Raw genomic sequence first — 72,089 nt, forward strand, 5'->3', positions numbered from 1 at the left:
GTTCACAGTCAGCTGTGTCTAAACTGATGACCAAATACAAACAACATGGGAAGGTTGTTAAAGGCAAACATACTGGTAGACCAAGGAAGACATCAAAGTGTCAAGACAGAAAACTTAAAGCAATATGTCTCAAAAATCGAAAAATGTACAACAAAACAAATGAGGAACGAATGGGAGGAAACTGGAGTCAACGTCTGTGACCGAACTGTAAGAAACCGCCTAAAGGAAATGGGATTTACATACAGAAAAGCTAAACGAAAGGCATCATTAACACCTAAACAGAAAAAAACAAGGTTACAATGGACTAAGGAAAAGCAATTGTGGACTGTGGATGACTGGATGAAAGTCATATTCAGTGATGAATCTCGAATCTGTATTGGGCAAGGTGATGATGCTGGAACTTTTGTTTGGTGCCTTTCCAATGAGATTTATAAAGATGACTGCCTGAAGAGAACATGTAAATTTCCACAGTCATTGATGATATGGGGCTGCATGTCAGGTAAAGGCACTGGGGAGATGGCTGTCATTACATCATCAATAAATGCACAAGTTTACGTTGATATTTTGGACAATTGAAAGGATGTTTGGGGATGATGAAATCATTTTTCAAGATGATAATGCATCTTGCCATAGAGCAAAAACTGCAAAAACATTCCTTGCAAAAAGACACATAGGGTCAATGTCAATGAGCAGATCTGATTTGATGCAGGTGTTAATTTGGGGGATGAAAATTTACAGGGTGATTCCATAATTTTTTCCTCAGAATTGAGTGATTCCATATTTTTTTCCTCTGCTTGGTCTAAAAAAGTAACCGTTACTGACTGCCACAATCTTTTTTTCTTGATTTCTTATAGTGTTTCTTAAAGCCAGAAAGTTGCCATTTGAAATGACTTTAGTTTTGTGTCATGTCTGTGATCTGCTTTTTTTCTACAAAATTAAACAACTGAATGAACATCCTCTGAGGCCGGTGATTCCATAATTTTTGCCAGGGGTTGTATAAACACATAAATGGAGCGTTTTTAGCGAGACCTGCCACTGACGTCACAGTGCTGCTCTGATTGGCTGTCACCTCCGCACCTCAAAAAAAAAAAAAAAAAAAAAAAAAAAAGGAACAGATTGAAGCTTGTGACTTTTTAACCTCTTAAAATAGGTCAAGGTTGGCCATCTTTGAACTTGTCCAAGGTGTGTCCCAAGAATGTTCCTTGAATTTGAAGACGCTGGCAGTAATAGGACTGAAATGATGTCGCGCACAGACAAACAGACGCAAAATCTTTGCAAAAAGTCTTTAAAATTGATTTTTAAAGTCCAGAATAGATATAATTCAAATTCAATTGCTTATAGATGAGGTTGTAAGAGAGCAATACCACTTTTATTCAGTAGAGGGCGCAATTTATTTTTTTAAAACTCAAGTGTCACATGATTTCTGCTCCTTTTCAAGCAGAGATGAGAAAATACACTGAATATGTACTTTAAGGAGTGTTAAACTGAATCTTGATTTCCATGGGAAATGGTGGAGATGCACCCAGAGCGATCGTGATCCTAATGCCAGCTGGGCTGGGGTGGGAAGTCCAAGTGAGTTCCGGCTGAGTGTGCCGATGGGAGGTCCTCTTCTACTCAACTCTGAATAGCCAGAGATTTCAAGAATTTGCCTGCCTATTGCGTCATGGCAGACAGCACGATATTCAAATGAAGTCAACATTGCCCAATCCCAATGCAAACCATTCTCAACACTTTTCATGTAGCCAAGCTCGGGGTTGTAAAAAAAAGTGATTACAAATACTTTATTCAAATAGTATTTTATTTATTTATTGGTATGACCAAATGTGCAGTAAAAAATGAAGTATTTTGTTTTTGTAAATGTAACTCATGATATAGTTTCTAGAAGAGTATAATTTGAATTTTTCTAGTTGCCTAGTATTGTAAAAAGCAAATGAAAATGACAATATACTGCAATATTGAACTGCAAAACACTCTCCCCCATCCCAAGGTCCAGTTGCCCTGACCCAAAAGCCAGTCAGCAATTTCATCTCCGAACATGATTGAAAGTCTTGACAGGAAATGCGCGGTGGGGCGGGGTACTGCCTCATATTTTATGAAAAACAGAAAAAAGGGGAAATTTCACACTTTTATAGTTATCTTTACAATGAAAGTGTTTTAAGAAATTTGTTCTAGTAGTCTGATGATTTTTTCACCTTTTTTCAGCATCATTATATGCAAATATTGCCGTTTTGTGCTTGTCCCACACCCAGACTTATGATCTTCAATGATAAAAATGAATAGTAAACAAATGTTTTTTCTAATGTTTTAAAATATCTCTGAATAAAATATCAGTAAAATAATCAAAACATAATTGGGGTATTCAATGTCATACAACTGTTGTGATTTTTTAAACGAAATGTAGTTGTCCCACACTATTGTCGTAATTTCCACCACAACAATAATGTCCCTTTAAAAAGTTTGTATGAAAGGTTGTGTGGGTAGTTTCTATGGAGATAAACAGTAACATCAGAGCACATGTATATAGCGCCAAATCACAACAAACAGTTGCCCCAAGGCGCTTTATATTGTAAGGCAATGGTGTGGTGGAAATTACATTTACAAGGCCAATAGTGCCCGTAGTTAAAGAATCACCCAGTTACAGTGAAGCAAATAAGTATTTGATCCACTGTCGATTTTGCGAGTTTTCCCACCTACACAGAATGGAGAAGTCTAATTTTTATCGTAGGCTTTAAGAAGTCCTCCTATTCTGCACTCATTACCTGTATTAATTGCACCTGTTTGAACTCATCTATATAAAAGACACCTGTCCACTAGGGATGCCGGAAAAAAAAAAAAAAAATCGATTCATGTCAGAATCGTGATTCTTATTATGATTTTGAATCGATCAAAAATGTCCAAGAATCGATTCTTAAAGCATTTTTTAAAACATTTTCTCACTTACTCGCTGTGTGTACTGTTTGTCAGGCAACGGCTTCCGTACTACAGCGTCTCCGCGAGGGGAGGGTCCAGCGTGCTTCAAACATTTGTGAGCTGCAGCTTAGCATGGTGGACGAAGAGCTAATTCAGCCAGCACCGTCTTTGCTGAAGGAAAATGTTTGGGCGCATTTTGGATTTTATTATTTGCTGCATAAGGAGGAGCTTGATATGTATGATGTATTATGCAGTGTGCAAAATCTACAAAATGAAAGTCAAGTACTTCGGAAACACTTCAACTCCGCAAGCCTACATGCTACGCCATCACCCGGAGCTAAAAGGAGCGGAGCAGCGGTATCTGCCGACTACTGACCAGCGCTTCGCTAAATTGCCAGCCAACTCTGAATAAGCACAGCAGATAAGTAAATTTACATCTAGAATCACTTGATTAACCTTGTAAAGCTGCATTTTCTTAAACATTTTTTAAGTAATATAACTATTTCTCAGAGCTCTTTGAATTGAAAAATCGATTCTGAATCGAATCGTCACCCCAAGAATCGGAATCAAATTGAATCGTGAGTTGTTGTACGATTCACATCCCTACTGTCCACACACTCAATCAATCACACTCCAACCTGTCCACCATGGCCAAGACCAAAGAGTTGTCTAAGGACACCAGGGACAAAATTGTAGACCTGCACAAGGCTGGGATGGACTACAGGACAACAGGCAAGCAGCTTGGTAGAAGACAACAACTGTTGGCGTAATTATTAGAAAATGGAAGAAACACAAGATGACTGTCTATCTTCATCGGTCTGGGGCTCCATGTAAAATCTCACCTCATGGGGTAAGCATGATTCTAAGAAAGCCCAGAACTACACGGGGGGCCCTGGTCAATGACCTGAAGAGAGCTGGGACCACAGTTGCAGAGATTAATAACATACGACACCGTCATGATTTAAAATCTTGCAGGGCACACAAGGCCCCTGTTCATGCCAGCACATGTCCTGGCCTGTCTGAAGTTCACCAGTGACCATCTGGATGATGCAGAGGAGGCATGGGAGAAGGTCATGTGGTCAGATGATACCAAAATAGAGCTTTTTGGTATCAACTCCAGTTGCCGTGTTTGGAGGATGAGAACCACAAGAATACCGTCCCAACCGTGAAGCACGGGGAGGTGGAAACATCATTTTTGGGGGTGCTTTTCTGCAAAGGGGACAGGACGACTGCACTGTATTGAAGGGAGGATGGATGGGGTAATGTATCGCAAGATCTTGGCGAATAACCTCCCTCCCTCAGAGTATTGAAGACGGGTCACGGCTAGGGTTGCCAACTCTCTGAAAAATAAATAAGGGACACCTCACTGGCAGGGCTGATCGGCCCATGGAAATATAGACTGGAATGGACGTGTGCGCCTCTATCTATTAACGTTACTCAGGACAGGAAGGCGCCATTACTAAGGGTGGAAATGTGCAGCTCATCAATAATAAACTGGCCGCTTTTTTTTGCACTAGCGTCACTATTTCTTAATGGATTTTAATAAATGTAGGCTTGTTTCAAAGCCCTTTGAAAGCTCTTTCCAATGCATCTATGCATGTGTGGGTGAAAAAAAAAACTTATGTAAAATGCAGAAATTTGGGGAAATTACGACAAACTGTGCTGCTTTTCTCGCTCTATTGTCGCTATTTGTTAACAGATTTTAATAAAAGTAGGCTTGTTTTAAAGCCCTTTCATTGCTCTTTCTAATGAACCCATACATGTCTAGGTAGAAAAAAATGTTTTATGTAAAGTGTGGAAATTTGTGGAAAATATTCCATTCTGTTCATTTACTGTGATTATTTTTTCCTGTCATCATAATTCTCGATGGATTTTTATAAATGACGCTTGTAAGTTGTATTCATGCTAATTAAAAGGTCTATCGAACCCATACATGTCTGGATAAACAATCCTTATGTATTAAAATATAAATCTGAAGTATGCATTGCCATTGTGCTCATTTATCTTGCTGCTTTTTCCGCTGTAATATTACTGCTAGACTTTTAATGACAACAACATATGATTTTTACTAACATTTTATTACAAGTAGATATAAAGCCTTTCAGAATTTATGACTTTTGATCCTCAGTCAGGGTAAACAGTACCTCCTCCATCCCCTCCAACCACACTGTTCAAATTTAAATGCCTCCTGTGACCACATGTACATATCATATTAAACAACAGCTGCAAGTATATATACATAAATATATTTAAACATTTTTGTTTCCGCATGTGAACGCAGCTTAATGAAAAGAACTTATGGCGTTGAGTTATAGTCTCAGTATATTGACATTAAATTGCGGCATAACGACTTTAAAATAGACATTTGTTTTACATAATTACATTAAGGCTCTTGTACAGTTCATATTAGTATTGGAGAATTTGTTTTTGTGGTTCGTGCAGTTGATAATGAAGCACTGGCTGCCTTTTTCTCCTCATATCGCGTCTGTTTAACAGGATCAAGGTCTCTCTCCACCCTCAGTAACGGCCGCCGTGCGGCACGCCGCTAGTCACGTGACGTCCATTCCAGGTCTCTATTTCCATGGACCGGCCAACTAACCATTGCTTTCACCCTTCCCAGCGTGTGTGTGAAACGATTTTTTAACCATTTGACTATTGACTTGACCCTGAATTTAAGTAGATGCACACATGCATTTGTTATATGAACATGCGGAAAACAAATTATACTCAACAAAAATATAAACGCAACACTTTTGGTTTTGCTCCCATTTTGTATGACATGAACTCAAAGATCTAAAACTTTTTCCACATACACAATATCACCATTTCCCTCAAATATTGTCCACAAACCAGTCGAAATCTGTGATAGTGAGCACTTCTCCTTTGCTGAGATAATCCATCCCACCTCACAGGTGTGCCATATCAAGATGCTGATTAGACACCATGATTAGTGCACAGGTGTGCCTTAGACTGTCCACAATAAAAGGCCAATCTGAAAGGTGCAGTTTTGTTTCATTGGGGGGGGGGATACCAGTTAGTATCTGGTGTGACCACCATTTGCCTCATGCAGTGCAACACATCTCCTTCGCATCATCCGTGAAGAGAACACCTCTCCAACGTGCCAAACGCCAGCGAATGTGAGCATTTGCACACTCAAGTCGGTTACGACGACAAACTGGAGTCAGGTCGAGACACCGATGAGGACGACGAGCATGCAGATGAGCTTCCCTGAGATGGTTTCTGACAGTTTGTGCAGAAATTCTTTGGTTATGCAAACCGATTGTTTCAGCAGCTGTCCGAGTGGCTGGTCTCAGATGATCTTGGAGGTGAACATGCTGGATGTGGAGGTCCTGGGCTGGTGTGGTTACACGTGGTCTGCGGTTGTGAGGCTGGTTGGATGTACTGCCAAATTCTCTGAAACGACTTTGGAGACGGCTTATCGTAGAGAAATGAACATTCAATACACGAGCAACAGCTCTGGTTGACATTCCTGCTGTCAGCATGCCAACTGCACGCTCCCTCAAATCTTGCGACATCTGTGGCATTGTGCTGTGTGATAAAACTGCACCTTTCAGAGTGGCCTTTTATTGTGGGCAGTCTAAGGCACACCTGTGCACTAATCATGGTGTCTAATCAGCATCTTGATATGGCACACATGTGAGGTGGGATGGATTATCTCAGCAAAGGAGAAGTGCTCACTATCACAGATTTAGACTGGTTTGTGGACAATATTTGAGGGAAATGGTGATATTGTGTATGTGGAAAAAGTTTTAGATCTTTGAGTTCATCTCATACAAAATGGGAGCAAAACCAAAAGTGTTGCGTTTATATTTTTGTTGAGTGTATTTAGCAATTTATTTTTAGTGCAAAATCAATTTTCACTCACAATTTCAATGTGAGCATCCTGTCCTGCTTCAAAGTATAAAAAAAATTTCTTTAAAAATAAATCTTTCTCTGTCGTGTTATTGCTTAACTTAAAAGTGTATAAATTAACAAAAAAAAAAATCATCCAAAACAATGTAACAGTGAAAGTCTGAAAAAGTAAACAATACTTACAATACTTATAGCTGTTGTCGCGCAACTTTTCCACCCAGCCATTTTCCTTTTCCCATTTGCCCATGTACTTTTGCTTTCTTTTTTGTTTTTTTCGAGGAGTAACGACGTTACAGACATTGCTGTTTGTAGGCGTGTCTGCAGTGCCAGTGTCGGTATCAGCCATGCTACTTTGTTATGGTCGTCCGACGACCGTCGTCAGCTCATGATTCTCGTCCGGGATCTTCTTGCGAGCAGATTCCCTCAACCAATGAGATAAGAGTGATTCTGTATTGTCAACTCGTGTCTGTCAGCTCATTGGTGAAAAGCAGGAGAGAGGCTGGGATCATATTTACCGTAAGTTTCCATATAAAGCGCCAGTCAATTCCATTGACATTTTACAGACTTTTTGATTCTCACAGAAATACGGGACAAACTGCGTCCTGTTTCAGGTCAATACGGAACACACACTTTTATTTCCAAATAAGGGACGATTCCGTTTTTCAAGGGACGGTTGGCAACCCTAGTCACGGTTGAGTCTCCCAGCATGACAATGACCCCAAACGCACAGCCAGGGCAACTAAGGAGTGGCTCCATCAGGTAAGAAGCATTTCAAGGTCCTGGAGTGGTCTGGCCAGTCTCCAGACCTGAACCCAATAGAAAAACTTTGGAGGGAACTGAAACTCGAAACTTCAAAGATCTGGAGATCTGTATGGAGGAGTGGACCAAAATCCCTGCTGCAGTGTGCAAACTTGGTCAAGAACTACAGGAAACATCTGAGCTTTGTAATTGCAAACGAAGGTTTCTCTACCAAATATTAACATCTATTTTTCTATTGTATCAAATACTTAAAACTGACAGTGGATCAACTATGTATTTGTAGCCCAGCTCCTTGTCCCACTGAGCTGCCTGCTCTGCATATGAATGCGAGAGTGAGAATATAATATTGTACATGAGAGTCCGTGGGACAGATGTTTACCGGTGGTTACCAATGAGGACCTAATTTGGTGGAATTGCATGGGAACGGTGTATGCTCCCAAACCCAACTTGACCTGATCATGAGACTACATCTGTGGAAACATGAGCATACATACGCATGTGAGAGTCTGTTAATGAAATATGGCATGCACACTTGCCGCTCACAGTGGAATGTGCACACCTCTACTGTATGCAGCACACACAGCTGCAAGGGATGAACCCAGTCCCGAATAAGATCCATAACTAAAACATGCCAGACATTTCCTACATTATTAACGCCCACTTTAAAGAGGCTGATATACTCCATAGGGATTACTATTACAGTCACGGATTTGCAGTGTTCGTGTATGTTTCGAAATCCCTTTCCCTGCTCCCCTCCCAGAGACAATCAATAAAAAGCCTTTTCACAGTGGACAGCCAGGAATATAAAGGACCCCCAGGTAATAAAAGTCAGTCCCTGATGTTGCAACTTCAATCTCTTAGCTGCTGGGAAACATTATTGATGAGAAAATAAAGAAAACACGGTGGGCAACAGTGGCCGCTTCGCGTGCAGGCCATGCTTCGACTTTCGTTTTCTCTCGATTAAAGAAACAAACAATAGAAAAATGTCGCCCTGACTTCGCTTGACATCAACTGTGAGCTGCGGGTAAATAATGCGCGCCTTATCGTGACAAAGTGATGGGGATGCAGGAAAAAAATGGCAATACTATTAGAAGCTTCAAATCGAAATTTGTGCCGTGCAAGGTAGAATATAATGTTATTCGTCTTTCCGGCAAGCTCCCAGCCTTCACATTAAAAAGAAATACCGACTACTGTACGTTCAGGAAAACCACAGCTCTGAGACATTCATTGCCCGTGTGTGCTGCAAGTCATCGTTTCCTGCTGCCTGGTGGAAGATGTGGCCCATCATCTCAGTTGGCGGTCTGTCAGAGTCTGTCATGTTTAATTTGAGACTTTACCTCCCGTCATTCCAGCAGTCTCTCAATGAATCCGTTGGGATTATGCATGGTATTAAAACTGTCTCGCAAAAGCACGAGTTCTGAATTCTCGATAACCTCTTTACCCATCTATAATGTCAACAAAGGGCACTTGAGGTGCATCTTGTGCTGATGTAGGCTGATAACCGATATGGAACTTGCTCTACCTTTCTCCACGGAAGCACACTAAAATTATGTTTGATACGGTCCGTCAAGCCAAGGCACTCCAGCCTAGACAATAATTATGGAGTGGTATTAAGGTAAGTATCACCACACCTAAGATGTTAGGTACAAAATACAAAGCACTGTCAACTACATAAGATACACATTGTGATTATCAACTTCCCACCAAGTACTAGTGAGATACCTGCAGTACTCCTAGTTAGATTCCCTCATTACGCGAATATCTACAACACTCATGTTTCAACCCATACCCCACATGACTGACTATGGCAGCAAATCTGGAAATTATTTCAAAATCAGATTAAGGCTTGCCCATTCATGCCGATGACGAGCTCGGCACTGTTCGACGGAGAGTGAAAAGTTTCTTACCGTTGACCAGTGGCGAGGTCGCCAGGCTCTGCTGGAGCTAAGTTGACGTCAAACGGTGATGCTTATTGTGGTCCTGGAAAATTTTTCAACATGCTTCAAATCTTCAACATTCATGCTAAAACACCAGCAAGAGTTGAGCTCCACTATACCGCTACGCCACCTCAGCTAGTACTTCATTACTGCGCTTTTCATAAAGGCTCTGTTGCTCTCTCCCTGCCTGCACTGGCCAACATCAGAGACTTGACTGGATGTACCACCTCCTCTGGTTCCTTTGGCATGAAGGAATGTGTAGAACTGCCATTACGTCAAGCTTATATAAGCCACGTCACATGACGTTTCAAATGTAGACTCGATGATGAGCTCCACCAAGCTATGCTTCTGCGCCGAGAAGTGAGCTATAAATGTGCCCGTCCCCTGACGGCGGAAGTTAAACTACGTCCTATGTGGGTCAGTGGACCGTCGCCAAACATCAAGCTCTGCCAGTACAACAGCACCCTCTGCTGGGCTATGTCGATCTGCATTGAAGACATGAAGTTTGGACCCCTGGGGCACGCCTTCACCGGTTTTTCACAGAGTTTTGGGAATTTGCCATGTCCAGCCACTTCACATCATGTCACTGGGCCAGGGCCCTTACAGAGTAACAAAGTCACTGGACAGAAGGGTTTGGTGATGCCAACATGCTTTCTAAAGTTGAAAAGAACCCAATACCAGATGAGATTCAATCCTTTAGTAATGCCACTGATTTACTTTTTCTACCAGAAAAGGCTCTGGAGGTGAAGTTGATAATACAACAAGATAATGTACAGAATGATTGGTGTTGGTCCCCATCATGGCAGAGTTGAGATGATTGCTAATCCTGCCAATGGAAAAGTCAGGGGCGGAGCCTACCCCCAGGCAGTGGACAGGGAAACTGGTGGTGGTAGGGTGGAGGAGGAGATGTCTTGTCAGTGATCTGTAAACAGCAAGAGGTGACATCATTGCTGTTGGGAGCTGATGAGCAATAGGAAACACTGCTTCATTTCGAGAGTAACATGCCAATAACGTGCTAAACAAAGTGCCAGGACCTGATTATTTCCTTGCTGGGTTTGACATACATTTCTTAACTATTCTTGCCCCCTTTTTTCAGTAAATATTAGAAATTACACAGAACTACTACATCCCAAAAATTAAAAATTCAGCAATAATCACATTCTCACTGAAACTCCAGCTTCTATCCCTTGTGACTTTTTAACAGATATAACAATCACCAGTGAGGCTTTTGCCTCCAGAATGGAAAAAACCCTTCCCCATTTATAATCTACCTTGGCCAAACTGTTTATTTATTAAAGGTCGACAGTTATGAAATCTCACAGCCAGCTTGCTTGCCACTGAAAGTAACACATACTGATACATCTGAGCTGGTCTAAACTTCATTTCAATACTCAAAGCAATTACCATAATCAATCATTTGAAAAATAGCAATGATCACATTGACAGTACTCCCAAAAAATGTAATCTTTTGTCTCAATGATCCAAAGTCATCTGATCTTACCCATGGTCAAGTGGTTGGGGGTGTCCAGGAACTGACCAAGAGTTGGCAAGGTCATGTCTGGAGATTTGCTGGTTGGGGTGGCATCCTGGGTGGGGGTCAAGCCAGTGGGTTTCTTTTGTGGGAAGTGTGGGTCACTTTTGAGATGGCTGGTGGACTTGATGGCACAGTTCTGGTGCTGTGGCTTTGGCTTCAGGTGGTGTACTGAATGGAGGCATTGCTTGCTCTTGCCAGTCGACCATCTCATAATACACAGTAGCCTCCTCTCTAGATTTTGGGGGCCCTGTCTGTTATCAGGGTTAAGGGAGGTTGCGTGCACTTCGCTTTGCTGTGGTTGGCCTGTTGGGTCACTCCTTCACTCCTGGTGGTGCAGGGAGCTGACCCTTTTGTCGTGCTGTTCCCCCCCCACTGCACGACGTCCCCCATGGTGGCTGGGGTTGAAGACCCTGCCGCGGCTTATATATGGAGCGGTCCTTCATGACAACATTCATCTGAATTGGATTTTAATTTTATTTTGCTTGCACATGATGATGTCTGAAGGTCGTGCTCGCGCAAACCCTCAGTACACACATCAGTTTTACTCCATTCACTGTTATAGTCCATTTATTCGACGTGCGTCAGGATAGGATTTCTAACGCAGACGCAATTAAACTGAATCTGGCCAACAGTCGGGCGGTTTGAAGCAGCTCATGCTGGAACAAGCTGAGGCACTTGAGGAGCGAAGGTTACAGGAAAGAGGAGCGATTCATCATGTGGTTGAGGAGCAAGGTCACCATGGAGATGGCTCACGACAATATTACCATCAGTGTGGCAGTGAGATCAATGCACTTCGCTACAGTTTTGAAGAATAAATAATTCACTCACAAGGGCTTGTGGGTGTGAACGTGGTCTGGGAAATATATGAACATATGTTTGTGCACATAAATATAGAAAAATCAGATTAATAATAATTATGTTCTGATTAACAGTGATTTTGTTGTAAAACTCAACACACAACCCCGTGGAAAGGATTTGGCTTGAGTGTGGTGGAAGCCATTCTTCTATCTTCTCTCTCTCGCACACAGTCAATGTGCTTGTGAAGTTACATGTAGCTTGAAATGATCTTTGCACCTTCTTTCATTTTCAAAGCTGCGGTCTGTTGAGCACCGAGGCCACGGCTGCTTGTTGAACTCGAAAAGTAACAATTGCTTCTTCGCCTGTGACAGTCGAAAACACACAATCTCTTGATTTTCCATTGTTCCTTCTCATCATCCTGTTTGTATTCTTCACTGCACTCTCTTCAGCCCCTCTCACACGGTTTCTGAGTTTGACGCTCTGTAAGCGGCGGTGGCAGCAGTAGCACAGGGGCTATCGTACTTGGTGGGATTTGTTTTCTGTGCTACTGTACATACAAGGCTGTTCAGCGAGAAGCCTACGTGTGCGTTGTTGTTGTTGTTGACCCTAGGCGCATCTCCATAACCCACTCACAGAAATGCAGGTGGACAAGATTTGGGCGAGATGCGCTTCTGCAGACTGACCTTACGATAATCAAACACGATACACAACAAAACCTTCTGCAGGTCTCTCTAAAGAAATGTGTGAAGGCAACCGGATGGGACCAATCAGAGTAAGGCTATTTCTAAGGATTCAGATGGTTATCAGTGTCGTAAATTTTTTTATTTTGTCGGAATTAGAAGACATTTGGGTTCCCAGATGTGCGATCTGAATTGGAACCTCATCTGTTTCGCTAGCCTATGCCTGCCCCATCTCAGCCCAAGTGTGACGACAAAGCTAATTACGGAAGCTCCAATCCCACGGCGCCGACAGCCTTGTTAGCCTCCGATTTACACTTTTGATGGAATCAAGCGTATCCGCATCATCTGGCTCATATTAAGTATATCCGCCTGCTTACAAGAGACAATTTTAGAGCAGTTCAGTTAAATTAAGTGCGGCTTTAAAGTCAACAAAGCGTGCCGATACGAAATGGAAAATACTTCACTTTCTACTTGACAATATGTATGAAAACAAAGAGGTAAGTGAATTACCGAATTCCCCAGAAGCACCGTAGAATTTTGATTGAAATGTTGTGTTGTGTCACCACACTGTCACTTTTTAAGGCTCCTTGAGTTATGGTGTTCAAGCTTATATTGGCACATCTGTAAGTGTCATTATCAAATACACACTTTCTGAAAAGATTCAAAGAAAAAAAATGTGACAAATTTAGAAGGCTGTTTTTCCACAAGGTGTACTTCTAGCGTAATGAATTATTGCTCAAAATATATTTTGGCCCGTGAAAATGGAAGCATAATGTCTACAAATAGGCATAATTTCTCTACAGTTAAGAGGATATATTTGTTAAACTCCTTGAAATAAAGCTAACAAGCAATAGTACAAGAACATTTGCTTTACTTCAGTTCCATTGTGGTGGTGTCACTCGCTCCGTGGACACATAGTACACCAAAGAGATTCAATCATCACCTTAGCATCTAAGTCTCGCAACCTTATATATAAAACTTGGATGTAGCAGGATTAGCTGCACAGGGTCTAATCCTTGTGCTGTATGTACAAGGCATTGTGGATTATTTTGTTTTTGTTCAGATAATAATCTTGTTTTCATGCCTGGCTTAAATGCGGCCAAGATGTCAACTGGAAAAGGTGCTAGCCTGCACCACTAAACCGCATTTAATTATTTTATCCTGCCCTAATCTCGACCTTCACTTTGCAAGAAGGTGTATGTGTAATAACTGAGGCGGCACAAGGTCTGGATCCCCTCACCCGCCCCGTGTCGACACCCAAATCCTCGCCCAGGGAAGCTACATGGAATAATCTTTTCACCCCTTGAATGTGAAAATCTATACATTTCAGACGATGTTCTTATCTTCGGCGTGAACACAGCAGAGGATCAAAACTTTCTGCCTGCAGTGAAAGCAGCCTCCTGCTGGGTAAGTGCACTCCCGCTGTCACAGCGTTCCGCGATGCATATTACATAATGGCCGTTTAGATGTTGTATTGAAAAGTGCCTACACTGAAACAGAAAGTCATCAAGCAGTTCTGGGGTCTTCGAATAGATCACATGCAACATCTGGAACAAAGAGCCGAGATTTTCTTCCTCCACTAACTTTTATTTCTGCATCTAGGCCGGCCCCATGTGGGTGGTCCTTAGCCTGTCGTGAATCAGTGGCTATGTGATTGGCTGCAAAGTGATGGATATTCTGTGCTGGGAGTTGGTACGGTGGTGTTAGACGATGAATGCTGGTTCATTCATCATGGAATATTAGAGCGATTCAGTCTTCAGTTGAAATGCGACGCTGATTTACGACCAGTTGTGAGTGTGTGCCATTTAGCTGAGCCACGCTAACTGGTAGCTGCTAAGTGGCTAACTGTTCTTAAATAACTAAAGTGGTTTACATCCGACAGTATAAATTCACATCGATCAAGCGGATAGCCTCTCGGATGGAAACAAAGTGTTCGTTTGATGATTTTCAAATTTACAATACGTTGACATTTAGATTCGGTACGGTAATGGCTGGGCCAACGCTGCTTTAGCTTAACTTTCACTAACACTTACTCGCGTCATTCGATTATCCATTGTTTTTGGTGAGGTGTCTGCTGGGAGTGTGGGGGAGCCCCAGTGATTAAGCAACATTAGTCCATACAGTACAAAAAACTGGTTAAAACCAGTTTTTCATTTTATTCTTTTTGATTAGGATGTTAGTCATCATTGGGGACATAAACAGGAAGCTATGTAAGACATCTTTCTCACCATTTTAATTCTTTGAGCTTGTGTGAGGTTTTGCCATCTGTCGGCGAGGTACGTAAAGTATGAAAAAAAAAAGGCTTATATTCCTACCAACAATTGGGTGCTAAAATTTTAAATTAAGAAATTTAATTAATAAAATAAATAACTGACTGGGTGCTAAAAATGAAAATCAAGACATTTAATATATATATATATATATATATATATATATATATATATATATATATATATATATATATATATATATATATATATATATATATATATATATATAAGAATAAAAATAAATAATAATAAAGGGAGGTTGAATCAATGGTGAGTGGGATAATATGAAAGCAGGATTTGAGAGAGCTCAAAAGGCTTTAGAACTGGCAAAAGAGGAAAGAGTTAGAGAGAGCTAAATGAAATGAACAGCAAGAACAGACGGAGATAGAGGATGATCAAATATCAGGTGCAGAGGGAAGTCGTTATGAGAAGAACAGAACTGATTTGGAAATCCCACTTTTGTGAGATGATCTGAATTCACTGTGGGAAGAGGCCAAAATGAGAGAAAGAGCATGCAGTGACAATAAGGGAACCGATACGTGACAGAAGGTCGACTCGTAACTCGTACATTCTTATGAGAGGGCCATTGCTTAATGTGGCTGTGTAGTTTCTGTCGCCGGATCCAACTGATGCGCAACCAGAACCTGTGGAGGGTTTTGAGGCTGAAACCCATTTTAAAGACATTAAATAAGATTGTCGATGGGTAGACAGTTGTTAAAAAATGTCCATCTTATTTTTTTGCAAATACCCTGTGTCTGAGATTTATTGATATTGTTATTGCTAAACAAGATTCCCTTAAATCGCACCCGCCGCCCCACAAATGTGCGAAGTTGAAGCTCTGCTTTTGTCTCCAGATGATGCTGAAAAGGACTCGCCCCAAGAATTGAATCCTGGCGCCATTAGACCATACGCTGGGGAGCTGAGATACCCGAAATAAATCACCTCCTTCCACCTGATATAGAAAGAATAGGGTCTACAATTAGGGTCTACATTAACTCATCTCACCTTGTTGCTAAAGCTATTTTATGTCCATGCTATGCTCAGGGAGTCCTTAGAAATGTTTTGATACAATTTAATGTTTGTTATTTTCACACTCAAGCAGAGGGTCACCCCTTTGAGTCTGGTCTGCTTGAGGTTTCTTCCTCAAATCCTTAGATCGAGTTTCTCTTACCACTGTCGCCTGTGTGCTTGCTCGGGGGGTTGGTAAGGTTAGACCTTACCTTTTAGTTGTGATTTGGCGCTATATAAATGAAAATGAATTGAAATTGAACTTGCTGGGACTCACATAGGTTACATGTACTTTCGGGTGTTTTATTTTCGTATTCTAATTGTAACTTTTTCTTCTTTTCTCTCTATTTGTTTTTGCACATCATTTTTTCCCTTCTCCTTCTTTAGTGACATGACTTGGGTAATGTCAACAGGGGGAGTTGTCAGAGTGTTCCATGATGCATATTACAAAATGGCCGACGTACATCCAAAATGTCCTTGTATTTGACAACCATCTGATCTTTTTATAGCTGTCTAATTGATAAAACCAAAGTATTTGCATCTGTTTGGGTGGCATGCTGGAACACTGATTTGTTGCGTGACACGCAGACATACACCATAAGATTCACGACAGGTAAGGACCGCCCGCATGGAGCCGGCTTAGATGCAGAAATAAAAGCAGAGGAAGACAATCTAGTCTCTTTGTTCCAGATGTTGCATGTGATCTGTTCAAAGACCCCAGTGCTGCTAGATGACTCTCTGTTTCAGTGTAGGCACCTTTCAATACAACATCTAAACTTTGAAGTCTGTTTCCTGTCCAATTCTTGTTGAGATCACTCACCACATAAAAGAGCCTAACAATGCTAACCGCGCATCAGCCAACATGCTAGTTTGTGCCTGACAAATATGGCCTCCCGCAATTAACAAAAGCTAAAGCACACCATGGCTGCCTTTTCCTTTCCAGCACACTAGGCAGGAGACATATCGCGTCCAGCATCCCGCTGCCAAACAAACAATGCGGCGTGTGAGGGGAACGGTAAGATATGAAACGACCATATGGTTCTCTGAGAAATTTCCATGTTGAAAGAGCAGCCTGAGAGCAGGGAGCTTTTGGCTATCCCTTCCAAATGATTATCTGCAGAGCGGGGGAGTGCCACATGGTTAAACGGCTACTAAACACACCCCGAGCTCTTGTAATTTGAGATAATGGCTTTGACATTTCAATGTCGGACCTACTGTGTGACATGGCAAGCGGGCCTCTTGAAAAGCAGAGGGAGCAGGAAGGAGAAGAAAAAAAAAAAAAAAGGCGGGAACGGCGAAGCTACACAGACCCGCCATCATCTCTCATTTGCTCCATCTGGTTTTGCGAGCAATAAATGAAATCTGGTTCTCATCTTAGCATTCTAATCATGAGCATCAGATGTCAATAATTGCTTATCAATCAAACTTAACACACGGCGTAGGATCTAATGAATAAACTCTTGCGTGTGCGCATCTATCCATCTAAAAGACAAATTTCTACTCCCATCTGTGCTTTCACAAGGATTTGAATAAATGATGATGGAAAACTGATGCTTTTGCAGCTCTTACAAGATGAAATATGGGCCATCATTTTTCCAGAAATATGTTTCAGGCAAGCATCAGGAAAATCCATGGCCAGTCGGACGAGGTAATACGTCATGAGGACACACAAAGCCCCTGCAGTAAGTGTGTGAACAATAATAATAAAAAGAAAATCAAAACGAAAACTCCGGAACAAATGCTGTCATCTTCAGATTATAGGAGCATATAATCAATTAAATATTGTTCATTTTGATGCATCAGTTCAACAGAAAAGATTGGTCGCTTCCAATATCTGGAGAAGCCTGGACCAAGCGCACATCCAGTGGTGAAAAATGAAGCCAAGAAGGAAGTGTCAAAACCTGTAGTTCCTTGACTAGCCACACGAGGCTGGCTCCAAAAGCAAGTCAGTCCTCACAGAACCCAATGTTAAAATGTCCAATGTTAGAGCATGCAAATTATGTTTACAGCCTGGTATAATAAGTGGTTTTAAATCTACAGTACATAGCCATTTCCCCATTTCTCACAACAATAAGGTAGATGTGTGTGTGTGTGTGTGTGTAGGGGTTGTAAGTTTTATATCAACCTTTAATTTGTGTATATTTAGAGGTACTGTTGATCTGAGTTTCAGCTATGGGCCAGCTGCTAGCGGGCGCTCACAAACAGGCTGCATGCTCTTTGCTAATAATGACATGACTTCCTTTGCAATTTACTGATGGAAATCTTTGCTGCAGTATTCAGCGAGTTCAATTATACTATTATTTACCTTGTGTGTTAGCACCGTTAGCACGTGTTAAGCGCAAGGTAATATTGGCTACACGGATGATGTCACGTTATTGATGCTACACACTTACCGTAGCCATTATTAGAGCCACTACCCAATCAGCAAAAAAATGCATTTATCACTTGAACCCAGATTAAGGCTTGCTAGCCTTAGCTAGCTTGGTAACTTCGAGATGTGTGTGCATGCACGTGTTGGGGCTTTATTTGTTCCTGCCCAGGTCACACGTCTTGACCAATCTCCACAACTTTATGTATTTGTGGGTTGGACAGGAGTCGGCCACTAAGGGGGCAACCTCCAAAACAAACCCGCTGTTCAGAAAACCTATGGATCATGGAGGGCTTTTCCATTGTGTGTGTATATACACACATACATACAGTCTATGGTGTGGTCTTGTTGCTTATCATGTGTGTGATGGAAATTAAGAGCAGATGTTAAAGTTGCATGTAACTTGAAATTTGCATTTTTTTTTGGTCACTTTCTCATTTCCAAAGTTGAGGCCTGGAGGCCACTGAGGGCACCGCTGCTTGTTACCCAAAGAACGGCTTAGCAACGCAGTGTTTAGCTGTATCAATGCGTGTGTGTGTGTGTTGCCAGCTCTGACTCAGCACATCCACCTGAGCCCCGGAGACTTTTTTATTACCTAATCCAGTTTAGGAGATGAAGCCGTCCCATAATCTAATATTCTCATAAATAATTCTTGCCGTATACAAGAATCCCTGACCTACGCTGCAACGTCGGCTTGCGAGCGAGCTACAGCAATGAAAAGAACCTCCGCGCACGTTTATACTGGTCTCTTTTCATTAATTGGTGCTGTGATTTCCTCAAATTAATGCACCGCTACATCAGCTAATAGTTGGGCATTTATCGACGCGCTGAAAGCTAAGAGCCGCGGGGTCGTTCTGGTTCAAGAACAGCTTTTCCTTCTTCTGCATTATGTTTGAAAGCAGACATGAAAGGCTGGTTTGCGTCCAATGATGCACTTCAAGCATGAACTCTGAGAAAGTAGTAGATGCAAATGTCGGGTTCAAATCTCTCCTTTATAATAAGTGCTAATATTTGCCGGGCAATGCTAGCATTCCCAGAGCAGACTCCGAATTCACAGTGTCTGAATTCACTCGCGATCAACGAGCCTGCTCCTCCTCTCCCAAATCTCACGTTCTTCCTCTTTTAAATCAAACTCATGTACAACTATCGTGCCATACATTTCACCTCGTAATTCACATCAACAGCACTACTGACTCAGGTTTGTAAATCCAAGTTTAATTCCAACGGTAGTTCAAGGGAAATGTGAGGGGTCCCCAACGAAACATTGCACATAAGGAACTAAAACCAGCACCTTCTGGAAGAAAATGACAGTCGTCCAATCCAGAGTTTGGAGACGCAGCACAGTCAGACAGAAAGAATCCCTTCTGAAAAAGCATCGCAAGCTTCTTGATGATTTTCTGACTTTGTACCAAGTTGTGTTTTGCGGCATACTGAGGACAACACGTGAAAGGCAGCTCGGACACTCTGTATGGCAATTCTAACTGCTTCGTGATGAAATATCTGTGGTAATGAGCTCCAGTTTCATGGCCGCTTCTTTCCCCCAGAGCTGAAGAGCGGCTGTGAGCCTGTCGATCATTGTGAAAGGAACCAACAACGAGAGCAGCGAGTGGATTTGTGTTTCGGCTGCATGTTTCACCTCATTTCTCCCGTCCTGTTCAAGGCCAAGGAAGATATACAGCGCAGCCCGCTCCGACAATCTAAACTAAAAACTGTCAAATAAATCACTGGAATGCAAAAAAGAGCAAGAGAGGTGTATATATATATATATATATATATATATATATATATATATATATATATATATATATATATATATATATATATATATATATACAGTGCATGTACAAAAATTAGTACAGATGCATATTTAAGGCACTTTAAGACACAGTAGTATTTCAAATGCTGCACTGTGGTTAAAAAAAATAAAAAAAAATAAATTAAAAAAAAATCAGTGGCGGGCACAGCTAAGCTAAAAGTTAGCTTCAGCAACTTCTGATCTGCTAACTGAAACTTTTATTCTATGAATTTAGCTTTAAAGTTGATTTTTTTTTTCTTTAACCCCCAAAAAACAGATTTAAAGAGCTGAAATTTTAATATTGTCATATAAAAATAAGAGGTTCCCAAAAATATTTAGCATGCAAAAACCAGATGACTGTCAAGAAGCCCATAAATAATTAAATAAAAATTAAAGTTTCTGTTCAGCAGATAGTTTAATCGTAGTACAGAAAGCATGAAGTGAATAAGAAATATTAAACAAAAATAGACAATAATTTGAATAATCTAATGAATGGATTTACTTGACCTCCTACTTCTCGAGGTGATGCTTCTTGCTTATATATATATATATATATATATATATATATATATATATATATATATATATATATATATATATATATATATATATATATAAGTAAATAAAAGCTCCAACAGGAACAAATGCATTTTTGAGTTTACAAGCATTTTTGGCAATTAAACTTTATTTTTACAAAACGGTTTGTTGACTTAAAGTCAGCAGAACAAAATTTAGTCACTAATGGTTTTCAAGGTTAGCTTAAAAGTTGCAAGACTAACGAAAAAGTCAGCTTCGCTAACTAGCTGTTAGCTGATTGGGTGAACTGTGCCCACCACTGACAAATGTGCTTCAGTGAACAGAGTAATGTTGGGAAAATACATAGTAATAGACAAACCAAGTACTATAGAAAAGGATACCTGTAAATCCAGTCTGGGAATGTAACGTTTCACAAACTGTGCTGCGGATCATTCCATTTTTGGCGTCCACCGGCCCCTCTATTGTTTCGCAGTTTGCATCAGATTACGCAAATAAAAATTTGGACAAATGTTTGAAAAACGTCATTGCACAAATGTTAAGTTTGTGGCACGTTACAGCCAGTAACCCCCACCTGTTAGAGCGTGTTACTATCTACGAGTGCACCAGTTTGATGCCCTGACCCGTGTCCAGCACAGCGGGCGGAAACCAAGCTAGTTTACACCTCCTGAAGCAGCGCAGTAACATGCTACACAGCCAGAAGAGATTGAGGCCACAGCACCAGTTTGACAAGTGCACCATGGGATACGTAACCTTTGGAAAATGGGTCTTCCAATGTTTGGCCACGTCGCTGCCAGTCGGCAGGTGGAGCGTGTAGTCACTCCAACGTTTGGAGACGCCATAGATGGCTGTCAACGTCCTTCCCTTTTCTGACCACTGGCTATCACACTCCGGGTTGCAGTTGTACTCAACCCATTCTGAAGTGAAGTCCCCCAAGAAGGTGTCTCCAGCTTCAAGATCCCCGCTGACGGACAACAGCTCTGCACCCTGCACGGCCACATAGATCCCCTCCACCCGCCGCACCTCCTTGACCCAGGGGAGGGCGTTCTCGGTGTCCAGCACAATGATGAGACGGGAGCAGTGGTCAGCGTTCTTTTCCTTCCACAACTCCAGGAGCTGTGCCAGGTGGAAACTCTCACCTCCTGCAGAAGATGACACAAACAGAAGATGAGAAAACAGTCACAAATAAATAAATAAATAAATACATAGAAGGTGCAGCGGCGGAGTAAAAATAAAGGACAGAAGGAAGGACAAAAGATGCACTGCTTTGGAAGGACTGTGACATGAATCAAAGACTTAATTTACATGTTCTACAGCGAAATTGCTGATACAGACACTACTGGTTTACTGTCTTGTACGAGGGCATGTCAAAAGGACACATGATGGACAGAGTGACTTTGTAGGGACCAAACCTGTCAGCTTTCAGTGGCTGGACTGTCTAACTGCTGTCATCACTGGCACACAAAGTGCACAAAAAGGGTCAGCAAAACTAAAAGTCGTCTCCAGATGGCAGATCCTAAGTAAAATGAACACACCTACCCCCACATTTTGTTGTTACACCCTTATTCCATAATAGAGTAAAATAATACCCCATAATGACAACATGAACGTTATCTCCACAGCATGATGCTGCCACCACCATGCTTCACTGTAGGGGTGGTGTCTGGTTTTCTCCAAACATGACGTCTGGTGTTCACGCCAAAGAGTTTAATCTTTTTCTCATCAGACCAGAAAATTTTGTTTCTCATGGACTGAGAGTCCTTCAGGTGCCTTTTGGCAAACTCTAGGTGGGCTGTCATGCACCCTTTACTAAGGAGTGGCTTCCGTCTGGCCACTCTACCATACAGACCTGATTGGTGCAGAGATGGTTGTTCTTCTCCAATGTTCTCCTCTCTCCACAGAGGAATGCTGGAGCTCTGACAGAGTGACCATCGGGTTCTTGGTAACCTCCCTAAATAAGGCCCTTCTCCCCTGATCACTCAGTTTACACGGGTGGCCAGCTCTACCCTTCCCCAGATTTGTGCCTCGAGACAATCCTGTCTCGGAGGTCTACAGACGATTCCTTTGACTTCGTGCTTGGTTTGTGCTCTAACACGCACTGTCAACTGTGGGACCTTATACGTAGACAGATGTATGCCTTTCCAAATCATGGCTGTACAAACATCTCAAGCATTATCAGTAGAAACAGGATGCATCCAAGCTCAATTTTGAGCTTCACGGCAAAGGCTGTGAATACTTATGTAGATGTGATTTCTTAATATTTTTTAAATACATTTGCATAAATCCTGTTTCACATTGTCATTATGGGGTATTATGTGTAGAATTTTGAGGAAAAAAATGAATTTCATCCATTTTGGAATAACGCTGGAACACAAAATGTGGGACAAGTAAAGCACTCTGAATACTTTCCATATGCACTTAAAATGACAGCAAATAAAAATGGACTATTACTAACTAGTGACAATTACTTTTAAATAACCTTATATAGTGATGATGCAGACATTCTAAATGACTGACTCACTGTTTGATCCAACAGAAGTTTGTTCAAGTTCATGAGTTTGGGAGGTTTTAGTGAAGTATGAAGTATTTCGCATGTAAAATTATGTCTGCAACTGTGCTGAATGTTGAATATCCTGGAGAGTAGAATTCTGATAAAAAAAAAAAAACATGGTGTTTACAAATCAGCGCCAACATTAGCATAGCTGCACGTTCTTAAAGAAAATAATTCTATTGCCTTTAAATAATTTATTACAGCAAAGTGCAAGTTAAGAAAGTAAAAGTTGCAGAGAAAAACTACTTTCTTTTTGGCAATGAGGCAGCTTCACAAGTACTGATTCAGAATTTGGATCAAATTTAGGCTCTGTCCACATGCCTGGAAACATATAATAAGCCAATTTGGACACGATGCAACTGTATTACGAACGCCATATGCGCCATTGATCAACCGAAAAAAAAGAGAAACTACAGTAATTATTGTGCGGATCACTGTTGAATTAAAGCCCCAACATATCAGAGTGAAAATATGATGAGAAAAGAATGTTTCTAATTTGGATTCCTTCCAGACACGCTTTTCAAAATTTGCACAATTATCCACTAAATGCTGACACAAAACCTCCAGATACCTTCAGTGTGGGGACACAGGGAAGTGATTATCTTCTTTTGTCTTTTCTTTTCTTGTTTGCAGCATCATGCGGAGATAACGTGTCAGGTAACCTCAGAACAGGTGGAGTTGACGCTTTGTTAACCTGCTGCGATTCTCATTTCTGTGCTCGTGTCGCAGCAGACTCTCTGGAACTTGCACAAAATCTTCTCACGTGGAACCTTCAGAACCTATTCTGACTCTCCACGCTTCCTTTTGTCGTGTGAGCAACTCGTACTGCGAATTCAAGAATGACCAGGAAATGAAAACATACAGAACTTGAAGGAACGCAATTTGCTGTTTTAGTTTTTGAGTGAGTTCTGATCACATCCACTATGACCAAAAAGGTTGCTGACCACGGATGAAGCCATGGAAGTGAGTCAACAAAGGCTTTTTTGTAACGTCAGTTTTGGATTAATGGACCTCTGCTTGGGTGCTGAAGTGCACTCTTTGGGTGGACAATGTCACATTTACATCTGATGCCTTCAACTACCTCAATTTTGTAGTTGTTAATTTGGATCTCCGTCCTTTCATTTGTTTTCTGCCACTTGTCTGGTTCCAGGTCGAGGTGGCAGCACACCAAGCAGCTCATCTCACACTTCATCTTTGGTCAAGTCTTGGAACTCTTCCTGTGGGATTCCGAGGCGTTCCCATGCCAGCTGGAAAATATAATCCCTACAACATGTCCAGGGTCTTCCCTGGGGGTTCCGCACCGGTTGGCCATGCCTGAAAGACCTCCCAAGAGAGATGATCGGGGGGATCTTCACCAAAAACCAGCAGCTCTACTCCAAGTCCCTCCTGGATAGATGAGCTTCTCACCCTGTCCAGGAGTGAGAGCGCAGATACCCATCGGAAGAATTTTATTTCTGTTTCTTGTATCTGCAATCTTATCCTTTCAGTCATTACCCAAAGTTCATGACCATAGGATCGTAATCAACTGGTACACTGAGACTCTTGCCTGCTGGCTCAGCTCGTTCTTCACCACGACGATTCGGTATAGCGTTCGGAAACATCACCCGCTTCCCCAATCTGTCTATCAATTTCACGCTCCAACTTACCCTCACTTATGAACAAGACCTCGAGATACTTAAATTCCTGCACCTGGGGCGATAACTCTCCCCTGAGCCAGAGGGGACAATCCACCCTATTGTAACAGACGACCGCGGTCTCAAATTTGGAGGTGATGATGATCATCTCAGTCGCTTCACACTCTGCCTCAAACCTGCTCAACGCGCATCTGAGGTCACTGCCTGATGAAGCCAACAGAACCACATCATCTGCAAAAAGTAGAGATGCAACTCTGAGGTCATCAAACTGGATACCCATCCATGACTGAACCTTCAAATCCCATCCATGAACATCACGAAGAGGATTGGTGACAAGGGGCACCCAGGGAAACAGGAAGGGGCCTCCTTCCTCAATGATGTACAGCCTATATGGCCCCAACCCTCTTATATTTTTGCATAATATGTTGTACAGTTGATTGTGGTACAGTGAATCTTTTTGAGATGATTTGTGAGGAGGAACTTGACTTGAGATCCAAAATTGTGCTCCATAAGACTTGGCTTAATTGTTGAGACTCTCTCTTGTTTAATTCTTGGTCTTAAAGTGCAAGAAGGTACTGCTAACTCAGGTTGGACCTTGAACACACTAAAAGGTGCACTAACTCAACCCACATTATTCCAATTTGTCATTGCACAGTTTTTATATGAAATTCCATGAATTTCTGGAATAGTCTATACTGCTGAAAGAAGTATTCATCTTGGGGTACGTGAACTGGTGACCCATTGAAAATTAGAGTGAATACAGCTGAAATAAATCTTATTAACTATTAATTGTAAATAACCTCACTTGCAAGCAAATTAAATATGATCTGCAAATCAAACAAACATGAAAACTGATATAATTAAGAATCATACATCAATAATGAGGAAATTAATGACTGAGAAAAGGGATAGATTTATATAATTTAGAGAAGGGATTTAAAGAATATTAATGATTTTAAAAAAGTGTAAACCGGATGTGGGGCTCTTACCTGCCAGAGCCCAGGCACCAGTACCGCGGTGGGTGTGGCCACTGTAGAAAATCAGATAGGTGTCGTGGCGCGGCCCGTCGGCGGTGCGGAGCTCCAGAAAGTTGCGTACTTTGTTCTGCACAGCCTCCAGCATCACACCACTGGTGGAGTAGTCGCATCCAAAAGTCTGGATCATGTGGTGCGCAAAGAGGCGCTGCACGTTGTTCAGCATGCCTGTGGAGCGCAGGTTTAGCACTTGGACCTGATCTGGGGGCAGCAGAGTGGGCTGGCCGTCGGCGCTAGGCAGGAGAGAGGAGGAGAGAAACCAGGAGTGAAGGTGAAAACTAAGGCAGATGGAAGGCAGCGTTCAGGCGCACAAAAGATGACTGAGTGAGAGGTTGATACTTTGACATGACAGGATGGAGGAGGTGTCTGCATCACCAGCAGGAGAGGAGACAAGAGGAGAAAGGAGAAAAAAGGAAATGGGAGAGTAGAAGTGGTGCATAACTGCTGCGGCAAATGACATTAGCCTCGGGGATGTAAAAGCAGTCAGGACTAAATGCAAATTGGAAAAAAATAGAAGGGCGGAGAGGAGAAATGAGAAGGGCGACAACACAGAAATGACATGAAAGACAGCTGAAGACAAAGTGTTTAAAAAAAAAAAGTCAAAGTCAAGGATGGCAGTTTTTTTCCCCACAATGCAGCTGTAGATTTCAATTCAACCTTATTTTATTTTTATGCAAAAGGATGATAAACAAGAATGACTTCTCATGTGTTGGGACACTAAATCAAACACAGATGCTGTATTTCTTTTAAATGAGTCATATTGAGTAATTACCATCTTTAATTTTTTTTAATGTTTTTTAGTTCTGTATGTTTGGGGTTTCGTCTTAAACATCCTCGCAATCCACATACAGATACAACTGCGAGTCCATGAAGTCACTGAAAGCCTTGAAACTGAGTCTTTATCCAGGATCATCTCAAATATTGCAATCAAGGTATCCATTGACTCCGCAAAGATCACAGCATCATCTGCAAACACTTGTGCATAAACTTTCCTCGCCAATAAAGGCACTTAAGCTGCTGGGATTCATGACTTTACCTGATGTGCAGTCCATGCAAGCACTGAACAGTGCAGAAACTGAAACGCATCCCTGATGAACACCAGAGTTCACTGGGAAGAACTCCTATACAGTACTCTGCCTCTGACTGGACTAGTTTGGGATACCGAAAATTTTCATGATGTAGCACGAGATTAACTCTTGCAAAGGAAAGGAAATCGTCCACATTTAAAGAGAGATAATTCCCAGCACCGAGGCCTTCCATGCAAATAAACGTATTTAGCTAACAGACAAACTCGCTAATTTATTCCAGCCTATTTTCAATGAATAACTGTGTTTGTGCTGGAAAGAGAAGAGTACATCTCCCACTCATAACAGTTTCTTGAACAAATCACACGCGCTTTATATTTCAAAAATCTATTCACACAGGGAAGAAGAAAAAAAAAAATCTGCACTTTATTTTGAAACACTGCCCAAACAAGGCAAAAATCACCCCTTCATTGAGGTAACTATCGAAAAAAGGGTAATTCCGTGGTAACGGAATTACAAGCAGAGCAACATATTTAGCAGTACGCTAAAATACGACCAGATTTTGCTGTCACTGTAATTAATTTACTGTAAAATTTCCCAGCTGTAAATATTTTCTTTTCCTGATTGACAATTTTTCCAGTTACACCTGCATATTGCCTGTAGATAAAGACGTAGCACATCTGGCGACAAAGCGAGATGGTGCAATCTCTTCATGGCCTGGTGAGTTTACCGTACACCTAACGCCGTGGAATCTCTTTTGATCTCGGGGCACCCGCGGGACAGACACCTTGTAGTCTGAGATTCAGATCACATCTTCTTGTTATATTGTCTTTCACCCCCACCCCCTCACCCCACAACAAAAAACAACAAGCTCCCACAGCGCACTCTCACTCTCCCTCTCGGTCCCATTTCCTCGCCTTTCTTTGCTCCCTGTGTCCCTTTTTGCTTTGACCCCGCTGTTTACAACCTCAGTCCTCTCCTTGTGTTTTTCTCAATCCTCACCTGCCCCGTTTGACCCTCACAGCGCTACTTCTCTCCCGCGTCTCTCTGATCTCCCGACGGGGCTCTTGTCATTGTGAAAACATGATCTGCAGCCATCAAACAGCCGATTATACACTGCTGCATTCTCATCATGCTTTTCGTCTTCCCCGTGGGCCCTGCGCACGCAGTCTTGCATACAAAGTGTCCACAGCTCCGGTAGGACGTGGGCCTGCATCCAAAAATCACCTGGAGAGTTAAACACCAGCAAACTGGCATGATCCCCTCTGAATGCAAAGCCCGGCTATCAGCTCATGCTCCAGAGTCGACAAAAAAATGTGTTTACAAGCAAAGTCAGCGTCACACCACAGGAACAATTACAAAAAAAAAAACTAGAAATACTCATCATTTGCATGTATTACTCATGAGAAACCCTTTGTGATGAAATACCACAATTAAACTGATCAACATTTGGACAAGTAATGGATAAATATGATGTATTACAAAAACAACAACAAAAGTTCATCCATCTCCCCTTGAGAAATCAAAAGGCCCCATAAAAAAAATGTTTATCCCCGCAGCATGCAGAAATTATTAGGGGAGCTACGACCACTACCTTTGCACCCCCCCCCCCCCCCCCCCCCCCCCCACCACCACCACCACAACCAGGACTAAACCAAACTACCTTTTATAGGTTCCTTAGATGACCCCCCCAAAAATCAGGATGTTCCCAAAAATAAAAACTGGCCTCAGGCCAGTTATCCAACATGGTGTCCAAGATGGCCGCCAAAATAGTTTTTTTTTTTCTCAATAAAACACCTTTAAACAACATATAAACAACTTCCTACTATGTATTTTAATGAAAGGGGTCTACTGATGGCCATTTTAGATGCCATTTTGAATCTTAAACCCATGAAGGAATTTAGTTTAGGCACAAATGAGTTTGCTGTGACCTGCAATGGTCTTCCCATTGAATCTCTGTGATATTTAAGTTGTTTATATGTTGTTTAAAGGTGTTGTAGTGAAAAACCCCATTTTGGCGGCCATCTTGGACCCTATCTTGGATAACTGGCTTGAGGCCAGTTTTTATTTTTGGGAACATCCTGATTGTATTTTGGGGTTATCTAAGGGACCTAAAAAAGTTGGTTTGGTTTCATCCTGGGGAGGGGTGGGGGTGGGGGGTGCAAAGTAGTGGTCGTAGCTCCCCTAGTAAATCGGCTCACGTTTTTAATTATTATTTTGCTGAATTTCATTGACAGTGGTACAGCTGGTGAAAGGCCCGGCATGTCCTTTAGGTGGCGAGTATGCTTTGGCCAAAGACAGCTGAAGTGTACCGAGCCCGGCCCAGAACTTGCAGTTTGTTGTTACTGACAACCACACGGTCAGTTTATCACGCTACTAGCATGCAGTACACTGACTGTATTCAACATGGAAGCAAGATTTATTTAAAAAATATCTCATATTTTCAGTTCCTCACTTTGTATGCAGGTGCTGTATGTGTCATTTTTCGGTTTTGACATGACGTATGTACCTGTTTCTAAGAAAAAATAAAAGTAAATCAATAAAAAAGTCTGCCCTCCCTCACCACTTTTTTCCTGATATGACTAATGCTTTTGTCCATGGGGTCCAACTTTCCTTCATGCACATCTTCATATTGTGCACTAAAGTGTTTTGCAGTATCCCATAATGCCCTGCACATGCAGTAGTTCTGGCACAGCAGGCAATTTCATCATTCTTTTTTTTTTTTTTTTTTGCAGAATCCGTGAAAGATAATAAAGACAGTTTCCTAATCCAATTACATTCTTTTCCGTAAATCTGATTGGCTAATCGTGTGAGATTTCAGACCGCATAATATTGGGGTAAGGGTGGCAAAATATTCGACCATTTCCCATTTGGATGCATTACTCCGCGCCCTGACTGGTGTTCTGACGAGATGTCATTCCTGTCGAATACCATTCCTATCCACCGGGCAACTGCGCAGTATTGTCGGGACGCGGAACTGTCGATTTATGCGACGAGGCGCACAATTTGACAGAACACTGGCCGTGCACGCTGCTAGCGCCGTTAGCTGAGAGCAAGAGTAAGCCGCTGCTGAAATGGGTGAATTTAAGCTACCATACGAAAGTACTGATGTGGATTCTGACACAAAATTACAGTTTCACATTTGATGGATTTCATGCGCGTTGTCATTTCGGCTGCCCCCGTCTTGGGACGGGGTCGCCACAGCGGATACAGCCAGATCCGCATTGGTAATTGGCCCAACTTTTACGCCGGATGCCCTTCCTGACGCAACTCCCGGAGAAACACACACACACAGCCACTGGTGTTCCAAAGAGGTCTCCCAATTTGGAAGATTTGATGGATTACTCCACGCCCTGACCGCTGTTGGATCAGAAATTGGTAAGCCTCGCCGACTGAATTACCTACAGAAAAAGGAACTGTGCAAATGATGGAATTGGATTAGAATGGGAATAACCAGACTCAACAGGGTTAATTCCTAATTAGATATATCCCCCCACCACTGAAAAAAGTTCTGTCTTTGCCCTCTTTGCTTTTTCAAACTGTTCGGTGCTAACTGGGCTAATTCTGCTAGCTCTTCGGCACTGGCTGTAAACAGTGGAATTTTCAGGCTCACCAGCAGGTGTGAATCATGGAATGTCCCCTCAAGTTGTCCCCACAAGTAGAAACAGCACAAACTTGCATAAGAAGCACTTTCAAGCCCTTAAATCCCACGTGAAAAAGCCAGCTCAACGCTTTTCCATTCAAACCACCGGCCTGGAAGTACTGCATGTGCAGGGCATTGTGGGAACTTTCAAAATTGACTTTCACCGTGTGAAATTTTGATGAAACCCATAAAATGATATTGCAGGAGTAGCGCTAAGTTCAGTAGTGGGCACACTTCCGATAATCCGATAACAGATAATTATCGAAGATAATGTTTTCATTATCGGATTATCTTTTTAGATAAATTTAAAAACCATCATCGGACTAATTATCTTCCGATGAATTACTGTCCAATAACTTTTAGACCGATAACGTACTAAACTAAGCTGAACAGTGAAAAACATTTTTAAAACTGTTAAAGCTGTTGAGATCTACCTGTTAAAAATTTCCTAATAAGCATGTTGTTCTACCCTCTGCAATCAGAAACCAGAACTGGTGACCCCCCCAAAAAAATTTCCCTTAACACCATACTAATATAATCGCAATGTCACCAAGTCATCCAGAGGCATGCATGTTTAACTTATGGTTCAAATTTTAACCACTCATTTTAAACGTTATTTAAAATTATTGTCATGTCTGAAGTTTATAAAGTGAAAATATCAGATATATGTTTTCGTTTTAAAGTAATGTGCTAATTTTTAAGGTTTTGTGAGCACATGCTGTGCCAGGCAGCAATGCATTATGGGTAGCATAAGGTAATGTCAGACGTTCACGACAGGACAAATGCATTTAAGACACTCTGTTCAGGGTCCACAGATAACAGCATTAAACTCTAGTGCCTAAAACTCTAGTGAATATATTCTCTGGGTTTATAGACGTTAGTGTATTTGCGTTTGTTAAATTCCACGCGTCTTAAATGTAGCAGACACGGATTATCTGGAATTTTGTTTGACATTTTTTCAAGGCCGCGACTGCCATCTACTGGCCAGGAGTGTTCATGGCAGTATTAAACGTCTGGGTACATGGCTGCTCTCAAAGTGTTGGTATTGTCCATTGTCCAGGCGCTTTTTGTGTGCATATATGTTAACTTTGTATTCTAAAACTACGGTTAGAAGTAATTCCGACTCCTTATCGGTCCACACAAACGAGGTTGGCGCCATGTTTTTAGTTTTTGTGGAAGTGATGACAAGAGAATAAGGCTCCTGATTGGATAGAATTTTAATCAGTACCGCCACCCAAAGGTTTGGAAGACTAATTACAACACATTTATACGGTTCGATGTGGATGGATTTGTTTTTGAAATGACGTAGTGTGGATGAAGTTTTTTCCCCAAACTGAAAGGGTAAGATATTCGGTTTTACAAATACCCGACAACGTGTGTACATGGCCTTATGTCTGTGAAAGGCACTATATAAATAAATTTACTTACTTACTTACTAATATTGAGTGCACGTTTTACAACATCATAAAAGTTTTAAAACATGCAATTGCGATGACACTTTCAGGGCTCCGTAAAAATGCCTGTTTTTACAAATAAAAATGGAATATTTTACAAAAGCACATTTATCTTTAAACCAACACACGACACACGTTACATTAACGTGTTGGTTTACATAATGGATTACTGAACCAATCACTGTTTAGCACTTTTACCCAGAATGCTTTGCAGTCTGTATTTGTTACAAAACCTCAGTATTAGTGCCTTATTCAACATTAAATGATATACGTTATATTTTAACTTTGTACAAATGACAGAATTGACATTAATGGAGTTATTCTATCAGTATTTTCAAAAAACCATAAGTTAGTACGACTTTATTTTTCAAGACCTCCGCCTGACCGGAGTGTTGAAATTGATAGGGATCTGGCCTTATGGCTGCTCTTGGCTTGTCTCTGTGGTGGGAGCGCTGTTGTAAACAAGAGCTTCCAGCAGGGGCAGAATGTTGAAAGAAAAATGATTATGATTAGTAAAGAGTTGATTTCGTGGGTGCTCTCAGAATTTGTCTGTGCTGCTTCCTGCAGGGGGCAGCATGGTCAAACATTCTTGCTTATTCTTTAGGTCTTTTACCGCTTTTGATGCTTTCAAATGTGATCGTGTTAAAAATCAATTTCAGCTCTTTAGTAACTGCAGATGTCCCATAGACAACACCGGAATTTATCGGTTATCAATTATCTGTAGCTTCCGATACATTTTTGGGTAGTTTATCGGTTTATCTTTATCAAAGATAACAGTTAATAAGATAACTGAAAAGTTATCGAAGTTAATTTTTTGGTTATCTGTGCCCACCACTGGCTAAGTTAACATCCTCACAGTCCAACCGCACACAGATACGATTGCCAATATCATGCGAAAAATCCCTTTAAGGTATCCAACTAAAATGATTTTCCTTCATACACATCTTCATATGGTGCATTTCTGTGTTTATGTTTTGGAGGCATTACACTTGCAAGGCTCATGGATAGAAAAAGACTGGGTGATTCCTACGAAATTTTTCTTTGCAGAATGAAATCGAAACATGAAAATTAATCTGAAACCAATGGCTATCGTTTGCTTTTCAATACCAGCAATTTATAGATGCGGGAAAGAAAAACAGCCTGAGAACACCAAATAACAAAAAGTGTTTGTGTAGTCTAAGATAAATAGGCTTTGAAAAAAAAAAAATGTCTGGATAACTGAGAGGGCACCGAGAGACGCATCAGCAACGGATAATGACCAAGTCCTCCTGTTGGACAACTTGGTATGCTGTGGAGGAAGCGGCAGAATGATCCCTTCAGGACCCAAACATTAGCAGCTTGTTTATGCATAGTTATTAGCCAATTCATCCAGTTGGGTTTGTGTTAAATTAAGCGGGATTGGACTGAGTGATCATATTCACTGGCGCCTGATAAGAAAGATTCAACGTGGGTTGAATTTGGGCCGCGTGTCGTGTGGCTGGACAGTCTGTGATTTACTGTGTATTTGAACTACAAATCTGTAATTAGCACATCTTTCTGAGTGCTTTCAGACCTGTGAGTTTGGTTGATTTGCTAAAGATAACAACAAAAAACTGCAATGTTGGATTTTTGTTCTCATCCAGTCACGGGGCAGTTTTCATCATCCTGCACCATCAGCATCTGGGCCCACAGGGGAAAATCCAAACAAACTTTATTCTGACTGACAGCAGCTCAGCTTCACTGTTCCTGAGGACGGTTATGAGTATTTTAAATCAGACTGACTCTCAACCTCGACAGAGCCCGATGGCACTGGGACAGTGTCTATAAAATGCACTGTGTCGGTTATGTGAATTTTATTTATTTATTATTGTGAACTTCCCAAATAGGACTCAAAAACACAACCCACAGCTGTCTAATGGATTAATGAATATGCTAACAGCAGTGCATGTGATCACCTGCCTCCATTTACAGGATTGTGCAAAAATGAAATAAACAGCATAAAACAGTGGATCCTGATGTTGTCCACTAATGCAGATATTACACTGGAATTTATTCCTTCATGCTGTCTACAGGATGAATGCAATCAGGAGGCACATTTGATGATCAGGATCAAAGACGAGTGATAAGCATCAAACATCAGCAAGCAAATGTCAGCAATCAAAGAACCAGAATCAAACATGATCAATCAGGATCAAAGCTCAATGGTCAAGATCAAAGGTCAGCAATTAGGATCCAATTTCAGCAACCAGGATTAAAGGCAGGAATTAAAGTTGACTAACCACAAACAAATGGTCAGGTACAGAGCTGATCAGCTTCAAAAAAGCAGCAATCAGAGTCAAAGATCAGGATCAAAGCTCAGTGGTCAAGATCAAAGATAAGTTAGAATCTAATTTCAGAGATCCTAATAACAGGATGAAATTAAAGCTGACTGGCTAGAAACAACTTAAAGATCAGGATCACAGGTTAGCAATCAGAAATAAAAAGTGAAAGATCTGGATGGTCTTCATCAGGATCAATGGGTGAGTGCTCAGGATCACAAGATTGTTTATCCAAGCGTGCACTTTGGCCCATATCCAGTTAATGAACAAGATCTGGTAAATAAAGATGTATTTTCAGACACAGGTCTCCCCCGCCCCAAAAAGAAAATCAAAACAAACTCTAACCTCAAGTCTCCCAGGACCCTTCTGGAATACTGCTGCTGAAATTTCACATTTTTACGAGTCTCCTTTTTGCACACTCACTCAGTTTTTGAGAAAATAAGGTACATTGTGTTACGGACATTTGTTTTTACTGTGACGTATGAAGACATCACTTTACACACCCTCAAGGAATTTGTGATGCCAAGACGTCAGCAATTAATTCAACAAAGAGTCAAAATCCATGTACATATACAGAAACAGATGGAAATATCTGTTGAATTCTTTCTTGAATTAAATTGCTGAAATCCAGGCATAGCAAATTTCTGGAGAGCAGACTTCATGGAGAAGCTCAAAATTCTTAAAAAAAAAAACCCTCATTTTTAAATGCATACTTCTAAATGCCACTCAATATTATCTCTCCAAAAAAAAAAAAAAAAAAAAAAAAAAAAAAAAAAAAGCCGTTTCCACCCACGGGAGGCAGCCAGACACGCAACTGCCTGTGCACGCCGGTCAAGGCTGCCAGCACACAATGCTCACTGTAGTGCACACTGACATTAGTGTAACCCCCTGTATGAAACCCAAAACCACAGCGGTAAGCACGTTTGAATTGGTTGGTAACGAAACATTATGACAACCAATGCCTGACAAACCCGCAAGAACCTCCCTTGCTTCAACATTGAAAATAAAACGCACAATACATTACAATCGACCTACTACTTCTTTGGCTCCCAACCAGACTTCAGCCAAACTTTAAAAATAAATAAACACAAAAGAAAAAAATGGCAGAAGACCAAGTCTGAAAACAAGCAAATTAATAAAGGTTCTAATATTGCCATTCCATTTGTAGTACCTGCAGTACGCTGTGGGTATGACCAGGGCATAACCAATGCAGGTTCCACCGAGGCAGCTCCCCAGTTCATGGAACACGCTGTGTATCAGAGATTCTATGGGCAGCACCACCAGCAGGGCGCTGAGGAAGTGACCGTTGGAGGACTGCAAACAAGTGAAAGTCAGAAATAAATAGAAGCAGCTAATTTGGGGTGATTTATTGCAACACAACTCCATGATCCAGCAGTGGCGTTGTTATTATTAGTGCAGGATACATATCAGGCACTCGCCGAGTGCAGACAGATGCACTACGTGACAGCAGAATAAATATTCACAGTCAAACTAAACAACTGCTGCAATTCATAGGAACCTGCACTATGTGAATAGCAGGGGTGAATAAAAGAAACGTCTTCAAGCTTTAAGTGTGTTGTGCTGCTGTGACCGTAAGCGCCCTCAAAAAGCCACTTTGATTTCATAGCGCAGCACTGTATGTGGGAAAGAGTTATTCCTATCTACTGTGGATGTTAATCAATACCTGCACGCTGAAGTGGAACCACAACACATTAAAATGCAGAGGGCGTCTCAAACCTGAAAAATGTGTTGTACTCATTTATTGTTCATTTACTATAAAGTTGTGTTCCACTTAAGTTGTAAGGATGACAATTATCTATTACCAGAAGTGGAAAGAGAAGAGAATATTAAAAGTGCAATATAGAAAAGATAACGCAACGTGGTTTCTCACGGCAGATCTGCACCTGTTCAGAAGTCTGGAGCAATTTCAGCAACAGAGATCGATCTGTTCCAAACGTGGGTGAACATTCAGGATACAGCAAAGCGCTGATAGCTGTGTTTTCCAAACACAACTCGGGGTCAAATGTCATTTTGATTCACTCTAAGAGCTGAAATACAAGGCTGTGACAGGAGACTGTGCCACAACTACAGACTCGCCACCAGTGTGTTGTGTTCAGGCGCCGCGACATACAGTGCTAACGTTGTGGCCAAATATCCAACAGAACAAGGAAGTAAAACTGGACTTAAAGAAGGGATAGAATGTGTGGCTGGGGATGACGGTAAGACTTTTTGTCTATACTGCAAATTAGTCATGGCAAACTCAAACCCTTTGCAGCATTTCATTTTCATTTCAAAAGAAAGATGTGCGAAACGCTGGCATCTGCTGGACAGTTCATGACTGTGCATCCGTGTCAAATTTGGAAATTCACATTTAAAGGCTACGGTCAACGCAGGGTCAATTATTGCTCATTTCTTGAGTTGTATCAGAAGTAGAGATGGGTACTGATAAGATTTTAATCAATAGCGATACAATTATCAATTCCGCTTACTGATCCGATTCGTTATCGATTCCCTTATCGATACCTCTTGTGAATTTTCTGTGTACTAAACGTAGGCTTTACAGGTTTTCTATGTCAACAACATTTTATTGAGTCTTAAATAAATATGAAATTGGTCACTGAATCCTTAAACTCTACATGCTGGCTCCTTGATTTCTGGACATAAATAGAAATAAACAAAGTCCGTAGTTTTTGTCAAAAGCATTTCTTTTCAGACAATGTTGGCATGAATGTCTTTCCATGAGTGAGCTGAGCTCCTGCAGCCGGCTGTGCTGCATGTCAGGATGTAATTCATAAAGAATGCAGGACGTCTCATTCTGGGAGGGAAAAAAAAAACATTTTAGTCGATTGTAGTTTATTGTCTGTATTACAGCATTTGGAAAGAGGTGTCATTTTATTTAAAGCCATGATTTGCTTTGAAGTTATTAATTCCGAGTGGACTCTGTCTCGGCAGAGAGCCGCGCAGTGTTTGGAGCTGTGTCAATGTAACGGAGGACGATTCTCGTTTCTTGACTGCAACGAGACAAGAGCTCCAGTTAGTGAATTAAATCAACAAAAAGTGACTCACAATTGACATTTTAATGGCTTTTAGAGGGGTTAAGAAGCGGACTTGCCACTTCTGAAGAGCAGCGAATCAAAGAACCAAAGAGCCAGCAGATCGAAGCACTGCTTCATTGTGGAGTCACGCTGCAGACGCAGTTGATTACAGAGCCGCTGCAGGGTCTGTAATCAACATGGAGTAATGATCATTTTCCCGACAAACACCCTCAAAAACAATGGCCGCTCTGAAGGACCGATAAGGGAATCGTTAAGCAAAAAGGCTGTTGATGTTGGTGAATCAAATCAATTCTTAACGATACCCGAAAAGAACGAGTTCTCGATACACAACCCTAATCAGAAGTACTCTTTCTTGCCTACCTGCCAAGACACGGCACCCAACATGACTGTTGACAACAGATTAAAGAACACCAAACGTTCTGAAATGAGGCAGAAGTGTCGGATCCCCCTGGAGGCCATGACTTGTTCCAGAGTGCGGCTACCAGATCGCTGAGCACGCCAGGTCTTCTGGCACTCACTCAGCTTGGAGTGGAAACCCCATAATGTGATCAGCAGAACTATGTGGCAGATGGACCAGAAAAGGCCAAAAACACAAAAGCCTGGAATCACCAGGTACCAAATCTCCAAGTGGCTCAACTGCAGAAAACAAGAGACAGGATATTCAGAATACACTTTATGACGTATAATACAAACCATATATCATCATTTTCATGCAAGATAATGATAAAGTGAGTTTGCAGAATTACTTATATTTCAGTGGAAGTCACAAAATCCCTTAAATTCCAAAAAGAACCCTAAAGCCACAAGTTTTAAAAAAGTATACCTTTAAAGCCGCCAGGACAAAGAAGGCCACCTCAGCTACAGTCAAAGGCAGCAGTGAGAGTCTCCTCCACACCTTCCCCAGAGACAGTATGGGCATCCAGCGCTCACAGGGCCCCAGTCCACTGAAGTAAACATCCAATGTGGGTTCACACAGCAGCCTGCCCAAGAAGCAGCCTAAGGCATAAGGGTTTGCTGGAATGTCTAAGGCTGGGAAAAACACGAAGGAGGTAACTAAGGCAAAAGTGAGCAGGTTGGGCAAAGCGAGGAGGGATTTCATTTTCAGGTCCACAATGAGAGCACCCAAGGCCACGACCAAGCAAATGATTGCCATTGCTTTTTGAAAGAGCATGGTGGTGCTGGCAATAGCAAATCCCATGAGCTCCAACACCTCAGTGGAAGTTAGCAACACGGGTTTGTATCGGATGGCGTTGCATATTCGTTCGGTAACAGCCCACATAGCTTTCATGATGACACTGGCGAGGAGGAGATAGTTGGTGACGACCTCTTTGACATTTAAATCCAAGGCATGGGTGTTGAGGAAGCACAGAAGGCCCAACAAAAACCCAAACCACAAATTACACAAACTCAAGCTGGCTTTCTCCATGGCAAAGTAGTAGTGGAGGATGCTGGCTATTCCTAAGACTACGAGGCCCAGGATAAAGATGACCAGAATCATGGGTTCATTTGTCAGCTCCCAGCGTACATACATGCCCACGCAAACCGCCACAAGGAGATTGATGCTGGACAGGTAGCCCAGGCAACGCACTGATGTGAACACATCCCCCTCTTTGGGTCTATCCACTGTCAGCTCTTCTTCCTCCCGCGCCATCACTGAATTCAAAGCAACTGATCCAAATGCAGCTGAAGCCTTTGACAGTCAATTTGGAACCGTAACCCTCTGTAGGATTGTACAGATTTGATGATGACTGCGCCTCTTGATGACATCCTGCAAAAATCAACGCCTGTGAAGCAATTTCATAAAGCAGCATAAGTTGCAATGTCTCACTCTTTGGAAGTCAGTTATGTATTTACCTCAAATCCCCTCACTACCGCCCCCCCCCCCCCCCCCCCCCCCCCAAAAAAAAAAGAAAAAAAAAAAGTTCAATGGTACGAATATGAGCTGGAATGTTCCATTCACCAAGGCGAAGCAGAGTTGAATGGTACACGACGTTCCAGCTTTCACCCAATTACAGATTCCTTCCATTGAGAGAATGTAAAAACATTAATTATTTGTTTTATGTAACAGCTAAAATAGATCCTTGTCATTTGATATTATATTCATTTATAAGCAACAAAAAAGGGAGTTACATTTTGGTGTTCATCACTGGTGCTTTGACATCAACAGTCCAACATGAACTTTAAATAGGAATCCAAAATTGTGCTCAGTCAACTTGGAAAAACAGTTACATGGTTCAAAAATAATTCTGACAATGTAGTCCATGATATTTAAACAAACAAACAAACAAACAACAACAAAAAAGACAGTGTACTTCCTCAGTCCAGGGGGGGAAAAAAAAAAAAAAAAAAAAAATCACATCAGTAATTTGTCCAGGTTTTCATCCTAACAGTTCTTCATGCCTCCAGACAGCTTATGGCATGCTGCATTTGTTTTGTGTGTGTGTATTAAAAGAATTAGCAACATTAATTAGCTCGTTCAAATTGTTGTCCAACAGCAAAATAAAGTCCACCATGTTCAGCTAAACACCGCCCCCACTAGTTTGTGGGTGGGTGGGGTTCGCATAGTGCAATGGTACAAAACTTGCACAGCAAATGGATCAAATAATCCATGTCATGTGACACACAAAGCACCAATCAAATGACAAGGATCCACTCAGCCGTTATATAATCGCTAATTATAATCCAGTGGGGCTGTCCACATAGAGTACTTTTACTTTTGGCACTTAATTTTGATAACAATATTTTTGCAGTTTTATTTCAGTAATATTTCCAGTGCATGACTGCTTTTCCAGTCTGCTCATACACACACCTGCCCAGTTGGTGAACATGTGCTAACCGCTATAAAGTTATAAGAATAAAGCACTTAATGTCATGCTATCTTATCTTAGCCAACTCGAGCAAAAACGTTACTGTCAATGACACTTCTGCAGTAATGTTATCTGTTTGCTCTGGTACATTGATGATAAATTTTTTGGGCTATTGGAAAACTGCAGTGGATACTGCAATGTTTGTTAACATTACTTATTGAAAATGCTGTTCTCAAAATGTCTCAGTGCTGTGTGAGTAATGAACAGAAAGAGTTATGGGGAAATAACTGACACTGCAGAACACAGCATCGGTGATGATTTGTTTCTAAAGTAGGCCTTGGGTTTAGTTTGTCTAACTTCTTTGGGGTTTTTGTATTTTGTATTTTTAACAATGGCTGGAAAGCCTAAGTGGTTAATGAAATACTTTTGTTAAACCCCTTGAATTAAAGCAGAATGTCTGCACTACAAGAACATCCTGATTGTTTCATTTCAGCTCCATTGTTGCTGAAGCAAAATAAGTAAAAATGTATTACTGTCCAAATACTTATGAACAGGACTGATAATTTCCTTACCGTGCAAATAGTTTAACAAGACACCAGCGCAGCATACTAAAGTTGATACGACAAAAAAGAGACAATCTGCAAAAACGGATGACACAAAAGTGTTTGAAAACATTAAAAATTAAACACTTCTTAGCTGTCAAACTTCTATGTGGCACTGCTAACTTAGCCGGCTAACACGGTTAGCCTGTTTGTTACCCTCGCCTTCCCGTCTAAAGCACAGGTCCCTTTTCGTGTATAAAAATCCAAAAATCTTTCACAAACGTCAAACATTATTTTCTCCACCGTCAAAAAAAAATACTTACATGTTTTGTTGCTTCGGTGAAGACGGACTTCCTGATTTCTAAAGTACGGCATCTCACACGTGTCAAACAACATACCCATTGGAAGAATTGCGTTGTGATTTTTATTCCACAATAAATTTTACACGCAAACAATATTGGGATATATTTCACAGTGTACATAACAATACGCCTTACCTGCTTTGGTCCAGAATGGAATTAAGTATAATTTATTTGGAAGCATTGTTGTGTTAATAGTTGGTTATTAGTTTTTAATACGTAAATATATTGCCAAAATAAAAGTCATTAACACCAAAAATAATGTTTTCATAAATTACAGGAGACCATATGAATAAATAAATAAATTGATCACATCAAGTATTTTAACACTAAGAAATGCCTGCACATTGTACGCTACTTCATCTTTAGGTCTTGAAAAATGTCATATTTTTTCACTATAATCCAAAAGGGCAAAGCATATTTACTGTAGTTATAATTATTATTATTATGTGGAGTAGTAATATTAGTATTATTAGTACATATATGATAATAGCCAAGTGGCCTCTGCGTGCATGCAGCTTCGATCACGCAGAAACCGGGGAGAACTGACATTTGCCATTTGGTATGCATATGTATTTTGGGTCAAGGATAAATGCTGCGTAAATGGAAAGTTGATAGGACAAATATTTTTGGAGAAATTAGCAATTTTACCTATGCAGTAAACAATGGCCATTATCAATGCACCATGGGAGTTCGGGTTTTGGGGATTTAAATGTTGTTACTGTGCTTCATGTTAATTTAACAGTGTTGTTGCTGTTTTTGATTTATTGTGTTTTGGTAGTTCAACTGTTTTAGTCAGTTTAGTTAAGTGGCATGTTGCCATTACCATGAGTGAAAAATGTATTGTTTTTGATGACTTCTGCCACCATCTCTGTTTGTGCATGTGTAAAAAATTAAAAGCCCCTGCTTGCAGCAGAATGCAGAAAAAAACAAAAAGCTTTGCGTGCGTGCAAATGGGGATACCTGACATTTGCTGTTTGGTATGCTTATTTATTTTGGGTCAAGTTTGAACAGCGCCAAAATGGAACATTGTAGGACTAGTATTTTTGGAGAAACTACAGCTATTAGCTAATGTTGCTAGATACATTCTGGGCGAGCACGCCATTCCAACCGGGGTGGAAAATCATCTTTACATTAAAAGCATGAGTGCATGAGTGTGTATGCGTGTGTGTGTGTGTGTGTGTGCACATTATTATTATTAATAATAACAATAATAATAATAATAATAGGAAGAAGAATAGGAATTCAATTTTATTTTAGCAATTATTTAATTTGTTTATTTAGTTTGCTTAGTAAAATATTATGGTGATATCAATTTGGACTTTTGTTGAGTCAATAAATGTCATTCATGTGCATGTTTTACTGACCTGTTGTGCAGTTGCAAACTTTTTTTCTTTTGTTTTTCTTTTTGGAAGAACATAATGGTGAAAAATTTGGCCGATTCCATCATTCTTATCTTACGTGCACCACAAAGAGGACATAAAATAAAAATCCACTTCTCTGTGTCTTTAGGTGATGAAGAGAAAATACACCAACATGAGCACGACTGAAATGCAACAACAAGCAGTTCACAGGAATGAATATAATAATTACCAACATCATCATCAGAACATTAACGATAAGGCAAAATAAGGAGCTCATTGTAACTTTGTATCTTCAGTCGCACAGTCGCAAAACATAAAAATTCAGCACACCAAATGATTTTTGCATAACACAAGTTGAGTTACAGGCTTTTATTTTTTATCCACTCCACACATTTGGAGTTGTCACAGCAGGAGCAGTGCAGGTGGAATGACTTTCAGCATAATAATGATTGTGTGGTGCGACCAGCGGCTGCTTGTCAGCATGCACAATGTCCTCTGGAACAGGAACACCTTTTTGCAAAGCACCCATTATTAATGCTGTTCATTGTGCTCGTACAGGTTCTACTTTGAAATGTCAAGATGTGTGCTGGCAACACAAAAAAGGATGTTAAACGTTGCAAAAAAGTCATTGTTGTTGCAAAGAGCATCAGACTTTGGAAACCTATGGAGAGTGGGTTGAGTTTTGCTCAAAATGCACAGGAAATTGAGATTGTGTTAACCTCTTGTTATATTAAATGTGTGAGTTTACAGAGGCCCTGCTGACCCTGCTGATGTCTTCCACCACATGCTAGTGTTATTTAAACTGATTTAAAATCACATCTTGCTTTGTATTATTTCTAGAAAGATGCATTTTCTGCCCGCCAGATGCAAATGAATTATTCAGTGTGGAAAATCAGATGATGTCCCATCATGATTTCAATATTAGGCACATATACAGGTCAAAATATTGCAACAGAAATGTCATTTTTAATCAGAGATTTGGACACACTCATACGGAGCTATTTGTTACGGTGAAGGTAAAATCATTGTCGTTTGTGTGTTTGTCGAAAGTCAGATGCATAAGTGTTTGGACAGTGACAGTTTTGTTGTAATTTTGCTTCTGTACACCACCACAATGGATCTGAAATGAAATGAGCTCGTCGTGGGGAGTTTTAGCTAGATCAAAAATTTTAAACGCCACGAAAGAATACACTGGCTTAATGGGGCAAAAACTTACATACATGCATACATACATATATATGGGTGATTCTTTAACTACGGGCACTATTTGCCTTGGAAATGTAATTTCCACCACACCATTGCCTTACAATATAAAGCGCCTTGGGGCAACTGTTTGTTGTGATTTGGCGCTATATACATGTGCTCTGATGTCACTGTTTACTCCATAGAAACTACCCAAACAATCTTTCATACAAACTGTTTCAAGGGACATTACAGTGTTGTGGTGGAAATTACGGCAATAGTGTGGGACAACTACATTTTGTTTAAAAAAATCACAACAGGTGTATGACATTGAATACCCCAATTACGTTTTGATTATTTTACTGATATTTCATTCAGAGATATTTTAAAACATTAGAAAAAATGTTTCTTTACCATTTATTTTTATCATTGAAGATCAAAAGTCTGGGTGTGGGACAAGCACAAAACAGCAACATTTGCATATAATGATGCTGAAAAAAGGTGAAAAAGTCATCATAGACTACTAGAACAAATTTCTTAACACACTTTCATTGTAAAGATAACTATAAAAGTGTGAAATTTCCCCTTTTTTCTGTTTTTCACACAATATGATCAAATGACATAATAAGTGCCCATACACCTTGGATTTGCTGTGGCGACCCCAAGTGCAAACAAGGGAGCAGCCGAAGGGACTTACTAGTCTAAGAATCACCCATATATATGTGTGTGTATATATACATACATATATAGGGTGTCCCCAAAAAATATACAACATTTAAAACACTCTGGATATATATATATATATATATATATATATATATATATATATATATATATATATATATATATATATCACCTGACTACAATAGATTGATGGTTACCTTAGGGCAATGGAGAAGGACGGAAGTGACTTGGGACTTGTTCAGACAGTTCTTGGCAATCCACCTTGAGCTAGATTCAATCCGGACTGTTTTCTAGCCAGCTAGCGTTCACACCAAATCCAGCTCATCCTACATATGCATCCAAACTCAATCCGGCTCAAGCTGAAAGAGATCAGTCTGAAAGTGAGAGTGCGGGAGTGTGTGCATGCGGATCTGGACATGTGAGTGCAGGTGTGTGTGACCTAGATGTGGGGCTGCAGATGTGTGTGACACAAGGAAGGAAATGCACCTGCTGGATTTTCTTCATTGGAGTTGCCCTGAATGCCACCACAGTGGAGAGGATGTGCAAACATAGTGAAGAAGTTGACGTCTTGATGCCCAAGCTGGCCAGATTCTACCCAAACTTGTGGATTCACCTCAGTGAATCCTGCTCAACAAGAAGACAGAAAACAAGAAGACAGAAAACCAACCTGCTTAAAGTCAATCTGCGCCGTTCGCATTAAGAAAAAAACCTCTTTAGCCCAAATCCCTGGATTCGGGTGTCATCTAAGCAACCCTATTTCGTGATGGCGTTACGAAAAGTACATGAATCTATTGGGTGGTGATACTGTCACGAAAAGTGTCACATTTTTGTGACAGAAGCACAAAACTGCCCAGTCTCATGTTTATTTTTGTGCCCCATTTTCGTGACACGTTTTTATTTTCATTTTGCTCTTTAGAATCCTCCACCTTCTCTATAACTCTAACCATAACCATCGCGTAAGTGTGTCCCCTCCCCTAAACCTAACCATAACTCCCCCCACCCCCCCACCGGTCAGGACACATTTCATACCCCGTCACAGAATGAAATCATGCCCCATCACGAAAAGCGCCCCGTTCTTGTCACTGTTAAACTGAACACAATAATTAAGTTAATGTAACTCAAACTTTGAAAAAAGTTATAGTCACTCATTTCCATTAATTAACGCAACTCAAAAAATGAATTGTTGTCATAACAACTCAGTTCCTTTAAGTGCATTTAAAGTTTTGGTGCATTGAAGTTTTGGTGATGTATTTCCAGTGCATTCAATTCACTCATTTTAATTGAGTTTATGTAATGGAGGCCAGCAGGTGTCACTGTGCAGATGTAGTTAGTAAACCCCACTCCCAACAGCTCTAAAGAATTCTCTGGTTACAAGGACAGAGCCCTGGGTTTTAGCCTTCTGGTTAGAGAGTTCGACTTGCATGCTGGAGATCGTGAGTTCGCGTCCCGAGGGGAGTGAATGGGCGGAGTCATAACAACATAACACAGAGTCAACAATTAAACCAAAGAATGCATTAAAAAATCAAATGCAAATTTTTAGGCAGAAATTTATTTGTCACTTTTTTATTGAAAAACATAAAGTAGATTTACATAAGTTTAATTCACTATAAATTGTTAAGTTACTAAAACTTTCACAATTAAATTTGTGAAAATTATTTTATTTAAGTTGGCAAACTCAAATGGTTTAAGGCAATCAGTTTAGGGGTTAAGAGAAGGTTTAGGGTTTAGAAAAAGTAAAATTTAAAAAACTGCATCACAAAAATGTGACGTATTTTGTGACGGGAGCACGAATAAAAAGCATGACACTGGGCTGGATCCAAGACTTGACCTCAGCTGACTATGTAGACAAAAGGTGAACCCAATCAGCTGGTTTAAAAGTTTGCAGTCTTTGACTAGTCTTGTGTTATTCCAGAATATCAGGTACTTAACAAACCTCAGCGTCCTAAAGAGGCAAGAACAAATAGCTCGTATGATACCATCTCATATCTCTGCTCTGATACCGCTTGGGTCATTGGGGGGTTTGATCTCTTGTGGATCACTGTGCATGCGCCTGTCAGCCATTTAATTATGAATTCCGTCTGTATCTTTCATCATGGGTGTGGAGTCTGGTTCATAAGCGCGGCGCTAGAAGTCATTGTACATAAAATGAATCAGTAAGCGGTGATTTTCTGCAGGTCGTATTAAGCGCACCAGCGGGTTGGCAACACAGAAAGAGCCGCCTCATTTTGTTGCACCGGCGAGGCATCCTTCTTCATATGCAGTAAGTGTGAAAGGGGCCCACGTGGTGGCCGGCATCACCAGGAGAGGTCTGTTCAATCACAGTTTCATCTTCAGAGAAATCAATGCGATAGAGCGGCGTACCCAAAGTGGATGTTAGGAGAGGCAGACAGCATCAGAAGCCTAAATCAAAACCGCTGGCGCTTAGTATATCCATCAAGGCTGAAATGAATTTCAGGGGGAAGAAAAAAAAACCTGTGTGACTTGAGTTAGAGGAAAAGAAATTGGCAGAAAGGTTGATGACGGAGAGATAGAAAGCATCGAGGCGTCGAGCAGATCAGTCTGTGAGGCTTCGCTGGCTTGAAAATGTCCTTTTCTTTTGAAGTCAGATCTAAAGTCTCGTTTGTGGTTTCAAAGAAACGCGACAACGAGCAACACGAAGGTTGAAGCTGTCAGAAATGTTTCATCATTTTTTTATTCCCACTCCTTCCACAACAACTGTCATGAACACAAGTGACCTTTTAACTCCCAGTTTGCCAAGAAGGCGGGGTGATTTGCCATCCGGTCCATCGTTCCGTCCTACTCTGTGCCTCAAAACAGGGACATTTTCTGGATATGTTGGAGTCAGATGAGCCTGGAAGCTTGTTGATTTAGGGCTCAGAAGGTCAGGGGTACAGGTCAAAGGAAGGGTTAAAAACATTACTCGTTACTCTTGTCACAAAAAACCTATTGATTTTTTGGTTAGAAGGCAAATCCATTGGAATCATTAGTTCTCAAATGACTGTGATCTGATTGTGCAAGGAGTTAAGTGAAGGAAGACACCCAGAAACATGTAAAACCTATGAAGGAGTTATAGGTTTTGTTTTCATCATTTATAAAGAAATACAAACAGCATAGTACTGTATGGCAAATCCATTGGAATCATTAGTTCTCAAAAATGCAGTGATTGTGCAAGGAGTTAAGTGAGGGAAGCCACCAAGAAACATGTCAAAACTATGAAGGAGTTATAGGCTTCATTTTCACAATTTATAAAGAAATACAAACAGCATAGTACTGTATGGCAAATCCAGTGGAATCATTAGTTCTCAAAAATACAGTGATTGGTCAAGAAGGAGTTAAGTGAGGGAAGCCACCAAAAACATGTAAAAACTGTGAAGGAATTATAGGCTTTGTCTTCATCATTTATAAAGAAATACAAACAGCATAGTACTGTATGGCAAATCCACTGGAATTATTAGTTCTCAAAAATGCAGTGATTGTGCAAGGAGTTAAGTGAGGGAAGCCACCAAGAAACATGTAAAAACTATGAAGGAGTTATAGGCTTCATTTTCATTATTTATAAAGAAATACAAACAGCATAGTACTGTATGGCAAATCCACTGGAATCGTTAGTTGTCAAAAATGCAGTAATTGTGCAAGAAGGAGTTAAGTGAGGGAAGCCACCAAGACATATAAAAAGTATTAAAGAGTCACAGACCTCTGTGACTGTGACTGGAGAAACTGTGGACAGCACAACTTTTGAGTGTTGTATCACCAGTCACACAGCGTTATCATATAGTGGAGTACAAAAAGATTTTGGTGCGAGACAATAGAGAAACTCTACGCTTGAGTCTCTCATGTGCCTTCAGGTATACAGTACACTGCAGATGAAATTGTACATCTTGCTTTTGAGAAAATCCTTCAATACAGGCTGTGGGGTATGTTTCTTGCTCCGCCATACCAATTTGTTTCCCGGGGAGGCAGGAGCCATGCTCAGTGTAGCATTGAGAAGCGGCGTAGAAAAAAATAAATCCCTGTTTGTTGATTAATACTGAAAGGAAGGGAAATCCACCGCTCACAGTCACTTTCTGCTCAAAAGGCAAGCACCTCGACAGGACGAGGATAATTTCTCATCTGCCAAGAAACAGTTCCCAGGGATCAATTCAAACAGCTATTACACTGCTTATCCCCTGTCAGCATTACAGACATGATGCCAGAAGTAAAGACGAGGCCGCAGAGAGAAAACATCCTTCATGTCATAGTCACGGCACAAAGAAATTGTTTTGATGAAAAGAGCTTTCAGGTTTTTTTTTTAAAAAAACAACCAAGCATTCAGAGAATTCATCATTTAGCCCTGAGCCATCTCCTCATATATGTGTTAGCAAGTACTGCGACAGTAGCCTCACTAGAAAATCAAGAATTCATCACAGTAAATCAAAATAAGTGAATTAAATGAGTAAAAACTCATTTATAAACAGATTTGTACATATTATGATCACTCAAACAATGCTTTCTGGTCACTACAAACCAACAGTTTAGCTAATCAGCTAATTATTGAAGCTAATGTTTTTGTTAGCAGATTAGCTTTTCTGCTAAGTTTATTTGGGGTATGTTGAAGTCAGGTGACATTTTTTAAAATAAAGTTTAACAGGGAATAATGTTTGTAAGCCCTAAACATAATGCAATGCTAAAATACCCCCGGCTGTATGAGCATAAAAATAGGAAACAGAATGTGAAGTTTTGACCACTTAAAATAGGTCAACATTAGCCATCTTTGAACTTGTCCAAGGTCTGTGTCCCAAGAATGCTCCCTGTGAATTTAAAGACCCTGGCCGTAATAGGACTGCAAAGTCCTGTACCAGGTTGCGTTGCATTTTTACAGGTCTCTCGGTCGTCTCCAGACTGCTTGTCTGGGGTTGTAGTCCAGGATGGCCCTGGTGGGGTGTCCAGTGGGAAGATGGAAGATGTGACAATACCGTCAAACTCGTTGCATTGCTGCGGCGTGAGGCGTAGGGTTGTTGGGTCTGGTCTCGGGGCTGTTCATTGGTCATGTGGTCATACCTACGGGTACCGACATTCCCATCAAACTGGGCTGCCAATGTGTTATTCAGCAGCCAGGTCTCAGATCCGTAAAGGAGAACTGGCACCACAGAAGAGTTGTAAATGCTAAGTTTTGTTCTTTGTGACACATGGTGATGGTGCCAGAGAGGTCTCCATAAGGACTGCATGACTGCTGAGGCCTGTGCACGTCTTCGGGCAATCTCTGGTTTTAGGTCTTGGAGATTCTTGAACCTAGGTGTTTAAAAGTAGCCACCATTCACTCTGATGCTGGAGCTTATATGTTAGTTCAATAAGCAAAATCAACATATCGTGTGAAGACGACAAGCATCTCCTCACGGAGCTGGAGGAGCAGGAGGTCAAGCCAGAGCCACCAAACTTGCTGTGTGTAAATCGGTTGACCCCAGAATTGCCCTTGTGGTGTTTGTTTTAGCCTAGGTCAAGTTAATTGGGAGAAAGCTCAAGTTTTTTGTTTGTCTGGTTGTTCCCCAATACTCCTGCCAGGGTTTTTGGCCGATTTCCACCAAACTTGATATGTGGATGACAGACAACCCCAGAACTGCCCTAAAAAGGTTTGCATTGGCAAAGGTAAAGGACTGCATGACTGCTGAGGCCTGTGCACGTCTTCGGGCAATCTCTGGTTTTAGGCCTTGGAGATTCTTGAACCCGGGTGTTTAAAAATAGAGACAAAATTTACCATGAGTTGGTTGAAAATGACAGGTTCAGGATGAAGGTCTTCACCAATGCACATAAGCTCAGTCTTGGAACATGATGCTAAGGCCGAGGCTCTTGGCGTCTTTGTCAAACACACTGAGAGCATATCGACATTGATCCAGTTCATCAGTAAGTAGGGTGGCGCCGTCGGCATACTTGAGCTCTTCCAGATTGTAATCTCCGAAGGAAATTCCAGGGGTGCATTCGCTGACCTTCATCATTGGGTGGTCAATGGCATAGTTGAATAGGTCAGATGAGGCCACAGATCCTTGGCAGACACCAGTATTTACGAAAACTACTCAGACTCCATGCCATCCACTCTGATGCTGGTTCAATAAGCAAAATCGACATATCGCGTGAAGGTGACAAGCATCTCCTAGAGGAGTTGGAGGAGCAGGAGGTCAAGCCAGAGCCACCAAATGTGCTGTGTGTAAATCGGTTGACCCCAGAATTACCCTTGTGGTGTTTGTTTTAGCCTAGATCAAGTTAATTGGGACAAAGCTCAAGTTTTTTGTTTGTCTGGTTTTTCCCCAATACTCTTGCCAGGGCGTTTGGCTGATTTCCACCAAACTTGATATGTGGATGACAGACAACCCCAGAACTGCCCTAAAAAGGTTTGCATTGGCAAAGGTACAGGTCATTGGGGTCAAAGATCAAAATGATTTTTTTTTTACACCAATATCAACCAGACTTGGCACACATATGGAGGTGGGTTCAGGAATTGGCCAAATTTCCCAGTGGTCAGTCAGTGGTGTCAAGGTCATGTCTGTCTGTCTGTTTGTTGACCTTCTCCTTCCAGGTCTTCTACCTGATTTCTACCAAACTTGGTAGACACACTTAGGTGGACTTCAAAATGCCTTAGCAAGGTCAAGCAGAGATCAGTCATTGAGGGGCAAGGTAACTGAGGTCAAATGTCAGATTACCATAGGCTACTGCCTAGTCTACATTAGAATATGAATCTATTTTTTGACTGATATGAAATCAAGGTAATCCTTCTAGCTCATCTAGTTTCAGGTTTACCGAGAACCATATTTAGGATCATATGCTGTCACATGATGTGCTCTCTTTATTTCAAAGTTATTGTGAAAAATGTGATTTTTGGGCTATTCAATGACATTGATTGATCATCACCTTTGACCATATTAAGGCTATGCTGAGATGTTACACACTTGCAGTATAAATGAACTAAGTCAAGTGGTTCCTGAAATATTTGTCCGAACACAGACAAAGTGATTACAGCTCGACTAATCAACCAAAAAATGGTTTCTAGAAGGTATTCTTTTTGATGGTTTCACCTCAAAGTACATCAACGTTGTTTTTCTAAGAGCATGAATTTTGAATGTGACAACCCGTTGAGGGCAATCATACATTACCAATCTAATTTAGTCCCTTTTCCCCGAGATCACCAAGTGAAGCAGCAATGACTTTTTAATAACCTGAACTGTTCAGTTCCACTGAGCTGTGATGATGAAAAGTCTGACTCATTAATTGTGCTGACGGGGGGAAAATTATGTCTGGAATAATGAATCTGTTTGTGCCACTGTGCAAAATGCCATACACTCCCTTAAAGCAAAGCGGAGTGCCTCGGCCCAAATGGATTTCCATTCTGTGATCAACGATGCCGGTGATAATGGCGTTGTTCATTAAACAGACACAGACATGCTTGTCCTTGTAATTGGGTTGAAGGTTTCGTCGAGTGTGAACGCGGTCCGGTTGCACTCACTGTCCCTCGGCAGATGGATTCGACGTTAAGATATGGCCTCTTGAGTCCTCTCCACTCGGTTCTGCAGTACACCCACACTGACAGAAAGGGTGCTTGTTGAGGAAAGTGTGCCAGAGAACAAGGCAGCGTGCAGGACTCTTGCTGTGCTTTCCCAGGTTTGACAAATCAGCATCTGTTGGTCAGTCTGAGAGCCAGAATCCCACTGACTATAACCTACATAATAGGCAGGGGATGAGAACACCTTTGGAGACGTGGTATTAACATGGTCTACCATCTACATACCATCTGTTCAACTTGGATTTTGTCAAATTATGGAACTGCCTTTCCATCTACATATACAGAGAAAGTAGCTCAGTGGGTTTGGAGTTTTTTGACCTATGTCTGATTCCTGGTCATGCTACCTGTCTATGTTCTTGAATAAGACGTGACATTTACCTTGTCCCACTCCACCATGCTGTAAATGGGGAAGTAACCTACATTATTATATGGTATGGGATTGGTCCATTTGCCACTTTCTGAGCTGTACCACATGCTGAGTTGACCGCTGGTGGAGCCAAGTAGGCCACGCGTACAAAACGAGTACAGTGGTCCCTCGCTATAACGCGGTTCACCTTTCACGGCCTCGCAGTTTCCCTGATTATTTTTAGTGTAATTTTGCATGCTTTTTTTTTTTACAGTGCATTGTGTTCTGCGTCCTTATCAGGCGGGCTGGTCGCGGCACCGGTCGGCATCACTGCGATTGCTCTCACTGCCTCCGATGTGCTTACTGAGTCTGTGGGCTCGGTAAACACAGCAGTTGGCCACTCACTCCACCCTCCTGTCTGCTGTGCGGAGCTGCGCCAAATCTGGCAACAGGTCCAGAGACTACGCTCGCTGTTTTGATGCGGATGTTGACCGCAACCGCAGAGCTCCATGGCCACCGAGAGAGGACTTGGATTCTTTGCGGGTCCCGCATCCGTACCTGTGGAGGCAGTGAGCGAAAGGAGAGTTCTGCGTGTGTCTGTTTATAATCTTCTCACCCAGAAGAAAAAAGAGAGTGTTTACACAGGAGAGAAAAGTGAGAAAATGTTAATGCCTGTTTGAGAAAAGTGTATAAAGTGTGTAGTGAGGGGTTTACAGCCTTAAAACATCTATAATAATTGCAAAAAATAGCGCTGACTACTTCACGGATTCGCTTATCGCGGGTTATTTTTAGAACGTAACTCCCATGATAAACGGGGGACCACTGTACACCTCGCGTGCAGCGTAGCGCTAGCTAATCGAGCGATGCCTTCTATCGATAACGACCAATCAGATAACGCGATACAACGCATCAGTTTGTTGACAAGATGGCAGAAGACAGGTTTGTGTCTGTTAGCGACGCTGACGTAAAATTAATTTTACACGAAAAAGATGTGAAGAACACCCGCAGAAATACACAGTCAGTAGCCAACTTGTTTCGCAAGTACATCATTGAAAAGGGACATGCACCCAACTTTGAAACTTATGACAGACGGATGCTTGACGGAGCACTCGGTCAGTTTTACGCAGAAGCTAGACAGGCAAATGGCGAACTTTATAAGAAAACAAGCCTGATGACTCTTCATCACGGACTTAACAGGCATCTCCAGTCGATCGATGGGATGAAGGTTGGTGCACTATGATAGTAATAATAAAGATTGATTTTTCAGTTTTAGTATGTTTGACAAACTCCAAATTTTCTTGTTTACCATATAATAAAGCAGTTATAGACTTTTGATTTTGGTGTACCCACGATTATGCGAACCTGGTCAGGATGGGGTTCACCAAGGCCTTGGCCGAGGTGAACCCCATCCTCATAATCACGGTACACTTCATCAAAAGTCTATAATTGTATAATGTACTGGGAGTCACCCACTTCACCCTCAGGTATTCCAGAGATAAGCACTGGCACCAATGGAACTTAGGTCTTGGGTTGAACTTACTAACTTTCATGTACAATGTTGATGACATATACCAAGCTAGGGCCAAAGCTGTTCAACATCCAGGTTTAAGTTTAATGTATGACTAGCTGAGTTACCCGTTCTACGCACGGGTAATAGAGAAGAATTTTAGCCACGTCATTGTATACGAGGTCTCTTAGATAATAAACCGACCCTTTTATTTATTTTTTTAACTATATGGATTTGAATGACATGCGATTACACCAATCATGCTTGAACCCTCGTGCGCATGCGTGAGTTTTTTCACGCATGTCGGTGACGTCATTTCCCTGTGGGCAGGCCTTGAGTGAGATGTGGTCCCGCCCTCTCAGCTGAATTCCTTTGTTTCACACGCTGCTCGAGACGGCGCGCGTTGCTTTATCAAAATTTTTCCTGGACCTGTGAGGAATATCCGAGTGGACACTATTCGAGAAATTAAGCTGGTTTTCTGTGAAAAGTTTAACGGCTGATGAGAGATTATGGGGTGTTTCTGTCGGTGTAAGGACTTCCCACGGAGCGGGACGTCCTGCAGCGCTTCCAGGCGCTGTCGTCGGCCTGTTTCGAGCTGAAAACATCCTAATTTAAGGCTTAATTCACCCAGGACATCGTGAGAGAACAGAGAAGATTCAGAAGAGGCCGGCATGAGGACTTTATGCAGACATTCCACTGTTTAAGGACATTTTTTTAATGAAAGACGTACGTGCAAATTCGCCGAGTCGTTTCCGTGACGACTCGGCAAATCTGTGTGCGCCGCGACAGGAAAAACACCTCCGTGTTGAAAACCATTTGTAGAATTCAGGCGGCTTTTAATGGCTTTCAACAAGTGAGTAACTGAGAAATTGTTTAACAGCTTGGGCATGTTCCAACTTGCCCGTTAAGATTTCCAACGGAGGTGTTTTTCCTGCCGCGACCCCCCGCGGTCGTGTCCGGCCCGACATGCGACTCTGCCCGCACGTTCTTTCATTACAAAATGACCGTTAACAATGGAATGTCCGAATAAACTCCTCATGCCGACTTCTTCTGAAAGTTCTCTGTTCTCTGACGACTTACTGCGTCAACAGAGCCTGAAATGTGGAAGTTTTCAACTTGAAACGGCGAGACGCTGCCGCCTCGAAGCGCAGATCGCCGTCAGGCGCCGTGGACCGTCCTTAAAGCGACACTACCAGACCAAAATCTCTCATCAGCCGTTAAAATTTTTACCGAAAACCAGCTGAATTTATTGAATGGTGTCCACTCAGTTGTGCCTTACAGTTTTGAAAAAATTTTTATCAAACAAAGCAACAGTCTCTGAGCGATTCCTAAACAATGAAAAAAATCGACGAGCGGGTGGACGACTCCTCACTCAAGACTGCCCACAGGCGAATGACGTAACCGACAGGCGTGAAAAAACTCTTGCATGCCCACGAGGGTTCAAGCATGTCTGATGTAATCACACGTGATTCAAATCCATATGGTTTTTGAAAAAAATAATAAGGTCAGATACTTTTCTAATAGACCTCGTATTTCAGGTTACTTTAGTTAAGGTGTAGTTCATTGCATTGCATTGTGTGTATGTTGTCATTAATTTTCAGAGAGCAATTTGTGACATTCATGAGACTCAAGTGAATGATGATATAAAGGTGATAGCATGTCATATCACTGCTATGCTCTGGGATATATAATGTTCTTAGTGTCTCTGCAGATGTTTCCCCAGCTTTATTACATTTCATCCATTTAGCACTTTGGGTTTTATAACCTAACGCCCTTTGCTTCTTGGAAGGCATATCGACAGTCTACCAGTCTGCATGCTGTACAGAGCAGGTACATTTAAAGAAAAAAAAAGTGCACCTTAACACACATGCAGCGCGCACTGGCCCGTTGGGATTCTAATTAAAGTGCACCTAGCCAGCCGCTGCTACGTCTTAAGTAGAGTGTGATGCTTGCTAGTATGGTTGAAGAGTTGTGTGTTTGTCTAAGATAAATTAAAGTGACTCAGTTTTGGTCTGACCTGATCAAACATCAAGGTCACACTGACACATATATTTCATAATCACTTAATTACAAGGGAGTAATTTGCATAAATCAGTGTCAAACATATTTTTCCACTATCTGAGCTTCCCTTCTAATTCATAACAACTTTACTTCTTAATTAACATGCAAAAGCTTCAGTGTTTCAGTCAGATGGTTGAAATCAGTTGAAACTCATATACTGGCAGGTGTTCCTCAAGGGCCCGTCCTAGCCCCACTAGTATTTCTGCTATACATGCTCCACTTTGGCAAAAAAAAAAATTAATTAAAAGGAACCTTGGCTGCTTCATTTTTAAGGATAGCCCACTGGGAACTGTTGATCATGATATTTTAATTAAAAGAACTCACAGTCCAGCCAGCCTTTCTTGACTGGTACTTAATTTCATTATTTCTTATTTATTGGAAAAGAGCTTCCATTTTTCAGTTAGTTGAAATTAAAATATTCTCAGATGTTCCTCCAGTGTGGCAAGATGGCAGTTTTGATTATATACACTCAACAAAAATATAAACGCAACACTTTTGGTTTTGTTCCCATTTTGTATGAGATGAACTCAAAGATCTAAAACTTTTTCCACATACACAATATCACCATTTCCCTCAAATATTGTTCACAAACCAGTCTAAATCTGTGATAGTGAGCACTTCTCCTTTGCTGAGATAATCCATCCCACCTCACAGGTGTGCCATATCAAGATGCTGATTAGACACCATGATTAGTGCACAGGTGTGCCTTAGACTGCCCACAATAAAAGGCCACTCTGAAAGGTGCAGTTTTATCACACAGCACAATGCCACAGATGTCGCAAGATTTGAGGGAGCGTGCAATTGGCATGCTGACAGCAGGAATGTCAACCAGAGCTGTTGCTTGTGTATTGAACGTTCATTTCTCTACCATAAGCCGTCTCCAAAGGCGTTTCAGAGAATTTGGCAGTACATCCAACCAGCCTCACAACCGCAGACCACGTGTAACCACACCAGCCCAGGACCTCCACATCCAGCATGTTCACCTCCAAGATCGTCTGAGACCAGCCACTCGGACAGCTGCTGAAACAATCGGTTTGCATAACCAAAGAATTTCTGCACAAACTGTCAGAAACCGTCTCAGGGAAGCTCATCTGCATGCTCGTCGTCCTCATTGGGGTCTCGACCTGACAGTTCGTCGTCGTAACTGACTTGAGTGGGCAAATGCTCACATTCACTGGCGTTTGGCACGTTGGAGAGGTGTTCTCTTCACGGATGAATCCCGGTTCACACTGTTCAGGGCAGATGGCAGACAGCGTGTGTGGCGTCGTGTGGGTGAGCGGTTTTCTGATGTCAATGTTGTGGATCTAGTGGCCCATGGTGGCGGTGGGGTTATGGTATGGGCAGGTGTCTGTTATGGACAAAGAACACAGGTGCATTTTATTGATGGCATTTTGAATGCACAGAGATACCATGACGAGATCCTGAGGCCCATTGTTGTGCCATACATCCAAGAACATCACCTCATGTTGCAGCAGGATAATGCACGGCCCCATGTTGCAAGGATCTGTACACAATTCTTGGAAGCTGAAAATGTCCCAGTTCTTGCATGGCCGGCATACTCACCGGACATGTCACCCATTGAGCATGTTTGGGATGCTCTGGACCGGTGTATACGACAGCGTGTACCAGTTCCTGCCAATATCCAGCAACTTCGCACAGCCATTGAAGAGGAGTGGACCAACATTCCACAGGCCACAATTGACAACCTGATCAACTCTATGCGAAGGAGATGTGTTGCACTGCATGAGGCAAATGGTGGTCACACCAGATACTGACTGGTATCCCCCCCCCAATAAAACAAAACGGCACCTTTCAGAGTGGCCTTTTATTGTGGGCAGTCTAAGGCACACCTGTGCACTAATCATGGTGTCTAATCAGCATCTTGGTATGGCACACCTGTGAGGTGGGATGGATTATCTCAGCAAAGGAGAAGTGCTCACTATCACAGATTTAGACTGGTTTGTGAACAATATTTGAGGGAAATGGTGATATTGTGTATGTGGAAAAAGTTTTAGATCTTTGAGTTCATCTCATACAAAATGGGAGCAAAACCAAAAGTGTTGTGTTTACATTTTTGTTGAGTGTATATACACATATACATATACATATATATATCCATTGTTCATCCACCGACACAACTATCAACACACCCACCCTCCAACTGACCCATCCATCCATCCATCCATCCATCAATTGTTCATCCACCCAAACACCCATCAACACACCTACCCGCCTATTGACTGACCCATCTATCCATCCAACCACCCAACATCCATCCATTGTCCATCCACCCACACAACTATCAATCAATCAATCAATCAATCAATTTTATTTATATAGCGCCAAATCACAACAAACAGTTGCCCCAAGGCGCTTTATATTGTAAGGCAAGGCCATACAATAATTATGTAAAACCCCAACGGTCAAAACGACCCCCTGTGAGCAAGCACTTGGCTACAGTGGGAAGGAAAAACTCCCTTTTAACAGGAAGAAACCTCCAGCAGAACCAGGCTCAGGGAGGGGCAGTCTTCTGCTGGGACTGGTTGGAGCTGAGGGAGAGAACCAGGAAAAAGACATGCTGTGGAGGGGAGCAGAGATCAATCACTAATGATTAAATGCAGAGTGGTGCATACAGAGCAAAAAGAGAAAGAAACAGTGCATCATGGGAACCCCCCAGCAGTCTACGTCTATAGCAGCATAACTAAGGGATGGTTCAGGGTCACCTGATCCAGCCCTAACTATAAGCTTTAGCAAAAAGGAAAGTTTCAAGCCTAATCAGCACAACCACCCTCCGACTGACCTGTCCATCCATCCATCCATTCATTGTTCATCCACCCAAACACCCATCAACACACCTGCCCCCTACTGACTGACCCATCCATCCATCCATCCATCCATCCATCCATCCATCCATCCATCCATCCATCCATCCATCCATCCATCCATCCATCCATCCATCGTTCATCCACCAATCACCCATCAACACACCTACCCTCCTACTGACCGACCCATCCATCCATCCATACAACTATCAACACACCCACCCTCCATCTGACGCACCCATCCTTCACCTATCATCCATTCCATCCATCCATCCATTGTCCATCCACCGACACAAGTATCAACACACCCACCCTCTGACTGATCAGTCTATCCATCCATCCATCCATTCATTGTTCATCCACCCAACCACCCATCAACACACCTGCCCCCCTACTGACTGACCCATCCATCATCCATCCATCTATCCACACAACTATTAACACACCCACTCTCCAACTGACCCACCCATCCTTCACCCATCATCCATTCCATCCATCCATCCATCCATCCATCCATCCATCCATCCATCCATCCATCCATCCATCCATCCATCCATCCATCCATCCATCCATCCATCCCTGATGTGGGGCTGGCAGATGGTTAAGAAATTTCACCTGGACACTCTTCTCCCCAGCTACATCACCTCACTCCTCTTTTATGATTCCAGTGTTGTCTCCAAGCCTGATAAGATGCACATAACTTCCTTCAGAATAATTCTGGGGTCTTCTCCCAGTCGGAGGTGTCCACAATATTGATCTCATTGTAGGAAAACAGGTGATGCTCAGAGAGATGCTCCAAGTAAATAATGTAAGCAGATTTGGTGTTCATCTCATTCTACTATCACAGATGTCATATCAGTTTGTCATGATCTGCAAACAAAACGTGGTCAGAGAAGCTCAACACCCACTAACCGTTCACACCAGAGTTATGCAAACCTTCACAGGAAGCGCTGTACAGTCCATCATCTAATGTGTGGTAACTAAGCAATGAGTGACTCACTTTCAGAGATGGAGAACTGACACATAATCAGGATTTATTGAAGAGCTTGGTATCACTTTCAGATGATCTGTGAGGAAAATGGAAGCAACCTTGAAGCCCAGATATACATATCGCTGGTTTGAACGTATGCAAATGGAATGTTCTGATTAAACGCGTGGCGACATTAGGGACAGGACACCTTCTGTGCGGGAGCTGATGATTCACTTGTACTGCAGAGATCTCCTTGTTCTCAGAGAATACTTATATCACCTCTTCCTGTCTGACTTTATTCTTTTCCATTCTGTCAGTCAAGTCATTTCAGAATCACTCTTCCAGTCTTGCACGCCAAGGTTCATTACTTAACCACTTTCATGGATCATTAGAGCAGTTATAAAGAAAGACACTGCTGACTGTCCTGGAAGAGACTTCTAAAATATAGATTATGACTAGGGCAATGACAGGTACACGTACCTATGTATTTTTTAAGTACACTATGTAATTTTCTGAGCAAAATGTCGCACACGCCACTCGAACATTATCTGACCTACAGTTTGCACTAACTCATATTTTAAGCATTAATGGAGCAGGAACCAGTGATTTTCTCTGGTGCAGCAGATAACTGAAACAATCCTTCACATGGTGATACAATAGAAAAAAAAAGTGCTGGCCACTTGAAAATCCAATATGTCAGCCAGGTAGGGGTCAATGAGGAATTACACGGGGGTCAAAATTTAAAATGCTCCAATCACTTTGAAAGCTATATCACCTTATGTGTCTGATCATAAAAATTCCAACAAGGTATAGTTTGGACTATCTATGACTGAAAGTTATGGAGTTATGGGGTAAAAACAGCAAGAATGATGACAAAGGTCAATTTCAGACTATACAGGGATCAAAAGTTAAAGTTGCCCCAACATTGGTAACAAGTGGTGCAAATTATTGGTTGAACTAATATGAATAATAAATGGAATAGTTTTGACTGTGTTGAATGCTTGGTTTGCAAAGTAAATGTCAAACAATATTGACGTCCATTGGATTTTATGGTATGTGACATATGTTACCCTGTAACATGACAACTGAGCATGTCACATGGTGCAAGCTATTCCTTTTTAAAACCCTATTAACTCAACCAATAATTTCCATTACATTTTACAAAAATTGGAGCAACGTTAACTTTTGATCCCTGTAAAAACTGAAATTCACTTTGTCATCATTCTTGCTGTTTTTACCCCATAACGCCATAATATTCAGTCATAGAAAGTCCAAACAATACCTTTTTGGAATATTTATGAACAGACAAATAATGTGTTATACTTTTCAATATGATTGGATATATGATTAAAATTTTGACCCCTGTGTAATTCCTCATTGACCCCTATCTGGCCACCATATTGGATTTTCAAGTGACCAGCACTTTTTTTCTCAAACACTGATTTATGAAGTACATTAATGCCAAATCTGATGCTTGTATTGCCAACTGAACAATTATGGCCAAAAGTCATACTTATCTGCTCCACTACTCTATTACTTAGTGGTTTAACGGCATCCTGTACAGAAAATAAAGCAGCACTCCCTCTGTGCTATGAGCTTTTCTGTTCCCTGTTTACATTCTCAGCCTGGCCATGCATACACATGTAGTGCATGAGATTTCCATATAAGCATATTTAGCACATGTGATCCCTGCAAAACTGTTGCCTCTTTGTACATTTATAGACTTGAGTACTTACTCCCAACATAGATTTTTTTTTTTTTTTTTGCAAGGCTGCTACTTTCCAGATATTCTTTCAAAAATCACATGTAATGTCTAAAAATGTCTCTAACAAAGAACGTGGTCAGACAAGAATCAACATACATCTACACAGAGATCTATCTGTAAAAAAAAAAAAAGCTCCAACTGCTGTTTCTTCTGCTCAGTGCAGAGGAAAAGTGGGGAGAAGGGAAACTATTATATTACATTACTATTACTTATAATTATTATAACTAAATATTAAAATTATTAATCTAATTTATCAACAAACAAAGTTTTGCTTGCCACATGATTAAAAGTAGAAGGGCACATGGTAGTACATATACTGCTACCTTTTAACGTGTTTGGTTGTCATTGCTGAAATTTCATGCTGTGGGGTGATCTTTGATTCTGAAAAATGACCTCCTGACTTTGATCTTTGATCCCGTTGTCGTTCCTTTGATACATTCCCTGACTTTTGTACCTGATTCCAAGTCACAGATCTTTAAATCATAAACACGAACATCAGTCAGATCAATGCACTTTGATCCAAATTGCTGAACTTTGATCTCCTGATGGAGGCACAACCTCAAGGCACAAACTCCCCGGCAGTTTTTTTTTGTACTGTTATTCATGACTCAGTAAGGTCCCGAAGAAGTCATCCATACCTTTAAGCAGGCTTGATTACCGAAATGTCATTTTTAACCAATCTTGCTAAAAACTTAATTAACAGGTAATAAATGATCCAGAACTCTGTTGCAAAATAAAGAAGAGAAAAGTCCATTACTCAAACTGTGTCCATGTTAAACTGGCTGCTTGTTCCTATTTTGAAGTTCTCCTACTTGTTTTTTCAAAGCTTGGCAACTTCACATCTTTATGTCGTCCACCTGCCTGTCACTTTTTTAATGTTCTCTGGTACAGAAATCATCTTCTGTGCTGAAGTAAAAGAACATCACGTTCCATCAGTGATAAGCCCTGTTATATGAGAAGACAACAATAACTTGCAAATTTCATTTTTGCCACCTCCCACATTTGCAGTTTCATGCAAATCAAGCTATTAGTGTCATCTTTGAAAGTATTATCCATCATTCTTGGTGCAGTATAGTAAACACTGCACAAAAAGTACTGATTTGACGAAGTCGCTGTCGCAGACCGAACGGTCCCCCCTAAAAATCAGTCCGCCCTGCCTTCACTGCACACGCGTCATTAGCCGCAGTTCACCAATTATCACCTCATTTCTGCTTCAAACTGCACTCAGTCATCATCTATCTCAGCGACACATATCTGAAGGTTTTGTACAACAATCATTTCCACATAAATACAGCATTATTTCAGCATAAACGACGGAGGAAGCGATCAGAGCGCCGCGGCTACATGAGCTGCTAGCTGATGCGTTCACTGCGCGTCAGTCATTTCATAGCATCACCAGGTTTTGCTTCGTTTCTGCTTAAAACTGGCTTTAAAATGATTTAAAAGGTTTTACCTTGTTATCTGATGGTTAATAATCCCATTAATCCATTTGATCGCTTTGGGTGAAGAGACTCTTTTAGACAAACAGCTTAGCTCCGAAATGATGCATGTGCAGTGGAGGCAGGGTGACCAATTTTAAGGGGTGGACCGTTCGGTCTGCAATACCGGTCAAACCTAAAGTAAGGAAAAGAACACCCCTAGAACACTTCCATGGACATTATGCCATAGGGCAACTGGTTGTGTACCCTTAAGTTTGATTTTAAAACTACCAGAAATCCTTTCTTAATCTTTGACTGCAATCAAAAATAACAAAATTCACTCACTAGCCAGTTGTCACTGAACACCGAGGCTTGAGTGCTGAGATTTTTCAACCTGGTCTGTTTGTCGAGTATTAAGTTAGAAAGCTAACACTGACAAGGACCAAACAGCCGTACAACTCAAACCTGTAAGGCCAGAAACCAGACAACTACCACACAATTGACAAAACTGTGTCAGTGTGCTATCTCAAATCTTGGCTGATTATCGTCTTCGTCCCTCGTGGAAATTTGAAGCCCAAAAACATTTTAAAAAAAATAGGGTCGAGGTCTAAAATTCCAAAGCTCCCTTTTAAATTAATCAGGAATCCCAAGTTTGCATTGGTTCCAATTAAATATTATTTTGTTCCAGAAAATAAGAAAAAAAAAATCTTGTTTTGACCTTTTCCTGTTTTTTATGTTGATATGACTAGTTGAAGGTTACGGTTTGTGGGTTAATCATCATTTTGCATCACTAAAAGTGTTGCTTCAAAACACTGCATTGTGGGACTTGCAAAACTAGCGCACAGTTCTCATACCTGTGTTGGAATTTTCAAGTGAACTGCACAATGTGTGAATTTTGCACATGGATTAAACACTTTAAAGAAATAATAGCAAGGAAATTATGTGGTAGTGCACTAGTTATTAAGTAGGTGATGATTTCTGCAACAGCCATTGACTTATTAAAAGTAATTTTCTGAATATGGAGCAGTGACGTGACAGAATAATTAGCCTGTGCTGAACGGATGGGCACCAGTCGAAATGTGCGACTCATTTTTACACTTACACACAGGTGCAACAAACTGACAGCAATGTGTTTGAGAATATATCAAGGCAGCATGTTTAAAAAAAAAAACATTTGCTACAACAGAACACAGTTTGCTCCTTGAATGTAGTTTGATTTTCTTAAAAACAAGTCAATGCTAGTTGACTTGTGCCCCCTTTTATATTTTCCAGTGCACACCTATTGCATAAGATTTTGTGAAAACTCATTATAGACTTCAAAATGCTTATTGTCCTATGTGGGCTGCCATTACATCATGAGAATTCACAGGGAATGTTGAATACTGGAAAGGGATTAGTGAGTGCAATCGTTTCATAAGAGAGCCTTTGTAAGAAGACAGAATCAGATTACGGGTACTAGGTATAGGGGGTGAGATACGGCAGACTGATAATGTGGAGTCAATTCATGTCCTGGTCTTGAAAAATCCTTGACATCCAATGGGCTGGTGCTTGACCCCGGACACTACTGTAAAGCAGATGAGGGTCTACGAATCCCCCTGGTTGGGATGCCTATCCTAGCCAAGGCAGGTACCCATTTACAACTGGGTTGACTAGACAATGCAAATGAAGTGTGTCTTGTCCTAGGACACAGACAGATAATCATGACCGGGAATTGAACCCCGATTAATAACAGATCATGTGCAGGTGTGGTCGAGTGTATAAATGGGGTGGCGTGATGAGTTCAAGGGCAGTGGGAGATCATGTATCAGTCCTGGACCATTGTTATCTGATGGTTAATAATCCCAATAATCCATTTGATCACTTTGGGTGAAGAGACTGTTTTAGACGACGCATGCTCAATGGAGAAGGGACCAATTTTTAGGGGCGGACCGTTCGGTCTGCATCACCGGTCCAACCTAAAGTAAAGAAAAGAACACCCCTAGAACACTTCCATGGACATTTTTCCATAGGGCGACTGGTTGTGTACCCTTAAGTTTGATATCAAAACTACCAGAAATTCTTTTGTTAATCTTTGACTGCAATCAAAAATAACAAACCTATAAGGCCAGAAACCAGAAAACTACCACTCAATTGACAAAACTGTGTCAGTGTGCTAACTCAAAACTTGGCTGATTATCAACGTCTTTGACCCTAGTGGAATTTTGAACCCCAAAAGCCAACCCTAGCCGAGACAGGTACCCATTTACAACTGGGTTGACTAGACAATGCAAATGAAGTGTGTCTTGTGCTAGGACAGAGACAGATAACCATGACTGAGAATTGAACCCCAATCTAAGTAATGGTCGCAGAGGTGGGACGAATTCACCAGCAAGTCACTCTCAAGTCATGAATCGGCAAATTACAAGTTTCAAGTCAAGTCCCAAGTCAATTCTCAAGTCATAATGACCACCAATTGTTTGCAAGCTGACTTCAGACTTGCCAATTCATGACTTGAGAATGACTTGACAGTGACTTCATCCCACCTCTGATTGGTCATCCAAATCCTATCGACCCTTTCCATCAGTGGTGATGTCATCACTGCTTTGACTGGAACTGATATACGGCACAATCCGACCAAACCTACCCAACTTACAAAATTAAATCTATAAAACTACACACAATGCTGAACATTCATTGGAAGTTATTTCCTATCTCAGCAAATGCCAAATCTCTAGTCTCAATTTTGCCTTCAAATTATGTGAAACATACCGATGCCTATCAGCTGTAATAGAATACTTTTCCGAAAGTGAAGCCTACCATAGTAATGCCCCCCAGGAACCCCAGATTTATATTTGATCAATGAAACATTTTTCTTGTAAATGACCTGAAAAGCACATTTTGACCTTTCGGTTCCAAGTTTTCATTTAGTCACTGAGAAGAGGTGACTGTTCTGAGTTTTGAACCTGAAAAAATACCCCTCCCTTATTATTAATATCATTATTATTATGTGCAATTAAAAAAAAAAAAATCCTTGGCTATCCGATTGTCTAGACTCCCTGCATATTTTATTTTCTATCAAATCAAATCTTTTCTTATTCCATAATAAAATCAAAAATACTCAATGTCAAAGTCTGTAAAAAATGTGCATAACATGACTGAAATGAGCCAGCATTAGAATAATGGATTGTATAGCTGTGATGGTCCAGGACTGATACATGATCTCCCAGTGCCCTTGAACTCATCACACCACCACATTTATACACTCAACCAAACCTGCACACGATCTGAAAATTTTAAACATTTCATGCTACCTTTGTCACTAGATTTATTGTGCAAACGCATCTTCTCTGTTGTAGGTTATGTAATTCTTTGGGGTTTTTTTTGTTATTGTTGTTGTTTCTTTTGGTTGCTAGATTTGAATGTTTGATTGTCAGAATCAGTTTTTATCTCTGTAAAGTTGTTTTGGTCCTTGTTGCGATGGCTTATCTCCCTCCTTGTCTTTTGCATTTATTGTACTCCTAAGGTAAAATCACAAAATCGTTTTTGACCTGTGAGTCCAACAAACTCCAAAACAAAATCTCCCCCACCGTAGCTCGGTAACCACTGAGGTTAGAGAGCAGATTTGGTGTTAAATTACTTGGCGAACCCAAGGTTCTGTTTGTTCCTATTCAACATTTTTCCTGAAAATACACAAAAGTCTACGTTTTGTCCTTTGATCTCAGTGAAATGGCTCCTTGCTGTATCTCGAGCACATGCAAAGTGATAAACCACATGAATGGATCATTTACATGAGCAGCAATCCGCCACAGCTCCCTGAGGTGAAACATTGTGATCCTAATTGTGGCTACAGGAGGTTGATGCTCAGAAAACGTATGTATGCGATATCTTGACAAAGACATTGCATATTGATGTGAAAAATGATTCAAACGATCACCTTACTCAGACCTTGAGTATGTTAAAAGCTGGAAGCAATTCAACTCTAATTCTGACCACATAGTTTATGTTAGAACTCCACAAGATCTTCATGGATCGTGATTATACTTTACACTTATTTTATTGCTAATTTTTCCATTCAATTCAGTTGTATTCACTTTCGCAGTTGGATGGCATGCTAATGTGCATTGCTATAAGCATAAGCAGAATGCACGTGTCTCTTTAACATCTGAATATTGCTCTATGTAGCTTGGAGAAAAGCTATGCTGAACTTCCGACCAGGTTCTAGATGTTCCATGGTGCAACAGCAATGGAGCTATCTGCCTCGCTATGCAATAGTTTCCCCCATGGAGAAGATAGGGCCCTTTGGGTATAAATTTGTAATGAACTTCAAGTTTCTGTTTGACCCAGTTGGATTATTTTTTCACCTAAGATTCCTCGAAATACACCAAGCTCCATCACGAAATTTCGCAACTTGCCGTTCGCACACTCCCAGTGAGATACGACACAAACTGCTGAGTTTCGAAAACTGCGCTTGGGAATAATTCCAAAACACAAAAATCAAGACTATACAACCAGTCAAAAAAACATGCTCAGGTTGGGGCCTTGCAACGTGGGGGGCTGCAGGGAAAAATGTGCCTGGTTTGTCGTTACTTCATTTCCAGGAAATAAAACCTGACCACATGAGCCTCAAATGGCATCAAAAATGCATCACAAAATGCTCAGACGTGCTGTCAGAGCTGTTTGCAGCAGCACACAGAATTGTCCTGAGTCATTCTCTTTTCTAGTCTTTGAGTGGCATTGGGGGGGGGGGGTCAGCAGAGAAAAAAAGAGCGATGGAGGCTGTTGCCAAGGCAACGGTCTGTCACGAAACCGTCTTGGAACAGCTGTTGTGATTAAGCATGTGTTTTAGTCATGGCAAACTCTCAGCCTCATGAAAGGAGAAGCATCTTACTGTGCATCCAGAAAGTATTCACAGCGCTTCACTTTTTACACATTTTTTTATTTTACAGCCTTATTCCAAAATGGATGAAATTCATTTTTCCTCAAAATTCTACACACAGTACCCCATAATGACAAAGTAAAAAAGTTTTGTCTCGAGGCACAAATCTGGATTGTCTTGAGGCAAAAATCTGGGGAAGGGTACAGAAACATTTCTACTGCTTTGAAGGTCCCAATGAGCACAGTGTCCTCCATCATCCATAAATAGAAGAAGTTTGGATCCACCAGGACTCTTCCTAGAGCTGGCTGAAAATGGCTGTGCACCGACATGCCCCATCCAACCTGATGGAGCTTGAGAGGTGCTGCAAAGAGGAATGGGAAAAACTGCTCAAAGATAGGTGCACCAAGCTTGTGGCATCATATTCAAGAAGACTTTGGTTGTAATTGCTACCAAAGGTGCATCAACAAAGTAATGAGCAAAGGGCAAATACTTATGTATGTGTGGTTTCTTCGTATTTTATTTTAATAAATTAGCAAAAATTTCAAAAAACGTTTCATATTGTCATTATGGGGTGTTGTGTGTAGAATTTTGAAGGAAAAAGAGAATTTACTCCATTTTGGAACAAGGCTATAAAAAATGAGGAAAAAGTGAAGTGCTGTGAATACTTTCCAGATGCACAGTAGGCACAAAAATAATATTACAAAAAATAAAAAAATCCTAAACACAAACCTGCAGTTAAATTGCTAAAGGTAATTTGAATATTACCATATCGCTGAGTCAGGCGATTTAAAAAAAAAAGAAAATCAGAGAGGAGAAATCAATTGTGTCTGCATATAAATTGCATTAAGAGGCAATTGTGAAAAATCTGAGAGAGTTCAAGGGCGACGCACGGTAAAGTGGAGCCTCACCATTATTCAGCGCCGTCTCTCTCCTTTTGTTTACCCCTTTCTTTCTCTCTCTCTCCATTTCCCAGCAGAGCTATCAAACGAATGGTTCATCTGCCGCCGAGTCGCAGTTGTAAAACAGCCGAGTGTTTATTCAGACCGAGACATCTCACTTTTTTTTGTGCCGAGCTACCGTTCCGTATAATGAAGCGGCGACGTACATACATAAAGTTCTTCTGCACCCTTTTAAAAATTTATATTGCACCGATTTTCTTTTGCAAACATTAACTCTTGATTGCTTCCTGTGCTTTTGATGAATCGAGAAAAGATTCCACCCATCAGGTGCCATTGTTTTTTTGTGTTTTTTGGACGTAGGTGGCCTAGGGTCCTACGGTCACCGTAGATTTGACCATTGCTACAAAAACTGACAAGCTCGTCATTTTCTATGCTTTTTCATCTCTTCCTCTGCTCTCACTGCCTCCTTCATCTTAGTCTCTACTCACTCTCCCTGGCATCCCACCCACTGCCTCCTCCATCCATCCATCCCTCTCTTCTTTGCTGCCAGAAGGCCAGTGTTTGATAATACCACATCAATCTGTAATGCACTCTGGTCATGACTCACCCACAGATGGCTTGGAGAAGTATACTTTTTCTCCCCCCGCAGTGCCCCAGTTACCAATAAAGCTGGTTTTGTGTGTGTGTGTGTGGTGTGATATTGAAATGAGGTGATTCAGATGCTGTGGAATCGTTGGGTGCCCGGCTAGCCATTCTCACAATTTGGGCTCTGGGGCATCTGATAAGGCATGATTGTTGAGAAACATGTGGCAATTCGGAAGAACGCGAATGTTACACTGGTGTGCATTTTAAACTAAAGCGCGACAATCACCATCTATACAGTTTGGCTAGAACCTTGAAAAAATGAAAGTATTGTTGAAATGGTTGTTCATTTTATGCGTGTCGGGGAAGGCCTTTATAACACAGGGTATTTCACTGAGTTAAAACATTGAAACAGAGGACCCCATTGCAGAGAACAACAATGCAGATGAGTAAAAACTGGCTTTATTTAGCCTATCCCAGCAGTCATAGGGCATGAGGCAGGGTACACTCTGGACAGGATGGCAGTCTATCACAGGGTATATAGTCATTATAATTATTATTATTATTATTAATGAATGTGCGATTTTTCTGTATATAAGTCACACCAAGGTAAGTAGCACAACCTTCCAAACTAGTTAAAAAGTGACTTATACTCCAGAAAATATGGTAATCCAAAAATATAAAGACAAATTCCGAGCACCATTGCTCACTTGCTGACTTTAGTAAACATAACAGGTGAACAAACCAAGGAACAGCAGCCAAAAATCAGCAAAGACGACAAGGCAGTATAGGTCAAAAACGCAAAGGCAAACATGAGGGAATAACGTGAGAGCAGGCAAAAATCTAGACAATCTGGCAACCGCAGAATGCTCTCACACTGGTTATAAAGTGCAGCAAATAATTAGACACAGAATTGTCGAGACCCAAGAACCTGGAAGACCAGAACTACAAAGTTACGCTACACGAGAGAACATGGAAGGGTTATCAAAATAAAAGAGAGGGAGAAAGTGTAACAGTGAGTGAAAGGACTCGAGACCATGAAGAACAACAAACAAAACTTACAAAGTCGAACTAAAACCGAACAGAACAGATTAAAACAACCGGGGGGTCCTTACCTCATATTAGTTATTTCATTCTTGGCAAATATTAGCTTTAGTTAGCTAACTTAATTCATGAAGATGGACTAAGGGTAAGTTGATGAGTTGCTGATCTAAGATGAAGAAATTACATTACATGATATTCTTTCAGCTGGCACTTTTATCCAAAAGGACATATGAGTTAGCAAAAACAATCAAGCTAAAGTTCACAGCGCGCTTTTAGCAAAACAATAAATACTATATTTTCATTGTAAAGAGACTTTGGCATAACAATATATATATATATATATATATATATATATATATATATATATATATATATATATATATATATATATATATATATATATAAACAAACCAACTAGTGCCAAAATGTAAGTTGAGAGTGAAAATTGAGAAGGCAATACAAGGTAGCGAGAAACGAAGTTCAAGCTGAGTGTGAGTTACGATCATCAGAGATGTTAAGAGAGTCGGTACTCTTATAAAAAACTGGGTTCTCAAGAGCTTCTAGAAAGTCGAGAGGGCTGCCTCTACTCTGTTAGCATTTGGTAGCTAGCACCAACATTGGGGTACCACAAACAAGAACATAAATTCAAGGATTCAAAGGATTCAAGGATTCAAAAGAATTTTATTGTCATATGCACAGAAGAACATGTTCCCTGCACAATGAAATGTGTCTACTGCATTTAACCCATCCTAATTGCCAGTAGGAGCAGAAGTCGCCATTAGGCACCCGGGGACCAGATCCAGATGTACATCCCTGCCTTGGTCAACAGCAGGGCTGAGCAAACCAAGACCGACCCATAACAGACGACACACACATAACACACAACACACATAGGCCGGCCCGGTACATAAACATATAAAAAAAGCACACGCAACGTAAGGAAGAGAAAAAAAACTCTCAAGGTTGCTGCCTTCAAGAAGCCACAACAATGAGGAAAAACTCTTATCAGCACAGAGAACAGTAAACACACAGACAAACAAGAACACAGGACGACAGCCAAGATTTGAAAGTCCAGTTTATCAGAACACTCCGGTAGCAGCCCTTTTTGGCGCTAAACAACGGCCATGACTGAATCCTGGAAGGGAGGGGGGGTTCAGCTCTGAGCAGTCACTGTTCACAGTCAACGTCAGAGCTGGAGAAGATGAGGGAGGGGGAGACCAGGGAAGCGAGGCTTGAGTGTTTAATCTTCTTGGAGGTTTTTTATCGCAGCAGCCTTGAAGTGCAGCTGTCTTGGGGAAGCCAAATGAATGTCTGATTAGCAGACGCCTGAAAGATTCCACAGTTCTGAGAACAAAGTGGCTCTCAATGCATCTGAATGTATAAAGGATGTGGTCATTACTGACGGTCAAGGCGGTTTTCCAGGGCTGCAATCCTCCCAGAGATGGTTTCCAATGTGCGGTTAACACCCACCGACTGAGCAGTCACTGTCCTTCCAATCGAATCAATCAAGTGGGGCAATCTGGACGGCCCAATCAAAACAGCCTCCACTTTTTAAATTTTCCAGTAAACCAGCGTTATGCCCACGCCACACAGCAGAAAGCCGGTCACTCCCAAGCCAAATAGATACACATCTTTGACGTCCTCCACAGACAGCGTGTAAAGGCACATGACCTGCCATCTCCTTCATGAGTCCATCACATAGCCCATCACATGCGTCCCGGCAGGACAGGTCGGGTCCTCCGCCCCCGAATGTCATGTAGAAAAAATAGCGTCAATTGCGTTCAGAGACCACTTTAACAAATCCATTTTTGTCGCCTTTCAGAAGAGCAAAAACTGGAGCCTCACAGACAACACGCCACAGAAGCAGGAAAGATAAGGAGGGAGGGAGAGAAGAGAAAATGCGTCCGTCTCGGCCGAGTGCAAGCTGGCAATATATATATATATATATATATATATAAATATGGGAAATATACTGTAATATTTACAATTACAGGTAAGAAGGATATACAAATGTTTTGAAATAACACCAGAAAGGAATACTGTAGTTCCCACGCTAGTTTAAAGAGAGCTTTCTTTGTAGTACTAGGAACCAGAAGCAAGATGCCACATGGCTGTTGAGACGGTGCTTTGGAGTACTCCACATTAGAACTGACAACTGCTAATGGTCATCTGCTCTCTGTCACTTCTGATGTGT

At 41.3% G+C, this 72,089-nt stretch overlaps 1 protein-coding gene across 2 annotated transcripts; it reads right to left on the reverse strand.

Annotated features, from left to right (window-relative positions):
- Positions 1-20,566: 20,566 nt before the first annotated feature.
- tmem168a (transmembrane protein 168a) lies at positions 20,567-40,928 on the reverse strand. 2 transcript variants are annotated; one of them, XM_034163513.1, is made up of 6 exons: positions 40,833-40,928; positions 37,984-38,944; positions 37,521-37,796; positions 35,276-35,418; positions 25,641-25,918; positions 20,567-21,608 (listed from the first exon to the last, which is right to left on the reverse strand). In XM_034163513.1, the coding sequence occupies exons 2-6, from the start codon at positions 38,809-38,811 to the stop codon at positions 21,061-21,063; spliced, it is 2,073 nt and encodes a 690-aa protein (XP_034019404.1). In that variant the 5' UTR covers positions 38,812-38,944; positions 40,833-40,928; the 3' UTR covers positions 20,567-21,060. The 2 variants fall into 2 exon arrangements, with proteins under 2 accessions (XP_034019404.1, XP_034019405.1); XM_034163514.1 differs by lacking the exon at positions 40,833-40,928 and adding an exon at positions 40,540-40,562.
- Positions 40,929-72,089: the final 31,161 nt, after the last annotated feature.

This window comes from Thalassophryne amazonica, chromosome 22, assembly GCF_902500255.1.
Source record: "Thalassophryne amazonica chromosome 22, fThaAma1.1, whole genome shotgun sequence".
In the NCBI taxonomy this organism is placed as follows: domain Eukaryota; kingdom Metazoa; phylum Chordata; class Actinopteri; order Batrachoidiformes; family Batrachoididae; genus Thalassophryne; species Thalassophryne amazonica.

Excerpts from the sequence above, each read along its gene's own strand:
- tmem168a (XM_034163513.1), bottom strand. The coding sequence starts at position 38,811 with ATGGCGCGGGAGGAAGAAGAGCTGACAGTGGATAGACCCAAAGAGGGG. Across the intron at positions 25,919-35,275 it reads ATACCCACAGCGTACTGCAG|CGCCGACGGCCAGCCCACTC; the intron begins GTACTACAAATG and ends TCTCCTGCCTAG. Across the intron at positions 21,609-25,640 it reads TGGTGCCTGGGCTCTGGCAG|GAGGTGAGAGTTTCCACCTG; the intron begins GTAAGAGCCCCA and ends CATCTTCTGCAG.